This window comes from Crinia signifera, chromosome 1 (assembly GCF_055691185.1).
Source record: "Crinia signifera chromosome 1, ASM5569118v1, whole genome shotgun sequence".
NCBI lineage: Eukaryota > Metazoa > Chordata > Amphibia > Anura > Myobatrachidae > Crinia > Crinia signifera.
The window spans coordinates 397471635-397543723 of record NC_139217.1 but is presented as its reverse complement, the minus strand read 5'-3'; the positions used below and the strand labels follow the sequence as shown (position 1 = coordinate 397543723).

General features: G+C 45.8%; 3 protein-coding genes across 4 annotated transcripts; all 3 read right to left on the bottom strand.

The window, feature by feature from the left end:
* Positions 1-19376: 19376 nt before the first annotated feature.
* Positions 19377-34596, bottom strand: TICAM2 (TIR domain containing adaptor molecule 2). 2 transcript variants are annotated; one of them, XM_083151632.1, is made up of 3 exons: positions 34401-34596; positions 27737-27841; positions 19377-20386 (listed from the first exon to the last, which is right to left on the bottom strand). In XM_083151632.1, the coding sequence occupies exon 3, from the start codon at positions 20336-20338 to the stop codon at positions 19697-19699; it is 642 nt and encodes a 213-aa protein (XP_083007758.1). In that variant the 5' UTR covers positions 20339-20386; positions 27737-27841; positions 34401-34596; the 3' UTR covers positions 19377-19696. The 2 variants fall into 2 exon arrangements, with proteins under 2 accessions (XP_083007758.1, XP_083007759.1); XM_083151633.1 differs by lacking the exon at positions 27737-27841.
* Positions 34597-43201: 8605 nt separating this feature from the next.
* On the bottom strand, positions 43202-67812 carry TMED7 (transmembrane p24 trafficking protein 7). Its single transcript, XM_083151631.1, has 4 exons — positions 67647-67812; positions 62578-62791; positions 45969-46214; positions 43202-45115 (listed from the first exon to the last, which is right to left on the bottom strand). The coding sequence occupies exons 2-4, from the start codon at positions 62779-62781 to the stop codon at positions 44879-44881; spliced, it is 687 nt and encodes a 228-aa protein (XP_083007757.1). The 5' UTR covers positions 62782-62791; positions 67647-67812; the 3' UTR covers positions 43202-44878.
* Positions 49403-52470, bottom strand: LOC146015005 (uncharacterized). The gene is made up of 2 exons (XM_083151630.1): positions 49759-52470; positions 49403-49549 (listed from the first exon to the last, which is right to left on the bottom strand). Exon 1 carries the CDS (start codon positions 52460-52462, stop codon positions 49823-49825), a length of 2640 nt encoding a protein of 879 aa, XP_083007756.1. The 5' UTR covers positions 52463-52470; the 3' UTR covers positions 49403-49549; positions 49759-49822.
* Positions 67813-72089: the final 4277 nt, after the last annotated feature.

Genomic DNA, 72089 nt, shown 5'->3' with positions numbered 1-72089 from the left:
TTCATATCACTAACTATTGGGTCGAGGTTATTCCGCACATATGCTCCCATTTCGACTGTGACAAGAACTCCCAGGTACTTAAACTGGTTCACCCTTAGTGGGTGGTGAGGCAGGGGGATTAACGAATTTCCCTGTCCTCCAGTTATAAGTAACTGCGATTTACTTAAGTTAGTTGTTAGCCCAGAATATCTCCCATATGCTTGAATGACTTCTAGCACTTTATCTAGGTCTCTTTGGTACTCGGAAAGCCCAACCAATAGGTCGTCAGCGTATAATGAAATGATGTTATAAGCAGCTGGACCTCCTCGGGTCTCCAGTATGTTTCTTAATTTACAGGCCAGGGGTTCTATTGCCAGCGCAAATAATTGTGGTGACAACGGACACCCCTGCCTGGTCCCCCTATATAGATTAAAGGTTTCCGACACATATCCATTAATCAGTACCCGTGCCTTCGGTGCTTGGTATAACAAAAATACTCTCTTAATAAAGCGGGGTCCAAATCCAAAACTGTTCAACACCTGTCGTAAGAAGGGCCACTCTACTGAGTCAAACGCCTTATTAGCGTCAAATGACGCCACTCCTACACTTTTATCCATAGCTCCTGCCCATTGCAGGTACGAGAAGACCCTGTGGAGATTAATGGCAGTCGATTTACCACAGATAAAACCGGTTTGATCCGGATGCACCAAGTGGTGAATTACCCTACCCAATCTAACTGCCATCATCTTCGCATAGATCTTCGCGTCGGCAGAGATCAAGGATATTGGCCTGTATGAATCTACCTTTAAGGGGTCTTTTCCTGTTTTTGGAATAACATTTATCACTGCTTCCGTCATTGACTGAGATAGCTTCCCATCCTGTTCCATCCCCCTAAATGAATTCCATATATGTTTGGCCATATTCTTCCCCAAGAATTTATATACCTCACTCGGTAATCCATCCACCCCTGAGGCCTTACCCTGTGGCATAAGTCTAATGGCTTCTTCCACTTCTTCAACAGTGAAGGATTCCTCCATCATCTGTCTACTCTCCTCTGGAAGGGAAGGAAGCCTAGGGTGACTTAAAAATTTTTCTATTTCTTCCGTCTCTATATCCAATCTGGATCTATAAACGTCTTTAAAGTGTTTAACAAATACTTCTGCTATCTCTGGAGTTGAGGTTACTATCAGGCCACTATCTGTGTTAATCTTAGTTATGATAGTGGGGGGCGCGTTTGTTTTAGCAATGTATGATAGGTATTTACCTGCCTTGTCACTATTTAAATACAGTTGGTGAGAGCTTTTTAATATTCGGAAGGTGGCCATTACCTGAAGGTGTGCCAGCCATTTCTGCTGTTCTTTTAACCATATTACTTTAGAGGTCTCGCTCTTATCATTCAGATATTGATTTTCCGACTTAACCATCTCCACCTCCAGTGCATTGGCCACTTCCCTATCTTTTTTTTTTTCCACAGCTATTTCCTTCATGAGGATCCCTCTCAAGAAGGCCTTAAAGGTCTCCCATACGATCGTGTTGCTAGCAGTAGCATTATTTTGTGCAAAATACCCTTCCACTTCCCCTAACATTAATTCGCCACTATTGAATCTAGTCAGCCAACTAGGATGGAACCTCCAGTACGAAAAGCCCCTATCTAACTTCAGATCTAATTGCATGGTTACTGGCGAGTGGTCTGATATACCTCGTGCGTTGTATTCTATCTGTGCCACATAATTGGTCAATGCAGGTGAAACTAATATCATATCAATCCTTGAAAAGGAATCATGTGACACAGAGTAGCAGGAATATTGCCGAACCCCAGGGTGTCTCTCTCTCCAAACATCCCTCCATCCTAACTGCTGAATAAATTCAGCCAATCCTTTATTTTTCACTGCCTTTACCATTTTCATCTGTAATCTATCTATATCTGGATCAATAACCGCATTGTAGTCCCCAAGACATATAATTTGTGCTGAGGGTCTCTCAGCTGCAAAATCTACTGCTTTCCTGAGTATATCATAGCAAAATGGCGGGGGTATATATATTGCAAGTATACAAATTCTACACATTTCAATATTTGCATCTAAGAAAACATATCTCCCCTGGGGGTCAATTTTACTAGTTATGCATTCAAATCCAATATTTTTCTTTATTATCACCGATACTCCCCTGGATGCTGGAGAGAACTGGGAATGGTATGATTTATCTATCCATGGTCTTCTTAACGCCAGAGTTTTATCCCCAAATAAATGGGTCTCTTGTAGACATATTATATCTGCTGCCATTGTTTTACATTGCTTCAGCACAAGTGCCCTCTTAATTTTTTCATTTATTCCCCTAACGTTCCACGTTAACACCCTAACCATTGCCAGTTTTCTCCCCCATCTCCACTCTGTTACAACAGTACATCCTCCCCGATATTCGTTCTCTATTCATCCCATATTTGCAGGCGATACACATAACAAACTTTACATCACATACAGTACAAACACTTACCCCCCCTTCCACCCCCCTCCCTGTATAACCTATCCCCTTAGGCATACCTGTTTTTAACCCCCTTACTCACTATACTACACTTACTTACACCCTTTAAAGGCACTTACACTCTGCCACTAAGGTTTTTCCCTTTTTTTTTAGGCATGCTCAGGCTTTGGGTATTGCCACCCAAAGATGGCAATACCCTGCCCTGCAAAGACGCGGTGGCCGGGTATAAGTACGTTTAGGCCGGGTATTAGTACGGGGGTTTTACCGCATTTTTCCCTTAGTACATCCCACCCTTAGGTTAGTCATTTTAGGAATGTAATCCCTAGGAGGACTAGGCCCCCAAATTACAAAATTCCACACAAATACTAGCATACTGTGGCATCCAGGGTCTACTGGCACCTGCAACATAATTATAAAAGTATCTATGATACATCTTTCACACAGAAAATGAAATTCCTGGGTGAAGCAGTTCCACCCAGGACTTTCATTAAGTACATGGGTCCATTTTCTGTGTGAAAGGGTCGATCCAGATCTTAATCTCTGGGTCTCCGACCCTGCAAATGACCAGGATCAGAGACCTGGAGTTTAAGATCCGTATCGACCCTTTCAAACAGGCAAAAACCCAGTGTAATAGAGAAAATCTCCAGGTCTAAATTTTAGACCCTGAGACTTGCTTTCCTGTGTGAAGGGGGGTCAGACAGAGGCGGCCGAATAACCCGGCACTTCAAATGCTGGGTAATTGCTGATAAATTCCGGGTTATTCGGCAGGTGCTGTCTGAAGCAGTATAATTTAAACATATAGACACAGGGTGACATTTAATAGATGTGATTTTTAGTAACATTTTGAAATTGCACCTTATCGCACCGTATCACACTTTTTCAATTCACATTTTGTTCTCCAAAACCGATTATTTAATGGGATGCGAGAATGCGCCAAAAAGTGCGGTGGAGTGTGAAGAGATGTGATGTGGTGCGATGTGATGCGTGTCACAGATGAAGATATTGATGGAATCATGTGATGTTCAGGGACGGAGGATGGACAAGAAGCAGCGGGTTTAAAATGGGCAGGTTTAATCATAAAAAAAGCAGAGGTCAAATACTTCTTTGACAAGGAGATAAGGAAATAAAACGATAGCACTCGCTAGAAGAAAAACTTAAATGGCAAGTCTTTGCAAAAGGAAATAAATAGGCAGTACTCTGCAGATTCAAACAGGACTTGAAGGAAGGTAGTAGCGGAAGACGTAACTCACGGTGAGATGATTTCTTGTAATAGGGAGTGAGGAATTCTGGGTGGAGATGGAGGAGGTAGAGAACCGGAGAGATCCCACGAGGACAGGGATTGATGGCGGCAGACAGGCTGGCAGAAATCACTGCAGAAGAGGCTTAAGTGAAATTCAGGAGCCAGCGAGGAGGAAGGAGTCAGGCGGGTGCTCAGGCACTATACCGGTGTGGAGAGATCCAGGAAGTGCTCAGTAGGAAAACTTCTTTGCACTGACTCAGAGCAGCCTAGACAGTTCCCCCTTATAGCAAGGGAATTGCTGCCATTGGCCCTCTGAGCAAGAGGCAGGGAAAACTCCAGAACCTGGCCAAACCTTGCTTTCCAAGATGGCAGCGCTGGCATCCTGGCCCTCTAGAACAGTGAACAGACACTGCCGACAAGCCCCGCCGCCGCCTATGACCCCCAGGAGCCTGCTGGACGTATGCCAGCCGTCGGCGGACACAGATGGGTGAGTACTGTGCCCGCCTTGTCCAGCCGCGGCGGCATGTGACCATGTGATTTTACGACACAGTAATGTGCGATTTCCGGCGCTGGTCATGTGCGATTTTCTGACCAACCGGAATGCGAATTACAACACTGCCTCCGCATGCCAAATAGCCCCCTATCCTATTGGCCCACCTAAGTCCCCTACATAATGCATCACACCCCCTATATAAAGGGGCACAGGCGCCATTTTGACCTTTGAAAGGTAGTAAGGAGCATGGAGAGGAGAGGAGCAATGTCTTGGAGAGGAGTGGCAGTGAGCGCAGGTGGCAGAGGCAGCAGTGGGCCAGTTACAGGTAGCAGCAGCGCCAGAGGAGACAGGGGGAGAGGCAGCAGAGGCACACTAAGAGCCAGCAGTGTGAGAGGGAGAGGCAGCAGTGTGCCAGGCAGCATGGCCACATCAAGGCTTGGGCCAGGCCGGAGCAGCAGGCACAGTAGGAGGTGGAGGACCCTCCTGCCTCCCCATCTCATCCACTCACACAGGAGGGCCTGTTCAGCACACTGTCCGATGAGGATTTGCAGGAGGCCCACATGTCTGGCCTGAGGTGGAGGTGAGGAGGAGGAGGGTGAGCCTGCCCTGGAGGAGGAGGGGTACATGGCCACAGAGGAGGTGGAGGAGGCAGAAAGTATATACTATATATATACCACCTCCAGTGTAGATTGGTCATCTTCTTTCCATGTAGGTATCCATGGGGTTAAAAAAAAAGTATGTATGTATGTATGGTGTATGTAATGAAGTTCTACTTTATTTTATGTGTGTGTGTTTATTTGGGTATTGGAACTGTTGTGGGACTACAGGTCCCAGCGGGCCCATTAATTTCCTGCATGCTGGGACTTGTGGTTCTCCAAGTCCCTGCATGTGGGGCTGAGGCACGCTGGGACTTGTTGTTCAACAACAAAGCTCAATACTTTATTTGAAATTCTATTTTTTTTATACATTTAATATCAATCCGGGACCCACTGCCAGGGCCGGTGCTACCCGCTCAGCAGAGGATGCAGGGCAGGGAGGCGCCAGGTAGTAGAGGCACTCCCCCTGCTCTATATCACTTGCTGTCCACACGGAATGACAGGCAGCGGCTCCAACAGCACAGAGCTCACCGCTGGCTCCTAACCCCATGGACAGCGGCAGGGACTGAGAAGGGGCGGAGCTACATGGATGAAGGGGACGGGGCTACAGGGGAGCAAGACTGCTGAAAAAAGGAAGCAGGAGAGAGGATGAGCTGCCAGCCTGAAGTGCCCTGAACTAGGTAAGTAAAATGTGTACTACAACTGGTGTGGGCATATGTATAGGCAGCGCTACTACTGTTGGCAACTGGTGTGGGCATATGTATAGGCAGCGCTACTGCTGTCGGCAACTGGTGTGGGCATATGTATAGGCAGCGCTACTGCTGTTGGCAACTAGTGTGGGCATGTGTAGGCAGCGTGCCCTCTTAAATTTGGGGTGTGGCCTAGTGGGAAGGGGGTGTGGCCTGTACTCACAATGCGCCCCCATTTTCGTTGCTGAGGGGGTGTGTCCAGCAGCTTCATGAGCTGCTGGCTATGCCCCCAGCCCCTCTGGCTGCAGAAATATATGCTGTGCACAAGTCTATTCACCGGTGACAAGGGGAATCCCAATTGCCCCTGCCATGGGACACTGCCGGCCCCGGGGCGGGACGTGGGAACATCCCAAAAACATGGGATGTTCCCGTGAAAAGCGGGACAGTTGGGGGGTATGGTGCGGGCATATGTATAGGCAGCACTACTGCTGTCCCTCCTGTATTGCTACGTAGCAATGCCAACATTACAAGTGATGTTGGAACTACTACTTAGCGATACAGGATGGAGGTGAGGTGTGTGTCTTAACTTCCAGTTTCTATACGTGCTTTATCTATTTTATATGTCTCATGTAATAAACCTTTAGAATTGTTTCCATTCACTCAGACAGAGAAGTGGTGTGTAACTATTGTGCAATTATTACTAATCCAAACTTGTAGAATTAGTAGGACACATATTTGAAGTAAACCTTTGACTGCGACTCCACCCTTATTACCAGACATTCTATATTGCGAAATAAGCTTCATGCCCTATAAATGTTTGTGAATAAATTTTTCATAGGTTAGTGACCAGGGAGGGACTTTACTTACATAACATTAACATACGCAAAGTGATTATATAAGCTAAGTAGTGTTTTCCTTTTATTGAAGCGATATAAACACATTTGTAATTATTACAGATTAATTTGATAGTTATAGATGGAATAATATAAGTCCATGAAGAATGAGTGTTGTCACAAAGAATCACATACACTGGATAAAGCATTGGTCTTTATTTTGTAGCACGTATTCAGCATACCAGGTAAACAGCATAGGCAAGCACAGTTACAGCATTGTAGCATACAGGTGTCACAGCATAGTTCAAACTCCTCACAATGTTCCAGTGGTCCCTACCATAGCCCACACCCACAGCCTATCACCCTATCACCTGAGTGGCTATTCCACTGGACCGGATCCTCCACATTACCTTCATGTGGAGGTATGTAGTCTCCGCCACAGTGGTTTAAAGGTGAAGAACTGGAACTATGACCTAGATCATACTTGCCTACTTTGTAAACCTCCTCTCCACGAGAAGCCCGGAGAGGAGTGAAAGGGGGGCGGGGCGAGGCTACGTTTTGGGAGCGGGACGAGGCTGACGTCACCAAGCCCCGCCCCCATGACGGGCAGCAGCATCAATTTGCGGGTCCGTGAGATGGGGGAGGGGCTAAAATGACGCGATTTGCTTCATTTTAGCCCCACTGCCTATTCGGAGTTTATCACCGCGGGGAAGGGGGGAGCCGCGGCTCCTTCAAAAATGCGGGAGACTAGCCCACCTTCCCGGGGGGCCAGGAGGGGGACCAGATTTGCAATTCCGGGAGGGTAGGCAAGTATGACTTAGATTTATTAAAACTTGGAGAGTGATAAAGTGGAAAGAGATGGGCTGGATACACACTATGCTGAGGCAAATCGCCATATTAGACAGTGTGTATGCCTGATATTATCAATGAACAAAATGCGAAGTGAATGAACAGAAGAGAAATCTAAATCAACGTAATATTTGTTCTTCTATTGGCTGAACAAAGTTGTTAATGACATTAAGGGTTATTCAGACCTGATTGATGCTGTGTGAAATTGCAGTATCCTCATTCAGATAGCTGATGAACAAATGGCAACTTCCTGTCAATGAAACTGTGGCCGGATTGCGAACTAAAATGTAGCTGAAGTTTGTCCCTGGCTCATGCATGGTGGCCCAGATGCCCGCTCAGTCATTTGATAATTGCATGCCTTGTGAAATCACAGGGCTGCGCTCAGGTCTGACCATACCTCCCAACAGGAGGGACACAATGCTCTGCTCCTGGACTTTCCTCTTAATGTATGATGCCTCCCTGAGGGTTTTGCATTATGGCTAATTGCCTGCCTTTATTTTTGAGGACACCATTAATCAACCAAATCACCAACTCCATTTACTGAAACGCAGCCACAAACTTGCAGACACTCATTATTGTACAGCTTTCTAGCTATTTTGCAAACAAACTGCCTTCTATTACAGCCAAATATTTCCACGTTTGAATTATCAGCCCACAGCACCTGCTGCCATTTTTCTGCACCCAAACTTTATTTTCTTATGTATAGTTGAGTCGCTTGGCCTTGTTTCCACGTTGAAGGTAGAGATGTGCAGGCTCGGATTCCTCAGATCCGAGCCAGCACGGACGTCATCAATCCGGGCCCGGATACGAGCAGTGCTCGGCGCTTCCCGCCTTACTCGAATCCGGGCGCACGGGCAAAACGTCATCGCCCGGCGTCGGATTCTCGCGAGATCACGGAACCCTTAAATTCCGCAACCTCGCGCCGCCATCTTCACTCCAATCTCGGAGAAGGGAAGGGAAGGGTGTGCTGCTGCTGTGTTTGGTCTCTGCTGGGGCCTGTGCTGCTGTGTACTGTGTCTCTGCTCAGTGATCAAGACATCACCATTGCAAGGATGACTGGTGCTGTGTTCTGTCTCTCCTTTGTGCTGGGGCCTGCCTCTGCTGAGTCTGCTCCTGTATAGCAGGGTTGCCGACTTTAAGATTCTCCTCTCCGGGAGAAGCCCGGAGAGGAGAGTTTCAGCAGCCGCTCAGGGGGCGGGGCTTACTAAGTGACATCACTAAGCCCCGCCCCCATGTTGTTAAAGCCGCGAATTCAGTGATCTCCGTGAAGGGGGCGGGGCTAAAATGACGCGATTGTGCCGTTTTAGCTCCGCCCCCTCCTCTGAGACCCGAGGATTGCGGCATTTTAATGCCGCAATCCGGGGGTCAGCGGGGGTCCCCCCTGAATCCGGGAGGGTTGCCCACCCTTCCGGGGGCCGGGAGGGGGTACCCGATTTTCGGGAGACTCCCAGAAATTCCGGGAGGGTCGGCAACCCTGCTGTATAGTCAGTCACAGTGTGATAGTGGCACTGGTGCTGCTAGTGCCACTGCCTGCCCTGCACTGCCTAGTGTCTGCTGCAGTCTGCTCTCTGCTGTTGCCACTGGCTAGTGCCTACCAGTTCCTATTGCAGTATATAATTCCAGTGTGCTGTTGCCCCTGGCTATCAGTACCTATCACAGTATATAATTCCAGTTTGCTGTTGCCACTGGCAGTGGCTACCAGTATTTTATTTATTGCAGTATATAATTCTAGTCTGCTGTTGCCACACTGGCTACCAGTATTTATCGCAGTATATAATTCCAGTCTGCTGTTGCCGCTGGCTACCAGTATTATTTATCACAGTATATAAATCCAGTCTGCTGTTTCCACTGGCTACCAGTATTTATCGCAGTATATAATTCCAGTCTGCTGTTGCCGCTGGCTACCAGTATTATTTATCACAGTATATAAAAATCCAGTCTGCTGTTTCCACTGGCTACCAGTATTTATCGCAGTATATAATTCCAGTCTGTTGCCACTGGCTACCAGTATTTATTGCAGTATATAATTCCAATCTGCTGTTTCCACTGGCTACCAGTACTAACAGTCCAGGGGTGCCCACATGTGTGCTGTATCCATCCAGGGGTGCCCACATGTGTGCTGTATTTGTCCAGGGGTGCCCCCATGTGTCCTGTATCAGTCCTGGGGTGCCCGCATGTGTGCCGTATAATTCCAGGGGTGCCCCATGTGTCCCATATATGTGCCCTTTTTTTTAATGAAAATAAAATTAAGGTGTTTTTATTTTTTTTACTGCAAGGGCTGTTAAATGCGCTGTAGTCCAGGGGTGAGCCAAGAGTTCTGTATAATTCTTGGGGTGTTGCTAAGTAAGGTGTGCTGCTCTTTTTTATAATTAAAAGAATACACATTTTTATTTTTACTGCAGGAATTTGTCTGCCGTATAATTCCATGCCTGCCGCCATGTGTGCCGTAACAGTCCAGGGGTGCCGCCATCTGTGCCGTATAATTCCATGTGTGCTGTATCAGGTCAGGGGTGCCACCATCTGTGCCGTATAATTCCTGGGGTAAGCCAAGTCTGCCGTATAATTCATGGGGTGCTGCCAAGCAGGGGCTGGCTGGCAACTTTTAGCCTGGGGGGCAAGTCCAGAGCATTGGCCCATAAGTAACAGCGCATCGTTAAATGGAGGTTTAAAAAAAAAAAAAAAAAGTACTGTATCAATATAAAAAAAAAGATAACTGGACACCACAGGCTGCTCCCCCTGAATAATAACAGGCCAACACAGGCTGCTCCCCCTGTCTTATAAGAATAACAGGACACCGCAGGCCTATCCCCCTGCATAATACCAGGACACCGCAGGCTGCTCCCCCTGCACAATACCAGGACACCACAAGCTGCTCCTACTATATAAAAACAACAGGACACCACAGGTGCATCGCCTCACACGGTACAAAACGCACCTTTAAGCTGTGGGAAGGGAGGGTTAGGGGTGCAGGGGAAGAATTCTCTCTATTAGGACGCTTGTATCAGTACTGACCCCTGGCATTCCAACCACAGGTCATACAGATGTGACCTATACTGTACTTACACACATATAAACATACATATATACCTACACACATATATATACCTACAGTACATACGCATACTGTATATACTGATACATATATACCTACACACGCATACATACCTAAACACATAAATATGCTTACAGGAATATACATACACAGACATGTATACATGTGAACCAGGCAAAGATTGTCAAGATAGTGAGAAAGGGGCTCTAGGACCCAGGAGTAACTCACTGTCGGTACTGTCAGATGTCTCTCTCTTGTAGGGACAGTTCAACGGTGGGGCTGTGGGCATTTAAAGCAGCTGCTGCCACTGCCTTTACACTTCTGCCCGGCGCAGGCGGGAGACTGGGCTGCTCCCGTGCTCAATGAAGATCCTCGGCGGCAAGTGAAACGTAGGGCGGCATGACGTCATAACGGCCGCTGGAAGGGACTGAACCAAGTCAGTAAGGGGAGAGGGGGGATGATGGTGCAGCCGCCGGACTCCCTGTAGGTATCCTTCATACCCGGCCGGGACCCTCCGACACTGTCAGGCTTGCATGTGCATGGCCGAGCGGGCAGCGGTGAGTGACAAGCGGCACAGCCGCTCACTTGAATCATCTGGGCGGCGGTGCTGCTCGTCACTGCTCGATCGGCCACGCTGGAGCTGCGGCACGCTCAGCCATCCACTCTGTCACACTGGCTGCCTGCCACCTCTAATCCGCTGCAAATCCGGCCCTGGGCGGCCTGCAACAGTACCTGCTAGAGCGGCCCGGGGGGCACATGGCACCCTGCCCCCCGGCCCAGCCCGCCCCTGCTGCCAAGTGTGCTGTATTAGTCCAGGGGTGATGCTAAGCGTGCCATATCAGTCCAGGGGTGATGCTAGGTGTGCCGTATCAGACTAGGGGGGATGCTAAGTGTGCCATATCAGTCCAGGGGTAATGCTAAATGTGCCGTATCAGTCCAGGGGTGATGCTACCTGTGCCATATCAGTCCAGGGGTGATGCTAGGTGTGCCATATCAGACTAGGGGGGATGCTAAGTGTGCCATATCAGTCCAGGGGTGATGCTAAATGTGCCGTATCAGTCCAGGGGTGATGCTACCTGTGCCATATCAGTCCAGGGGTGATGCTAGATGTGCAGTATCAGCCTAGAGGGGATGGTAAGTGTGCCATATCAGTCTAGTGTTTGTGCCGCACACTTGTGTGGCTTATCATAGTTATCCAGCTACCTCGGTGCAACCTTTTGCCCTAAAAACAATATTGTAAGGTGTGAGCTGTTCAGAATAGACTGTAAATGAGTGGAAATGAATGTTATTGAGGTTACTATAGCGTAGGAGCAAAAAAAAAAAAAAATTCTGCGATTTTAGCAGTTTTTATGCTTTTTTAACAAAAAAATCAGAACCCAAAACCCAAGAAATCCAAACACAAAACACTTAGGAGGTGTTTTGGCAAAACCCATTAGAACCCAAAACCTCAAGGTAATCAGAACCCAAAACCCAAAACCCGAAAAGTGGCCGGTGCACATCTCTAGTTGAAGGTATGGCTTTTTGGCTGCAAATCTGCCATAAAGACCACTTATGGCCAGACCTCTCCAAATGGTAGATGGTTAGCCTAGGGCAGCTGCTGATTGGCTGGCTGTGGAATCGGTACATCTGTCAGAATGAACTTAGGTCTACAGTCATTAGGTCGACCCCACTAGTTCGACTGGCAGGAAGGTCGACCTGATTTAAGGTCGACATGGACCAAGGTCAACATGACTTAAGGTCGAATTTGCATAAAGGTCGACATGAGGAAGGTCGACTGGTCATAAGGTCGACATGGGTTTTTCACTGTTTTTTTATCCGAATGTCGACACAGTCTACATGGACACAGTTGGCAATGAGAAGCAGACCCTCGCATCGCTCGCTTTGCTCACCATGCTTCGGGTACGGCGGCTCGCTTCGCTCGCCACAGCTTTAATAACCTTCTCCACGCCCTAGTGGATGGTAGGGCATGAAATACCGCCTGTCGGCTCAAAAAACAGTGAAAAACCCCATGTCGACCTTATGACCAGTCGACCATCCCCGTTTCGACCTTTATGCAAATTTGACCTTAAGCTATGTCGACTTTGGCCCATGTCGACCTTAAGTCAGGTAGACCTTCCTGCCAGTCGACCTAGTGGGGTCGACCTAATGACTGTAGACCTAAGTTCATTCTAATAGATGACCGCTTCCCATTCATATTGCCACTTTCTGCCCTAGCAGTGCTAATATCTGTGGCAGTGGCATCAATCACAGCCTCAGAGGAGGAGCCAGCCATGGCTCTTCCTGGATCTCCTCTTCCCAGGATCCCAGCCTCTGTGAAGAGGAGATCCAGGGAGAGCCGTGGCTGGCTCCACCTCTGAAGCTGCCTCCGCCACACTCACGGAGGCATTCACACTTTCAGGGGAGGGAAGTGGGCAGACAGGGGGCTGGTGCAGGGGACGTCCCCATAAAAATGCTGGGCTTACCCCTGCGAACTTCAGCGCCCACCCAATCCAAGTTCCGTCAGAAATAAATGTCAGTCTAGACTGACTTTTATTTGCCAACGGGAAAAAAATAATTTGAAGGTTGGCGATGGTAAGCATGCACATCCCCTTGCATGCAGGTATTCTCCCGCCAGGGGGGGTTTGGCCGGTGGCATTTACTTGTTCGCTAGGCTGTGAACATAAGCAGCCTAGGAAACAGGTCTGAATGAGGCCCAGTATGTAATAATGGAAAAGCAGAGTATGCTGTATTAAGGCTCAGACACTTTGACGATTTGCTCCATGAGCAATATTGTCAAGTACAGTAACTTAAAATTGCTGGGAAACGATAATGAGCGCACATACTGAACAATATTGTTAACGATATTGTTCAGCGAAGTCACCTGGTCCCTGCTGTCATTGCCGATATAGTCAACATTGAACGACATGTACAGGTGACGGGGGGGGGTCCTTAATGAGCCACAGTGTGCATCGTTCATTGTATACATACTAGGCGAAGGGTCATAATGAGCGATATCATTTGTTATATAGCCCAGTGTATACGAACTATGTTAAACACTATGGTGCTGTGAGGAATTACGGTTCCCATGCCAGCAGTAAAAAATCCATCCCTGAATCCAGAACAGCGGCCATATTACACACATACAAGTATATAGATTTTTATATTTGTCCATCTCTTCTCACAAATGTTAACGGTACATTAATATAGTGTATTATATAGTGCAACTATATTATTACCCTAGTATACTTTATTTTTTTGATTACAGGTGCTAGACACACCCTTTGGGCGGAGCATAACACATACCCTAAACGATGTGGCGCATTCTGCTAGCACCTGGAATCTCCTTGAAACTAGTTTTCAAAAGTAGGCAATTATGTCAGTTCACAGGTCAGATCTCATGAGATCTTGTTCGGCCCCAGCAGGAAGTGCTCGCGTCCCAACCCAGTTAAATCTATTGTACCGGAGATGCGCCCCTCCCCCCCAGGACCCAGCACTCTAGGCTGCAGCCTAATGAGCCTACTGGTTAATCAGGCCCTGTACCCATACTTGCCTACCCTCCCGGAATGGCCGGGAGGGTCCCGCAAATCGGGTCCCCCTCCCGGTCCCCCGGGAAGGGGGGCAAGTCTCCCGCATTTCCCTACAGCCCCGGCTCCCCCTCTCCCCGCGGTCTAAAAACTATGACTTTCGCGGGTCCGCGGGGAGGGGGCGGGGCTAAATGACACAATTCGCGGCATTTCGCATCATTTTCAGCCCCTCCCCCCACCCACGGACCCGCAAATTGAGGCTTCAGCCCGTCATAGGGGCGGGGCTAGATGATATCACCTGTGCCCCGCCCCCAAAACGAAGCCTCTACCCGCCCCCTTTCACTCCTCTCTGGGCTTCTCCTGGAAAGGAGTATGCCAAAGTCGGCAAGTATGCCTGTACCTGGGTCCTACTGGTTTCTACCTGTTCTGAACTGATGACACTGCTGGATATCTTCTGATTTTAAAGAGAAGTTTAGCATGATGTGTGTTTTATCTGATGCACTAAGGGGGTTATTCTATTTCACTCGGAAAGGCACAATCACTCTCTAATGGACAAAACCATATGCACTGCAGGTGGGGCTGATGTAACATGTGCAGAGAGAGTTAGATTTGGGTGGGGTGTGTACTTCAAACTGATATCTATATTGCAGTGTAAATATAAAGCAGTCAGTATTGATCCTGCACAGAAACAATAAAACACCCAAATCTAACTCTCTCTGCACATGTTACATCAGCCCCACTTGCAGTGCACATGGGTTTGTCCATTAGAGAGTGATTGTGCCTTTCCGAGTGAATCAGAATAACCCCCTAAGTTTCCTTGATTGACCACCGTGTTACTTTAATGCTGTTGTAGACAAAATGATGATCACACCAAATATTGATTTCATTTATATTTCTCATCTGTTCATTCACTTTGCATTTTGTTAACTGATAAAAAATAAACAATTGACACTATTTTTGAAAGCACTCTAATACCGCTTTGGCATTGCAAAATGCAGGGTCGCACCGGGAAAATGGTTCAGTCTCGATGCGACCCTGCATTTTGCTCTCTCAGCCCTTCAGTGACCCAGAAATATTGCTGGTTCGCTGACGTCATGCTGGGCATGCCAGAGCGTCATCGGGGGTGGGGAAGTAGACAGCACTTGGAGCTGGCGCTGCTCTAAGCACTGCCTCCTCCATCAGTGTAAATGGATATTGGATCGCTCGACCCGATTAACCCATTCAGTCTGCACAGCAACGAACCCGGTAACAACCCTGCTTTTTTACTGGTTCGTAATGCTGGGTTGATGCCAGGTTTGCTGGACCCGGTAATCCCTTTCAGATCTGCATGAACCCGGTAATTAGGTGCGATCAGAAAGGGGGTGTTACTTTGGGGGTGTTACTTTGCAGCATTTTCTCCACAGTATTATATAGAGTAATGAAGGATTGTTGTTTTTATTTTCACTTCAAATTTATTGTTGTTTCCACCCCCAAATCTTGGCTTCAGGTCAGTCAAGCTCCAGCCATATTTGGTTTACAATCCAGCCATATGAATTTTCATAAGCTATTTCCCTTCGCACATGCGCAATGGGAGCTGTATGCATGTACAGTCGTTCAATAATCGCTCGATTTGCACATTTGAATAGCGAATTAGGCCCTAAATCTGCCAAGCATTTGTAAGCTGCATGCAAAAGAAGCCAGTATTTACCCACAGCTTGCACTGGAAAATGGTTTGTCCTAGTGCAAAGTTAATAGCATTTTTTTGTTTGCTCCCAATTTAGGGGTTTTTTTCAGACCTGATTGCTGGGCTGCTAATTCCCAGCCTGCCCAATTATCGATCGATTGCACATGCGTACGGATCGTAGCACACATGCGAAAGACCATCCTTTGATAAGATCCAGTTTCTTTTTTAATTGCAAGCTGTTCGAAAGTTGATAGAAAGGAAGCCAGCATTTGGGGGTGGTAACTGGTAATTTTCTGAGAGTGTCTTGGAAAATGCAGGCATGCCCAGGCATTGTATGTACCTAGATAAAGGTGTATAACTAATCGCTAAAGCATCTGAGATTTTGTAGTTGAAGTAATCTAATCTGCCCCTATTATCATTCTTCGTTTCATAGCCATCATCATTATCAGTGTGTACTTACAACAGCAATATACTCTTACAGGTCCATCTTAACCAGTCTTATTTATGCATATACACCACTATCATAGGCTGCAATTCTGTAATGCAGCATCTCAAAACTTGGTCTACTTGAGTAGGCCTGCTACAGCCCAGATATGGGTTTGGCGTGTGGATACTTTTGATGTCCTGGGGTACAGCTAAGCTTTCTGTATCCAGAGGCAAAGACTCATCTCGGCGCACCCAAGATTAATCCTATTAAATCAGGGGTCAGTGAACTTTTTTACCTTATACCCCAAAATATATTTAGATACGCCAACGTTACCCCCTCCATTTGAAAGGAAGGGAATCATATTCTGCTGTTAGTACCCGACCGAGTAGCAGCTACATACCTCTACCTCCTCCCTAGCCATTGTGTGTATTCCCAGTGTGTCTCTCCCATCTGATCAAATGTGTCAGCCCATCACTGGGGCCGCACTACATGAGCTGCACTACAGCACGCACTACTCACCATGAGGTGGGTCAGACAGTGTCCGATATCTCCGACCTCCTTCGCGCGCATCAGTCCGCCCCTGCATCTGGAAAGATATGTGACGTGGTGCCGTTGTGCCCCTCCTCAGACTACTCCACAAGCCTATAACTACAGAGCTTCAGATTTGAACCGGAGGAGACACCCAGCAGCTCCGGGTCTGCGTGACACCCGACAGCTCCCCCCTAGTTATGGCCCTGTGCATGCCCGTCTGTGTCTCAGCAGCGCGACCATCCATTACCCCCAGGAATTTCATTTTTACCCCATTAGGGGTAATTTACCCCAGTTCCCTGACCACTACATTAAATCATTAACCCCCTTACTACTCGTATTCATACTATTAACTACCATAAACAATATAAAGTATACTTATTGGCGTGTATACTGCATATGTGCAGCTGTCAGCAGGTACATTATCCATGGAGAGGGATTTGGGAAAAATGTAGCCCATGGCTAATGCCATCTTTAGGTGGATTTAGCTGCTGGCGCCAAGATAAAGCCAATCTTTAGATGGTTTTAACCAATGTAGCCCATTGACTATCTTTTTTGCAGCATTTCACAAGTTCCCTTCCAGCCCGCAGCCTACTTACATATGTCTGGTCTGACGGCTGCTTGTGAAAATAAGGTAAGCTGGGTCAGAAACCTGTAGCAAAGTGATGTCTCCCCATATATATGGCTGGATTCTGGCATTTTATATCACCAGTAAGCATGAACCCTTTCCTGCTGGGTCAGTAATCCGCAGACACACGAGTTTATGACTTAGGGCAGTGGTCCCACAACTGTGTGCCTAGGCATTCTGAGGTTACTGTGAGACTTTTGCGGGGGTGCTTCAGCTTGGTGGTCCAGGACCAAATCAAATTATTTATGGTCAAATTGATAGGCAATACCAGTGCTAGTGGCTTCCAATCATAAAACTTGTGGAGAATAAAAAGCACAACTGTGCACCACCACATGCTGACCTTTTAATTTTCAAATTGAACTCTAAAAAAGTTTATCCTAGGGGTGCTGTGAAAAAAAAAATGCTGATAGGTTTCAGTGATTCAAGAAAGTTTGGGAACCACTGACCAAGCGGTTAAAAAACTATTCTGTGGGTACTGTGAGGGCCTGACAACAAGCAGGTACCATATGAGGATGGGGCAGGAACTTTTCTGGCGTGGGGGGGGGGGGGTGGCGTTAGGATTATAGTTACGCCACTGACTAGGCTTTTCTAGTCAATGCCTTGAAATGTTGGTGTTAACTAGTGGGCAAAAGCTCTAAAGCTTGATGGATGTGGGGACTGCTGTGTTGAGGACTGTAAATCTGATATCTCCAATATCTGCTGTTACCCTATTCATCCATACAGTATAGGGGATCCATACGTGATGTGATAAACATCAGAAAACTACAGTTTTTTGAGGATTTATGCATTTTTTTTCTATTTGTTACATTCTACCCAGAGCTATCTCTTTACTGTTGTCTTTTCCATTGGATGAGTTCTTGAGAATTTTGATAATGAATTTTCTTAAGAAACAATAGACTACTAGGCCCCACTGCCACCAATGATAAATATGCCCCATAGGGCTTATTGATGAATATATCTAAGGCAGAAGGTCACTATAAGCCAAGAACACATGCTTTTGAAGAGAGGAGCTGCACAATATTTTTAGCTGACCAGAAATAGTCATAGGTTCCCGCTAGCTAGTGCAAGCCTAGTGAGCAAAGCAGAAAAACAAAACATTAACTGCCAAGCAACCAGCTGAACATGAGATGAACGTTTGGCGCGGAGACAAACATAGCAGATTAGCCAGGGAAGATAGTGCCAAGAATCTGCAGACCTCACATGTTACCGTTTCAAAAATGACAAATCAACAACAAAATGAAGTGGCTTTTTTAAATGTAATATTAGCAAATTCAGGGGTAGATTTATTAAGCTCGGTGAAGTGAAAAAATGTCTGTTTTTTATCACCAATAAGCTCCTACCTGTCATTTTTCAAACCAAGCCTGTACCTTCACAGTTAGGAGCTGATTGGCCAGTGATAAACACCAGACAATTTATCACTTCACGGTGCTTAATAAATCTGCCCCTGTGTTTGTTGTGGACTAAGGGCCCGATCATACGTTTGCAAGTAAAGCAAAACAAGCAAATGGGCAAAATCATGTTGCACTGCATATGGGGCAGATTATGTGCTTTGCAAATGAAAAACTGTAGTTATTACAAATACACATACCGTGTTTCCTCGATAATAAGACACCATAGGGCTTATTTTTGGGGTAGGTCTTATTTTAATTAACATTGACAGCAATTTCAATAAACAGGTAAGTGTGAACAAAAAAAATCTTCTTCAAAAACTTTTTTTCTGTACTCTCCTACCCGGCGCTGCTGTAAATGACGCTGGCACTCCATTTCATGCATGGGGCGGAGCTGTGAGCATTGTAGTGTAGCGCAGGGACCAGGCAAAACAGGGATTTAGCTAGGTGTTATTTTCGGGGTAGGGCTTATTTTGGACCGTTCTGCAGAAGTAAGGGTAGGGCTTATTATCAGTGAAACATGGTATGATGTGTGTGTAGGGAGGTTGAGCGATTATGTTCATGGACATTCGAAGTGACAAGTGGTGAGCTAATAAGAAATTTGTATGGCTAGTGTAACTTTGTATTACTGTAAGGATGTTCATTAATATCATAGTCTGGATGTGACTGGGGTGCCTATCTTTGTGAAAAACTGGCTATGACTCTGGAAACAAGGTACACCACTTGCACTTCTAGGGCCTTATTCTAGTTCACTCTTTCTGACAAAATCCTTCTTAGATGGATAAAACCATGTGCACTGCAGGTGGGGCAGATGTAACATGTGCAGAGAGAATTAGATTTGGGTGGGGTTTTACTTCAAAGTGAGATCTATATTGCAGTGTAAAAATAAAGCAGCCAGTATTTACCCTGCACAGAAACAAAATAACTCACCCAAATCTAATTCTCTCTGCACATTTTACATCTGCCCCCCCCCCCTGCAGTGCACATGGTTTTGTCCATCTAAGAAGGATTTTGTCAGAAAGAGTGAACTAGAATAAGGCCCCTAATCTGTACTTGAAAAGTGTAAGTTCCCAGTGCAGCAACAGGAAGGGTTTCCTTTTAGAATTATTTTAACCTAGATTTGCAATGCAAATGGTTTATCTATATATATGTACCAATTATATACTATCAGTCTCAAACACACATAAGAGGCGGCCATTTTTTTGACTGTAACAAAATCTTTTCATAATAATGGAATGATTTGACAGAAGCAGTGTTGCCCTGAGTTTTACGTTGTTTATTATAAATGAATAAAGACTGATAACTGTCTGTCATCCCGCGCTGCATATGCCTCACACACACAAATCTCTATGCCACGCCCTGTTTCTCAGCCCTCCATATTGCATACTGTTTCTGATACAGGGATTCCTGAAAGGTTTTCTCCACTTGTTTTGTAAATTCTGGTTTTCCTTCTTCCAAAGCATTAATCAGATTCAATGGAAGGGGAGTCTTCTCTCTTGGCAGGTTATTGTCTTTTGGTCTTAAAGGAATCACAGTGTTATATTTATGGGACATATGAATGGAATTGATTAATGTCGCATGTGACTGAAATTCGCCCCAGGTCTCTTGCAGAAAGTTTTCTGTTAGTAATAGAATAGCCCAGGCTGAACCATTCACTGCAGTATCCAGATTTTTCAGAATAGGCTGACCTGCCGGCATTTCTCCAAATATGATTCCTGGTTTAATGCAGAACTTGTCTTGCAGCATGTTCTTCACTCGTGTAGCTTCTAGTGTATCAGTTTCTGCATGTAAAATGACAAATTTATAAAACACATTCTCATCTATTTCACCATTGGTGTCTTCTGTCCGTGTTGTACTTGCCATGTCCTCTGGAGGGCAGCGTTCAGTAACTGCACTGGAGTGGGTAGACTGTACTGTAATGATTTGCTGTTTATCTACTTCACAAGTTGCTGGGAGAGATTTTCTTTGTGGACTGCTATTGTTTCCCATTATTTTCCTACATATCAGTTTCAGTGGATAACAATGATAGGTGGAATACTGAAATAAAAATAAAAAGTCTTATTTGCATCCTATCTGTAAAACAGTCCACACAGGTTGTTTGAATTCCTATGAAGTAATTATTTGCAGCAATGTGATGTACTTTTTTTTTTCTTCGGCCGTCTGTTTAAAAAAATTAGTATATATTCAAATCAGTCTATTTTTATACTGGAGATGTCAGTTTGCATGTATCGCATCAATATGGTTTCCCCTCGCTACAAAGAACAACTGTAATGAAAATGGAAAATGAGCAGACACCCAACTCTAAAAATAGTTTTTTTTTACTGCATTGCTATAACGTTGCAGAGAGAATCAGGGTTGATGCAAGTTTGTTGTACGGCCTATGTAAAGTTTTCGTCTAGCACCCCTCCTTCCTCACTTGCACACCTAGCATTTGTAAACTTTGCAAATAGCTCTGCGCTATGCAAAGCCGTCCTCCCCCCGCTGTCAGCTCCGGGCAGGGGGAAAGCAGCTCAGTGTGTATGCACTTAGCAGCTTTCCCCCCAGCAATGAAAACGATCATCGCTGTCCATACACACTGGGCAGTGTAAATTATTGCCGCTTTAAATCTCCAGTTTTTTTAAAGCGGCAATAATTTACACTGCAAAATCAAACTGGTTTTGCAGTGTAAATGATATTGCAGTTGGATCTACTGTACATGCTATCTGTGAATTTAGCCTATGAGAGAAAACCCTATTACCACCCAGTTATGTCCCTCCAGCTGCAAGTATAGATGCAAATTAATTGAGTACGTCAGCATCACCCACAGTATTCAATGCGAAACCCCACAGATTCCAGCCTCAAAACTTGGCCCCAAAATTTCTATTTTAAAATAGAAAAAATTGGAAAGAATGAAAATGTTGGCGTCAAATTTATACTAGTATAAGTAATAAGCAATTTTCTTAGGTTCATTTAGGTGTACTTTTGTAGGAGAATTTGCCATGGCAACCATAAGGCAATAAATGAAAGTAGAGTATGTTCAGTACTTCAACAAGTAAAAGGTTATATTGTGTTAAGGATAAGGGCTATTTTTACAGTAAAGAAATATTTTTTCATAAAGTTAATACACTTTATTGGGCCTAATAATAGTTAAAGGCTCTTTAAAAATTTACAGTACAATACAATACTGTAATATGCGAATAATGGAATGACTAACATAGGCATGTAGTGGGTTAAACATCTAAGGCTGTGTGCACCTAGGTAAGCATGTGACTCAAATCCAATAAGGGTGCAGGGGATGGCAGAGTTAGCTGGGATATTAGGGACAGGAAAAGGAGGAGTCTTCTTTTTTCCCCGCCCTCCCTCCCCTTTTGGCTTATTGGTGGATGGGTGTTTATTTGTGTTGGCTGATTGGCTGGAAAGAACGGCAGGTTAATTGATTTAGGTTTTCATTAAGTGATGATTCTGCGTACAAGGTTTGTTTTTTGGTGCACTCACCTTCGTTGACTATAGGACTTCACTGAATCACCCGCTCGGGGACAGCAACACCACCCAGGTGGGCAGACAATGTAGAAGGTTGAGCGGATACCGCTTGTTGTTAGGGAATGTTTTGTTACGTATGTCAGTTGCGGGGTGGAGCTTAGATAATTGGCCGTTCTTTTTTGGACACCATTAATTAATTAATTAAAGTACAATTAATTATCTTAAAGTGCTTTAAATACATTCAGCTAACACTTTCTTCCAAACCTCTGAGTCTTTATTTCAGGTTTAGACAAGTAAGATCATTGAATGTGAAATATTATACATGCAAAAGGTCACACATTAGATGCTAGGCTGTTTATAGTAAGCCCACTCGAAGCAAATGCTCCAAAATCTAGTCTGCTACCTTGTGATTGCCTCTGTGTTTGTGCATGTGTGAGAGAGAAGGAGAGGTAGTTTCACTCACTGCCAACAGATGTTTCGGAGACACACAAACGGAATATATGTATATATATATATATATATATATATATATATATATATATATATATATATATATATATATATATATATATAGTAACCACGTGAACCCGGGAGTCGGACCCCCCACGGGGTTAACTTGCTCAGTTGCCCTCTGCACAAGCGATTGGCTTGAAAGAATACAGATCCAGGACAGCAGCGGCACTCTGAGGGCCAAATTCTCTAAGCTTCAAAAGTGTTAAAATGGAAGAGTGATAAACAGCCAGCCAATCGGCTCCTGTCTGACATTTTTCAAACACAGTTTGTGACATGGCAGGTAGGTGCTGATTGGCTGGCTGTTTATCACTCTCCATTTTATCACTTTTGAAGCTTAGAGAATCTGGCCCTATGTCTTGTAAACGGTGAAACAAGTGAAGTTTTATTGACTACATGTTTCGGGGTACTTCCCCGTCTTCAGGACAAAAACAACGTGAACAAGCAGTGCTATAAATACCCCACACAGAAACGTACCCCTCCCGCCGGCTTTCCCGCGTCTCTAGAGCCGTCTCCCCTTGCCGCCGTCCGTTCGCCGGATGTCTGAGACCCGGAAGTTGCTGCGCTGACCCCGGTGGTTGCCAAGGCGACCAGAGGACTCTCACCCCCTGGAACGCCCAGCACTGTCTCGCATCATCGCATCTCCTTCCTCCCTTCTCCGGGTACTTACGGGGACGCCAGGGCAGGTTGTCATGGACACGCTGGAGCCCCTGTAAAATATATGGTGAACAAGTGTAAAAATTGTGTATTTATAATAAACACTTGACATGGAAAATAGGTATAAAAACAGCTTAGTGTGGGTCCAAACCTGTAATTTAAAAAAAACACATACATATTTTACAAAGTGTTCTCAGTGACTATCACACATATGAAATGAAGCGCTCCCATTGTATGCACTCAATAAGATTAGGGGGAGCCCTTATATTGCTTGTGCACTTGAGTGAAACTTGCTGAAAAAAGTGCCTATGCAGTGTAGAAAAATTAGTTCTATACACATAAGAGAAAGTGCACATTAAAAATGCAATGGTCCCGGGGGCACACACTACCATGGCTGGCCAGAAAAAAACTGGCGGCCTGTTGTGGGAAAAAATACCACCCAGGTCACCTTCCTCAAATTCTTACTGTAGAATGATTGCTAGGTGAAACGGTATCGGGACCAAAAAACTGGAACTATAGCTATGCTGATTTAAACCAAATATAAAATCCCCTGTTTGTCTAATAACCTGTGCTCATACAAAATGTATGAGACCTAAGGATTCGTTAAGCCCTTTGGGTTTCAGTGTCTGTAACCTAAAAATCCACCGGGCCTCTAGTTGTAGTAACGCTTTGCCACGGTTGCCACCCCTCAAGCTTTCTGGTACGTGGTCAATGATTTTATACTTTAAGGTAGCCATGCCATGCTTCATGTCGGCAAAATGCCTGGCTACCGGTTGTTCACTGGTCCCAGTGTTGAGGGTCTGTCGGATGGCCTGGCGGTGTTGTGCCATGCGGACCTTAAACTGGCACTCAGTTTTTCAAATATAGTAAAGCCCGCATGGACACAATCAGAATCAACTTTATTGGCCATGTATGCTGCTTGCGCACACTAGGAATTTTTTGTGGATTTACAGTGCAGCATCAAGCAGGGATAAGGGGGGTGAAGGCATTCACTGGCTGTTGCAGCGACCAGTGGCGCCGCTGATGGCTGCCTAGGCGCTGTGCAGCTCGGCGGGTATGTGTTCCCCACATGTAATGTCTTAATGTAATGTATGTAATGCCTTCACCCCCCCCTTTATCCCTGCTTGATGCTGCACTGTAAATCCACAAAAAATTCCTAGTGTGCGCAAGCAGCATACATGGCCAATAAAGTTGATTCTGATTCTGATTGTGTCCATGCAGGCTTTACCATATTGGAAAAACTGAGTGCCAGTTTAAGGTCCGCATGGCACAACACCGCCAGGCCATCCGACAGGCCCTCAACACTGGGACCGGTGAACAACCGGTAGCCAGGCATTTTGCCGACATGAAGCATGGCATGGCTACCTTAAAGTATAAAATCATTGACCACGTACCAGAAAGCTTGAGGGGTGGCAACCGTGGCAAAGCGTTACTACAACTAGAGGCCCGGTGGATTTTTAGGTTACAGACACTGAAACCCAAAGGGCTTAACAAATCCTTAGGTCTCATACATTTTGTATGAGCACAGGTTATTAGACAAACGGGGGATTTTATATTTGGTTTAAATCAGCATAGCTATAGTTCCAGTTTTTTGGTCCCGATACCGTTTCACCTAGCAATCATTCTACAGTAAGAATTTGAGGAAGGTGACCTGGGCGGTATTTTTTCCCACAACAGGCCGCCAGTTTTTTTCTGCCCAGCCATGGTAGTGTGTGCCCCCGGGACCATTGCATTTTTAATGTGCACTTTCTCTTATATGTATAGAACTAATTTTTCTACACTGCATAGGCACTTTTTTCAGCAAGTTTCACTCACGTGCACAAGCAATATTAGGGCTCCCCCTAATCTTATTGAGTGCATACAATGGGAGCGCTTCATTTCATATGTGTGATAGTCACTGAGAACACCTTGTAAAATATGTATGTGTTTTTTTTAAATTACAGGTTTGGACCCACACTAAGCTGTTTTTATACCTATTTTCCATGTCAAGCGTTTATTATAAATACACAATTTTTACACTTGTTCACCATATATTTTACAGGGGCTCCAGCGTGTCCATGACAACCTGCCCAGGCATCCCCGGAAGTACCCGGAGAAGGGAGGAAGGAGATGCGATGATGCGGGACGGTGCTGGGCGTTCCAGGGGGGTGAGAGTGCTCTGGTCGCCTTGGCAACCACCGGGGTCAGCGCAGCAACTTCCAGGTCTCAGACATCCGGCGAACGGACGGGGCGAGGGGAGGCGGCTCTAGAGACGCGGGAAAGCCGGCAGGAGGGGTATGTTTCTGTGGGGTATTTATAGCACTGCTTGTTCACTTTGTTTTTGTCCTGAAGACGGGGAAGTACCCCGAAACATGTAGACAATAAAACTTTACTTGTTTCACCGTTTACAAGACTCAGAGTGCCGCTGCTGTCCTGGATCTGTATATATATATATATATATATATATATATATATATATATATATATATATATATCCAACTCCAGAAACCAAACTGACACAGGATGGGTGCTATCATTACGGGATTTAATGCACATTATTTTTTGCTTTGACAAAGGGAATTAAATCCCGAAACGTTAGCACCCATCCTGTGTCAGTTTGGTTTCTGGAGCTGGGAGTCCGAGGGACTGCCATCATCTTCTGTTACTACATGTTTTACTATGAAAGTGCACCCCAGCAATTGTCATCTGGTTTATTGAGTGCCGGTCTACATCTGCTTATATATACTACATAGCCAATGCAATGGCTGCTGGCATAGGAAAGGGGCAGAGCGTCAGTGGATGCCTGGCAGAGAGCAGGGAAGTATTCAACTTCTCTGTTGTACAGTGTTTCTACATATGCACAGATTACTGTACACAATACTGAGATTGTGAATCTGTACACGACAGCAGAACGGAAAGCTGAGCTGCGAGTGTCGCCATACTACTGTACTTCTGTATGGGGAAGTGATGAGAACACGGAGCGGGGTTGTAGCTAAAGAAAGCAGAAACCTCTCCATAGTATTCACCTTCCTGAACAGAAGGAAAGCAGCATAAAGCCCTGCCTTCAGCAAAATAGGGCTTATCATTACCTCAGGAATAGAACCTATATTATGTGGACAACCCTATCCAGCACCACATACATGAACCTAAAGCTGGATACACATTAGCCAATATGTGTACCCAATGATATTGTTACACACTATACACACATACACACTTGCTGATTCTGCCCGCTGTGAGTGACGGGCAGGCAGAGGGCATGCATGCCTGTCTGTAACGATAGCCTCCATCATTCTGCATGACATCGCTAACGACCTGTGGATCCATGCATTGTTAACAATATAAGGGAAAATTTACTAAAATGCAAATGGCTATGAATACACCTATACGTAGCCATTCGTATACGTATATGGCCGAAAATTTGAATTTCTGAATTTACAAAGGCCCGTATATGGCCATTCGTATACTTTTGAGTGTTGTATTTGTATTGCTATTCAGGAATACGAAGCAATATGCCATTGAAAAAATGCAAATAGGAATCACCATTCATTCAATTTACTAACTGGCCATATGTAACATACTGTACAGCCTGTATTTGACCCGAAAATTTGGCTGGAAAGCACAGCCAGATCAGTCTATTTGTAAAAATAGATAAAATAAACCATTTAAAACCCTGACGTGCGGTCCCCCCGCCCGGCAATTACCAGCCCCGGGCTAGAAGAGCCAGTCTTGATTTTAGAAATACAGGGGCCAAAAAGAATGAGGTTCCCCCTTATTTCTAAAACCAGCACCAGGCTCAAGGGCCAGTCCTGGTTCCCAAAATATGGGGAACAAAATGAGCAGAGGTCCCCCGTATTTTGGCAACCAGCACCAGTCCCAAACAGCCAGCAGGGTAATGCCACAGGCAGGGACCCTGGGGGAGTGGGGACCCCCCAATGAAGGGGGCTGTCCCTGGTGCCCCAGGGCGGTGGGCACTGGGCCTGATCTTCTGGTGTTAAATATAGAAAAAATACTATTGTGTTCTGTGTTAGAACCACAAGTTCCAGCATGCGGGATATTATAGGGACCACTGGTTCCTGTAGTTCCACCACAGAACAAATAGTAAAAAAATACACAGTCACATAGAAAATAAAACTTTAATACACTCTACGTTCATTCATACATTATACTTACCTAGGGGTTCCAACGCTAGCCCATCCCCTTCTCAAGCAGAAATCCAATTGCAGGTACCTGCGAAAGGAAATTATACTTGCCGAGTCATCAGAAGAAGATCACGTCCTCTTTTTTCGAAGTAGGTATTCCGGCAGGTAAAATAGCAAACCGAGACACAAGTACCCATTACCGGACGGAAACCGGAAAGGTTTGTTTACATTCTCAGGTCCTCCCATGAACTGGGGGTTAGTCCCACCCACCAGCCAATCAAGAGCAAAGTTTTCCCAGTATCCTTTGGGGGGGTCCTCACTCGTATTCATATTTGGCGGCCGTCAAATACAGATACAAATGGATATGGCGGCCTACGCCATTGGAAAATATGAATCCCCTATATAATTGCAGTATTACAATAACTGCAGCATGCTGCAGTTGGACCCATCGGCTTGCGCCCCCCCCCCCCCCCCCGCGTATGTGTGGGCAGCCCATAGGAGCCTTTAGTGCAGGGTCCTTCCGGCCAAGCGGGTCCCTAAATCTAAATTTTCGAATTAGCGTCTTGATTTCAAGGGGAACACAGTGTGGCACAGCTGCGCTGTGTAATCACATACAATCAAATGTATGTGTTCGCCATACCCGGTTGTCCTGCCGTCTTGTCCAACCGCAGCCTCTGTTTTTGCAGAAAAAGACTTGGATTCGTGGAACAACGTCTTTTCTGATTTTTGGATTGTTTCAAAAAATCTGAAAAAAAATGAAATCCATTGAAAAGATTAAAATGCGAATTCCATCCAATTCTGTGCAGAAATGGAAATCCTGCATACAAATTGAATTTTCAGGCACATGGCAGGGCAATTCTGTATAACCCTACACAAACCCTACTTAGTGTGAGGCAACAGGGTTGGGGCTAATCATAACATTTAGCCCCCGCAGGATCCCAAAGAGTAGGTAAGTATGACACAAGCGTGACTGATACTATGGTGACCATCACTTTTTATTTACTAAATTTCCAAAACTGACAAGTTTGTGCTACCAGTCCAGCAAGTTTTCAAATAAATATAACAATGAAGAAACTTTAGATTATATTAGTATGACTGCAATGTATTTAATATTCTTTCCATGAAATGATGATACACAATGTGCCATGCACACACATGCTTAAACATTTTGGGGGCCCTTCTCCAAAAGGATTACAGGCTACCGGAGGGCTCCAGGCGGGAAGGGAGGTGGGCGCCCCGGCGCTCACCTGCTCCATGGGAGGGGGGGTGGTTGAAGCGGCGGTGGGAGATGCGTCTTGCTCCACGTGGGGAGGAGAGAGAGGAAGCCACTCACCTGATCCGGGGGAGGGGGGGGCTGCTCCAAGTGGCCGGCGCCCCAGGCAAATGCCTAAGGCTGCCTAGTGGTGGTGGTCCCCTGCACACACCTGTGCAATGTATACACAAGACCAGTGCCGGATTAAGCCTTCGGGGGGGCCTGGGGCACTTTAGACAGGGGGGGCCCCTTGCACTTGTCATTACTGGCCGCTCTGGAGAATATTACACTCTCAAAACATAGGGTAAAGGCAGTATAAACTTGGTTAATGGGTATGGGTAATTGCAGGGGGCGGGGGGGATTAATATATATATATATATATATATATATATATATATATATAGTTTCCTCGAGACGGAGCGGCACTCAGTGAAATAACAGCAGTTTATATCTGTCTACAGTCTTATTTCACCGAGTGCCGCTCCGTCTCGAGGAAACTGTATTTGGCGTTTATCCTGAATGACCATTGGTGAGGGCACCGGGACATTACTCGTGTTGAGTGCGAAGTGTGCTGCCTATCTGGACTCATATATATATATATATATATATATATATATATATATATATATATATATATATATATATATATATATATATATATATATATATATATATATATATATGTGTGTAGAACAACAAGGAAGATGAATCTGCACTTGAGAGTGGTCACCAACCAGATGGAGATGGCAGGATAAATTTTTTCCTGAGTGACACTAAGTCCAACATATATATATATATATATATATATATATATATATATATAATAAAACAGATGGCACTCGCCCGGCACTCCTATGTTCCAAGTATTACTGTACTACTACTTACGTAGTATACATGTTGACCTGCCCTTGCGGCCTATCATATGTGGGTAAGACCCAAAAACTATTTCCCGAACGTATGGCATAGCACCGCAGTGCCATTAAACAGGCACTCATCAGCGGTCAGAGAGAACAACCCGTTGCCATGCACATAGATCATGCCCCTCTTACCATACGAGGGGGAAACAAAGCTAACATTTTATTACAGAGGGAAAGCAGATGGATATATACTTTGAACACCATTGCACCTAGAGGGTTGAATGCAACCCTAGGTCTCCAATGCTTCCTATATGCCATAGATAGTATTAATTATGTATTCCTTAGCATAATCTATTTATACAGTAGCCTTGTAAAGTAATAGTAGCACTTAGTCCGTTATATTGATTATATATACGCTTAGACACTTGCTCGCCGCTTTAGTTATTATGTATTTGTTTTTAATCTCAATTGTGTTATGTTAATATGCTTGGATTGCCGGCAATAGGTAGCTAATACATACATTGTTGTTTATATACTTACAGTGTTCACGGGTTGTTAGGCAACCAGGCAATCCATGCTGAAGTGACGTCACAGCCCGGCGGCGCCGTCTCACACTGGTGATCATAGATGGAGGATTCCAGCAAGAAGCTTCCAGACTGACGGGTGGTGCCAGACAGGTGAGGCCACTTGGTTTTTAATTTGTGTTCCGCTGCACTGGTTATTTAATGTTTGTATGTATTTGATGTTTTTATCCTTAGTCCCTGAAGATGGGGAATCACTCCCCAAAACGCCGTTGGAAATTTTAACTTTATTATCAGACTTCCGCTGTTCAACTAAAATTATATATATACACATATATACCATATAAAAAGCCTGTGTTTGCACTCTGTACCTTAAGGTGCCCACACACTAGAACGATTTTGGGCCGATTGGCCGATTTTCGATAAATCGGCCGATATATCGTCCGCTGTTTACCGATAATCGGTCGAAAATCGGCCGATTTTTGTCCGATGCGCGCTCCCGTTGATCTTTAGCTGAATCTTCTGATCTGATGTAGGGTACACACCAGGGCGACCCGCTCACGATGCACATCGCGAGCGGGTCGTCAGTGTCTCGTCCGACCCGCTCACGGTGACGCGGGGGGGCACGACCCGCTCACGATGTGCACCGTGAGCGGGTCTGATCCGATGGCGACCCGCACCCGGCTGTATGGTCGTCATTGAGATCCTACCTGCAGCAGGTAGGATCCCAATAACGACCGACCGACCAGCGGGACCGCGCATCGGATCGGTATCGGTCCACGCCAGGACAGAAAAGGGCCCAATCAGCACATAATCTACATCCAATTGGTCGGAATTGGATCTAGATTGAGGGGATCGGGCCCTAGTCGTCCTGGTGTGTACCCAGCATTACATTTTGCACAAATCAGAAGATTTAACAAAAGATCCATAGGAACGCACACGGGATCTTAAGAAAAATCTTTGGTAAAGATGTGAGCTTGCCTGAAATCTTTTGTCCAGGACGGACAAAAGATTTCAAGGCTAATTTATGCGCACATCTTACGATCGCAGATCTTTCTAGTGTGTGGGCACCTTTATTCTGTAGGAGACCTCACAGGCTCAGTGCTGCCTCTGATTAAAAACTCTCCCATGATGAGGCTGCTGCTGCTACTGTCCTCCATGGGCCTGAGAAGCATGTGATGAGCTTCACCAATCAGAGCTAAGCATAAACCTCTCAGCCTCTGCCCTCTTGTGCAAAGTGTCATGGGACTTTTAGTCAACTCCCAGTAATGCACTAGTGTGCCTCAGGTCCCGATGCTGAGCACCATTAATCATTGTCTAATTGGCAGATAGGCGAAGCTGCAGCACTACCCCACTCCCATGCACAAAACCTTTAGCTAATTTATTTTTCTTTTAAATACATGCTGACCACAGGCATACCTCCCAACTTCTGGTCTGGTGAAATCGGGACACTCGCGCGAAAAGGGGTGGGGCGTATGCAAATGAGGGTGCGGCTTATGCTAATTAGCCGCTACCTCATTTTCATACGAGAATAGACGCTGTGCGCATGCGCACAGCGTCTATTCTATTAGATTGGGGGGTCTCCCAACTGCCACCCCCCGCAGCGGGACAATGCCTGCCGCGGGTGGGACAGCAGGCAGGACCCGAAAATCGGGACTGTCCCGCTGTAATCGTGACAGTTGGGAGGTATGCACAGGGGCCCCTAGCTAGAGGAGGGCCCAGGGGTACTGACCCCCTGTGCCCCCCCCTTTAATCCGGCCCTGCACGAGACACAGTGGCGGAACTCCCAGAGAGAGTGGAGGCACTGGACGCTGGACTCCAGCTGTCAGAGTGGCACCAAGAAGGAAGACCAAGGGGACTGCTGAACTAGGACAGATCTCTCTACATACACTCATTTCATAGTGATTTGCTACAGTGACTCCTGACTGCTGCCCTTGTTCGTGAACCCCTTTTCAGCCCCCTTGTTTTGAAAAGTCCTGGAATGTGTGAAAAAAACAGATCAGTGTATACTGTATAGTAAGATACAGCTTGTCAGGGCTCGGGTCACTGGTGTACCTTGCCGCGGCAGCAGTGAGCCAGTGGAGGATGCTGGGTACTGGAATACAGGTGGTTTGAGGTATGGAGGGTTCTTACGACACCGGAACTGCGGATGCTGCCAGGTGGGGAATTGACATGACTCTGATTAGAGGCACGGAGTCTAACACCACAGACGGTCTTCACCCGGGACCCCCGCAAGGAGGTTTGGACACCACTGCGCTCAGTGGTGAGAAAGCGGCCCTCCGACCTGAGTTCCCACACCTGACTTGCCTAGCACAGGAGATGGACTGTGAGTGTCTCTGGTCATGAAGAACTGTAACTGATGGATGGCCTGGGAACAGCTGGAATGTTGGCAGTCTGGGAACTGCTGGAATGTCGGCAGTCTGGGAACTGCTGGGTTTGTATGAAGTGTTGACTTGGGAGTTGAAAGTGGTGATGGCCCTTTAAGGGCAATGCAAACTTGCTGGCAGTTGCTGGAGAACTGCAGATGGATTAAGCAGCTGGAAGATGACCTGGCAGGTGAAGTGTGTCCAGGGAGCTTTCAGGAATCAACAGCAGCTGTAGCAGATTACTCAGGAACACAGGTACTCAAGAACAAGGGAGTCTGGAGCCTAGACCGCTGACTCCTGGTAACACACAGGATTTAAGGTGCCCATAGACCAGGGCTGGGCAACACCGGCCCTCCAGATGTTAATGAACTACACATCCCAGGATGTGGCCGTGCTGAAACTGATGCAAGGCATGCTGGGATGTGTAGTTCATCAACATCTGGAGGGCCAGTGTTGCCCAGCCCTGCCATAGACGGTCCGTTCCCGGACCGTCCGTTCTGTACTATGAGATGCGCGCTCCCGCGCATCTCATCGTACGGTACAAAAAGTATGTGCTGCACATACTTTTTGTACTAGCTGTTCATCGCATCACATCGCATTGCATGCACAATGCATGCGATGCAATGTGTACTATTTAAGTGCCGAACGGATCCGATGGATCTATGGGTCTATGGGCACCTTAAGGGGTCTATGGGCACCTTAAGACTAGTTCAAAGCAGGGGTATTGGGCCAGAGGCCTTACCTATATCCCCCCCAGCTAGTCTGTGATTGGCTGCAAGCTGCAGAAGCAATTAAGTCCAGGAAGTACCTGTGCACACCTTTGGTCACATGAGTTAGTGCACAGGTCAGAGCAACAAGGTCACAGTCAATCCATTGGAGGACAGAGTCATGTGACTGTAAGTGTCATGGCGGCGCCCATCCAGCGTGGAATGGCATGGGATGCCGACCAGATTCCAGAGTGATGTCACATAGATCTTGCATGGAGAATACCCAGGGACAGTGCAGGACAAGGACCTGCGTCGCAGGACGCACCAGCGTGCGGGTGATGAATGCGGACACGGTCGCAGATGCGAACGCACACCGCGATTTCTGACACAGCTCTGCTGTCATGTCTTATATGATAACCTCCCAACATGACCCTCTCCAGGAGGGACACAATGCTCTGTTTCTGGACTTTCCTCTTAATGTATGATTGCCATTACATGTTTTAAACAGGTTAATTGAAAACAAAGGTGCTTCAACACAGGAGATGGCAATCATACATTAAGAAGAAAGTCCAGAAACAGAGCATTGTGTCCCTCCTGGAGAGGGTCATGTTGGGAAGTATGTAAAAGGAAAGAGAGCAGAAGTTTTTTTAAGGTAATGCACTAATTATTACCATATATACTCGAGTATAAGCCTACTTTTTCAGAACATTTTTTATGCTAAAAAAAGCCCCCCTCAGCTTATACTCGAATGAGGGTCCCCACTTGAGTCAATACGTTTTCCCAGTTTTTTTGTTGTAAAATTAGATGCCTCGGCTTATATTTGGGTCGACTTATACTTGAGTATATACGGTACATTTTATACTTTTTTTTAGAGGTTTTTTTTAATAAAAACTTGAAGATAAGATTGTGAGAGAAATAACCAAACAATCTGCTTCTCATGGCCTGTAAAATGTAATAGGGCCTACACACATAGGCACTATGCCCCTACATCGCTGTGTGTGTGGGAGCCATAGAGATAGCAATGTGCGGCCCCCCGTGTCGCTATCGCCCGGTGATTAATATCCAGCATGCTGGATAAATCTATTATCGCGGGTGTCAGGGCCAGTGTTCTCACCGGTGGACACTAGCCCTGACAGATCATTCAGCGGCACATTGCTATGCAGCGCTGTGTGCTGAGTGACCTAGTATCGCTCAGAACACTCAGCGGCACATCTCCCCATGTGTAGGCCCCATAAGGCATCAGGGGAGCAGCCAGCATGAAAAATCATTTGATGGTCAGCAACCATCGAAAGATTTGTCTCTCCTTTGACCGCATACGAATGGATGTGTTCTTGTATGCTAGCAAGGGGGTGCGGATGGGGTGGGCAGCACTGACCTGTTCGCTAGGCTGAATCAGGCCCTTTGTTCTCCTAGATGTGCCACTGGCGAGTCGCTCGGACGTCAGCACAAGTGCAGGCTGAAGTCACTGAGGGACACCACCTTCTAGGTCAACTCTAGATATCTGAGATGAACTTCCACCCCTGAAGTGACAGCCTGCAGTTACTGAGCCGTACAGAACATATTACAGAAGACGGAGTATATTGTTCCTCTCTGACACTCACCTGCAGTTCCGTTGATCTCTGTAAATACAGGTTGTTTTGCAGCTCCGTTTAGGCACCATAAACTTCCCTATATCAGGATACACAGTAAATGGGAATTGGAAGTCATTGCTTCTCACATGTAATACAAAGGAGTATAGAGAGAGTCCTGATTCTGAGATAGGTCACACTAATGGCATTTCCACACACATCATGTGACTACAATGAGGAACAGGAAGTGTACTGAAGGCAGTGCTTTCATGCTTTATTATCCGTACTTTCAGCTAAATACCAAAGACACATACTTTATACACTGCATACTTGCCTACCATTGGTATAATGCTGGCTAAACCGTCCCGGCAGGAAATGGGCAGGTATGATGCACTTTTTACTTAGCCTTTTCAAATGTTTTATCAATGATACCAGCCTGTTGTAGAAATAATAACATGAATATATATATACATATGCTGCCACCTTCTGGTGTAACAGAGGACTTCTCTTGCTAGGTAATGTAATATTGCCTTAGTAATGGGGTATGGCTCGACAGTCATTAGGTCGACTACTATTGGTCGATAGGCAGTAGGTCGACACACTAATAAGATCGACTTGAATTCGGTCAAAAGGTTGACACAATTATTAGGTCGACATGTACGAGGTCTAGGCCTAGTGTATGTGTCAACCTTTTGAACATGTCAACCTAATGTATGTCAACCTTTTTCATAGTGGTCAGCCTATTCACTGTCAGCTTGCTGACCGCATTTCTAGTAATGTAGGGAATGTCTTTTACAGGGTAATTATCAGTCTTGTAAACTTATACTAGCTCATACTTGCCTACTTTTGAAAACTAGTTTCAGGGAGATTATAGTTGGTAGTAGAAGTTTGCAAAGCGCCCCATTGAGGGGGCGTGTCATGCTCCTCCCAAAGGACGTGTCTGGTTCCATATATGGAGAGATTGTGAAAAGAGATTGTGAATGTGTCACCTAGAAGCGTGGGTGTGTACTGCTACATCTGAGAGGAATCTTGTAAAATGACTTAGATCCAAATGTAGATGAGCCCCAAAGCAGTTAGTAAGAGCTACTATACTTGCGATACTGATTGGAAATGGTGCTGATGATTCAATGTAAATGTATCTATCTCTCATTCCTTACCCCCCCCCCCCCCCAAATGTAACAGTGTAATGTGGGCTAGGTGACATGAGGAAGATTGCTAGACTAATGAGGGAGAGAGGGAGATTACTGCTATGTTAGGGAGTCTCCTGCAGAATGCAGGAGGGGAGGTAACTATGATCCACAGTAGCTTTCATTTCCTTAGAATGATCTGATCTTCATTTTCACAGATTTCACAGTATGACCAATGTTGTTTGAATTAGGATTTAATACGTAGGGGCTTATTTTAAGAAATTTGGTACTTATGTATTATCTGGACTCCCATGTTAAATTCACCCCGTTTTTTCATACCCCTACTATCCAACTACGCATGGAGTTGATTTTATATAGTGTGGCGAGCGCAGCGAGCCACCGTGCCCGAAGAGTGGCGAGCGGACGCGGTCTATGAAAAATGGGAGCCCAGATATTACATAAGTACCAGAAATTTATAGGTAGAGGATAACTGACAGCCAAATGTTAGAGCAACATGTTTTATTGGTATACGGTCACTAGGTCTACAACAACTAGGTTGACAAGCATTAGGTCGACACCACTAAATCGACATGCATGAATGTCGACATGGGATTAGGTCAACAGGGTCATTTATGTTGACATGGGGAATGTCGACAGTCAAAAGGTCAACATGGGGTTTTTCACTTTTTTTTTTTGAGCCGACGTGGTATTTCATGCCCTACCATCCACTAGAGGACCCGGTGCACTTTTTTAGTGTCCATGTCTACCTAATGACCCTGTCAACCTTCATGCATGTCGACCTAGTGGTGTCAACCTAATGCTTGTTGACATACTTGCTGTCTATCTAATGATCTATACCCGTTTTATTGGTGTAAACTGGGAGATTTCACAGCATAATTATGCAAGAAGCAATTTTCAGTTGTTGTTTTAAACCTGCAAATAATAATTTATGAGATTGAAAATATAACTTGTGTCCATTGTTTCATGAAAAATACTATCTGAAATAATCCGTGCATGATATAAATTTATTAAGGAGGCTGAAAGTAAAACTGAGAGGTGTGGCCTAAAGCAGTTAGAAATACATGTTGCTAAAAACACACTGATGATGATTTTAGGGCTTGTTGTTGTGTTGTGATTTACAACAGGTTCTATATGTTACAACTTATTAGAAAAGGCATGAAGCCATAGGCTCCAGGTCTGAGGGGGAGAGACAGGGGCAGATGTATCAACAAGCGTTTAGTGTATATGCTGCACTTAACGCTAGTTAACTGGGTAAAGAAAAGTTTTTTCAAATGTATTACTAGCGCACCTAACATGCGCTAGGGCCAGCCCGCCAAGTAACGCTCAGTGTGGCTGTCCCCTTCAATCCCCCCAGCAATTAGCAGCCAGGGCGATATATTAACAGCCTTCTAGGTGTTAATCCACCCCGGCCGCTTCGTTAAGCGCTGCTATAATACATCTGCTCCAAAGGTACTTACAGGTAGGGATGCCAATCCCGGAATTCGGAATTGAAAAATGGCAAATCCCGGGATTCCCTTCCCTAATAATAAAATTAAAGAAATGCTCCCTGCATATACCTATAATGGTGCGGGTGGAAGCAGCCGGAGCTGTGCGGGCGGTTGGGAGCCTGGCACGCCGGGGAGCGATGGGCAGGGCCTGTCGGCAGGCACAGCAACTGTTCGGCCTGGAGGCATCGGGAACAGCCGGGCAGCATCTAAGCAAGTGCTGACACTGCATGCACTGTCTAATCCCTAAATCCCGGCATTTTTGGGGCCAAATTCCGGCATCCGCCCAATCTCGGGATTGGCCACCCTACTCACAGGTGACTTTAAAACAAAACTTATACTATGGAAAGTACATTTTCAGTTCCTGATGAGGTCATATTTAATTAGAGGCTCAGGAACTGAGTTTCTGCTGAAAAATAGCACTGCCCATATTTATCATTGTACTTTTTGCAGCTTACATGTTACCTATGGGTGAAATAATCAGACATCATTGCCTGCTATGCAGATGATACACAACTATACCGGTCCTTTGCTCCAGGTACTGAGAACCCAATAACAACCCTAAATGGCTCTCTAGCTAAACACCAGGAGTGAATGAGTGCCAGTTGGCTGCGACTGAACCCTGATAAAACAGAGGTGCTTATGATAGGTCACAGGACAAGACTGCAGAAGAACCAACCACATGATTTACGCTTGGGGGTGCAGAACTTCAAAACACGGAACGTGCAGAATCTTGGCATGGTCCTGTATAGTGGCTAAAGCAGAATTGTGCAACGATGACGCAAGTATCATGTCCCTGCACCGCCTCCTTCAGTCCCGCCCTTGCCCCACCCCCTTCCACTTCACCCCTGCCAGCCCCACCCCCTGGTTCACTAAGTATACCCCCACTACAGAGCACCTGTCATTTCCCAAGATGTAGCATTGCAGTTAGGAATTGATTGGCTGATACTTCACCTGTCACCACTTTTTCTCTTTTCCCAAGTCATGCTGAAATCAGGACAGTTTTAAAATCAGTTCATACTGTATATGGATACTGCACTAATGAACATACGTACACTCTGGAGGAAATGGGTAGGCAGCAGACATCCGGTGTTTAATCTCATATGTACTACGGTACTCTTTACTTAGAAGGGCGCCCATCTCGGCCATCTCGGGCATTGAATGCACTAAAAAATCAGGTGCGATGCGACAGACGAGATGCCCGAGATTTCCCATAGGGAACAATGTTAAATGTCTCAATTGACCCGATTTTCCTGTTCAATGCCTCAATTGACCCGATTTTTCCATAGGAAACAATGTTAAATGGGCCACAGAGGCCAAATAGGCACCCTGAAGTGTATAATGGCCACCCGAATTGTTAACGCCACCCCACGATCAACGTCAACCCGATGCGTGGCGAGCGCAGCGAGCCCCTACGACCTTTTCATACCCCCACTATCCACGTCGGCGTGGAGTTGAGAATAGAAAGTGTGGCGAGCGGACGCGGATACCTTCACAGGTATCTGCGTCCCCTCGCGGGCTTCACAGCTGTCCGCGTACCCTCGCGGGGCTCGCTGCGCTCGCCACACTTTCTATTCTCAACTCCACGCCGACGTGGATAGTGGGGGTATGAAAAGGTCGTAGGACGCGTACCGCTGCGCTCGCCACGCATCGGGTTGACGTTGATCGTGGGGTGGCGTTAACAATTCGGGTGGCCATTATACACTTCAGGGTGCCTATTTGGCCTCTGTGGCCCATTTAACATTGTTCCCTATGGGAAATCTCGGGCATCTCGTCGGTTGATCGCACCCGATTTTTTAGTGCATTCAATGCCCGAGATTTTTTACTAACGATGCCCACGATCAAAATCGTGGGCGCCCTTCTAAGTAAAGAGTACCTGTACTACTCCTACTAACTTGTTTCTACAGTAAAATATATTTATTTTTCCAATTACAGTGTAATGAAGGCCATGCACCTACCCTGCAATTCACTCCAGCCTATTTCAGATGATCAGTAAAATCCTAGGTTATATTTTCCTGATTCAGATTCCAATAATTTCTTGATAGGAACTGGCAAATAAAGATAGCCAAAATGTCAAATTTTGCTGATGAACCAGGCTTCGGCAGAACGGGGAATTGCACTGATAGAGGTCTGATGTATGGGCTCTTTAAACTACACTCCATAGTTGTGTTTAGATCCATATAGAATTGCTACAAATAATTAATGTCCATTGTCTGAGCTTTAATAGAGGCGCAAACATACCGAACACTTGGACTAAGTTACAGTCTAATTTGATTTGTACAAGTTTAAAATTCTTAATTCAATCATTTTAAAATATACAACCATTCTAAATGATGAATACTATCTACCTGTGTTTCATCTATAATTAAAAGTTAATAAAAAATTTCAAGTAAATTCCACACACTGCAGCTAAAAACCATACCAAAATATCAAAGTACAGGGACTGTGTTCCGTTACTCTGAGTTCCAACAGAAAAAATAAGCATATCACTGTGATCAACACATTGGTGAGGTACCATAAACTCATATGAGGTATGGCTTTTAAATAACGACACAGATGCTATAATTTATGTATAATTATTTTAACACCATTCACTGTCTACATACTCCCTTTTTGCATCAAAACATGTTTGCATTATTTTCATTGGTGAAATCAGTGCTGTAGCTCATTATCTGTCACCTATCTTATCAGGTCCATCGTTATCTTCTTTACCTCAGTAACTGATGCAAACGAGATCCCTTGAATACAGATTTGACTTTAGGAAAAATAAAAGTAACAAGACGCTAGGCTTGGTGAGTATGGAGGATATTCTAGCACGGCCTGGTTCTAGGCTAAGAATTGCTTCACAAGTCTGTCCTCTTTCTTCTGAATCTTTCCTGCAAAGTTGCTAAAATATTTATGTTAAAATGTTAATTCACTGTTGCGCCTTCTGGTACCCAGTCTTCCAAAATAACACCCGATATAAAATAAACAAACATGGCTTAATTAATTTTGTCTGGTATTGGAAAATTCATGGTTCATCACAGTTCATAACTTTACCTAAAATGCAAATCTGTTTGAATTTGTTCTAAATAGGAACGGTACTCAACGATAGACCAAGTGGCCGCTCTACACAGTTGAGCCATTGATACACCCCGTGCAGCCGCCGGGAATGACCCATTGAAAGGTTAGCGAGTTGAAATGCCAGATGGTTGTTTTAGGGCAGCGGACAAGTAAGCCTGCTTTATGGTTAGGCAAATCCAACACACCAGTGTTTGTTTTGAAGCCAGCCACCCTCTTCTGGCCGCATCATAGAGAATAGTAATTCTGACTTCCTCCTTTCTGCATAGATGTGCAGGGAATCCCCTGTCAGCACGGGACCACAATGGGCACTGAGATCAGAGACTCTTCTGACTGAAGCCAATGCCAGCAAGATAAGTCTTCCAGGTTAACAAATGTAAGTCCAGGCACAAAGTGCCGAAATCGGATGAAATCGTCCCAAAATCGCATAGTGTATGGGGGCCTTAACACTGTAGGCATGAAGGAGGCCTGAATCATTACCATACAAAGAAAACATCAAGGATTTCTGGAACATGGAGTACTTGATTTTAAATCAAGTATTCATGTCAACCGGTGCAAAACATACGTTTTAAAAGTAAAGTTAATTAGCCTTATGATAAACATAAAATTGCGATCTCATGATTTGTGTACATCTTTTTTTTTATGTACAGAATAAAAACCCGAAGAATTTAATCTGATCTTGCATAGAACTAGGAATGAGTGCCCAGAGCTAAACTGTCCTCATAGCATTCAGGACTAAAGTCAGGTGATGTAGTTTATCTTTATACTTCGCCCCAGGCATTCGTAGTAGTAAACTGTATTTTCTGACAAGTGTGCGATGCAATGCTGTTCGCATTCCCTTAATCTACTTTTATATGGATCACAGCGAAAATTGCAACCACACTGGTGTTTGTGAAAGCTCAAGTCCACATGGATTTCAAATAAAGAACAACAAGGACACAATATTCAGTCAACAACAGTTTTAATGTATTTATTCAAATCGTAGAAACATGCTTTTATTTCAGTGCCATCCTTCCAAACGCATACATCAGGTGCAAAGTTGCTGTCCCCATCAAATTGCATAGAGACAGCATGTCTTGCATGATTGGTACGGCTGCCAACATTGACAATGTACAGCAAATAAAGAAGTTGTGCGCCACAGTGGCGCTGCCAACAGTTATCCCACTATCACAATTATGGTACTTTCCTTTCCACAATTCTTAAGGGATGGTGTACTTTTTTTCTGAAACTCAAATAAAGCAATAATGTTGCACATTAACATTTGGAAAAGGGATATGTTTTTTATTCCTCTAGATGCACTCACATTCTGTTCATTGTAAACAGCTTTGAGATCCTATACAGGACCAGTTACGTTGCTCTGGCTCCTCCCTCGTGTTTATTTCTTGCACTCTGCAGGTCTCAAAGCAAATATACATAGTGCAACTCCATTTAAACATCAATTACAGTTATTATAAAACTGCACTCACGTAAAAACTTAATGTATAGAGTGGTGGTGGAATAACTGTTGACAGCGCCACTGTGATGAACAACTTCTTTGATTGCTGTGTATTGTTTTTGGGTCTTGGTGTGGGCCCTAGTGTGGCCACGGGCAGCAGCCTAAAGGGAATGCGCATTGTTTTACACAAATTGGAAAAACCATTGAAAATGTGCACAATTCTGCAAGACTCAAAGCTATTTTAGGTGCTAGGGAGACCAGAGGCTCCTAACAACAATCTGTAGGATCATTGCCTCTACTTTCATGTTTCCATATGGTGAGCACAAGAACTATACATCAGTGTTGAGCTTTTCTGGTGCTGTACACAAGGATATTAGTCAATGGGGGAAATTTACTAAAGGAAATTTGTAAAAAAATAGGTGTATTTGTATCCAGAAATACTTATTTTTGACATTTACTATCCCGTAAAATACGGCAATTCGTATTGATGTGCTATGAATACGAATTGCCGTATTTTACGGGATAGTAAATGTCAAAAATAAGTGTATTTCTGGATACAAATACACCTATTTTTTACAAATTTCCTTTAGTACATTTCACCCAATGTGTGACCGGTACATTTCAAATCAAAAAAGGAAAACTCATACAACTTTTATAAAGGTGAAAAAATGACTGGTGTGTGCCTAGTTCTTCATTCTGGCCTGCATTGGACTGATAATCATACATATGTGGCCACCTATTATCTTCCTCAACTACAAAAAGTATTAACTTGTCGTTTTTGTTCCTTTATTACTATCTGACTGATCAGGACAAATGGTTTTGTAAAACATGTGCAATACCCTAGTACATGGATACATTTTGACACTATTTGGGCTTATGCTTTCTGTTCTTCCTTTTCTTAACAGATGCAAAAGGAAAAAGGAGCAATAAATAAAAAAAGAAACCAAAAAAAAAAAACCCTTACAAATATATATTGAATACTTTTCTTAAATAAGAAAATGTAAGAGGTTTAAACATAAACAAATAGCTGATAATGGACATGGCGATAACCGCACAAATGTGAATGGCTGGAAAATGTTTTTTTTTTTATTTTTTTAAAGTTTACCATTATAATATAGTAATATGCGATGTACTGACTGATATAGAAGATCCAAGCCATTCTGCTTGCTGTAAGATCATCAACTCAGCCATGTTTATATATTTTTCTCTTCGTGGAGGTGCACTGATTGCTCACAGTGAGGGCAGCCATTTTGTAGTCTGATCCAATATTAATGCAAACAATAAAGCCTACCTATTTAAGAATAGGTGCTTAATGAATATTAAACAGGCCACATGCCAGGTCTTAATTATATCAGTACTTAGAACCCTTTTATACTGAAATCCTGGATCTAGCCAGGGTCATTGAAGAAGAGTTTAAAGCTCTGTCAACGCAACCTGAAACCCTTTCACACTGCGAGTTGGACCTGGAATATTGCCAGGGTTCACCTCCTCTGGTGCTAGGAGATGACCTTTTAAAGTTCTGGAAAAAACGACATGACACTGCCACCTAACCCTGGTCCTTTTTAAGACCAATCCATTCGGTTTGGATTCACAGGTCACCGGACTGGGGCTAAAAGGGGTATTAAACTTAAAGAACCAATATTTGTATTTGATGGATATTCAGCAAGGTTTGTGAAAAAATGCTTGGTTGGGGGGCGGGGGGGTATGGGGTACATTAAAAAAAATATTGAAAATGAAATTTTTTTTTTAACAATATTAGTAAATAAAAAAAACAAAAAAAAAACAACTGTCCAGTTAACTGAAAACTTTGATCACAAAAGCAAGAAAAAACAGCCTAAGCATCAAGTGAACAAAGACCCCATTGCCAATCAGAAAATAATGCTACATATACACCCAAAGTAATATTACACGCATATTATAAATTGGTTTAGAAGACACTGGAATTAAGAAAAAATAATCACAATTGTAATCATGTATTCAAGTTTGCTTTTAACGCAACTATCAGAACCTTAATTTTGTCACTGTCCTTACTAGATGTATCTAAGGCCAATCAGAACAACATCCCTGACTTATAAGATGACCGAACTTTCACCTTGAGGAGGCAAGCCATTACAAAAGGTAAAGAGGGCTCCGCTGAGGGATTATACATTTTAATGAAAAAAAAAAAAAAGTTATACTGGGTTCTTTTTTTTTGTCATTACGTTTTATTTCTTACCTCATGAGATATTTTCTCCAATGTAACACTCAGGATAGCTAGAAAATATCACCTCACGCAGGAAATGCCCCTCTCCCGCCCAAATTCTCAAACTGCGTTAATCCACAGCTATAGCTTTAATACAAATAATTAGGATAAAATAATTTCATTTTTTAATAACACCACAACTCATTTATATGGAATGGAATGCTTCCTACTTACAATTGTAATTAAGAAGCAAATAAACGTGGGCAGGCTATGTATCAACTAGGATGTTTCATTACCACTACCACTGCCAACCCCCCCCCCCCCCCCCTCAACTGAAATATTTAGCCTTTCTTCTGTAAGTCAAAAAGGCTTTTCTTTATAACTGGATGAATGGTGGGAAAACTGAAATAAATATTATTTGTCTGGCAAATCAAATTATCCTGCACAAATGTTCCACACCGTAAGCTATTTCCATTTATCAGCTACTGTACTTTGAAAAGCTAAATTGCTAAAACCACAAGCAGAGCTCCATAGGTAAAAGTGTGTGTGGCTGAAGTACAGTGTGTGATGCAGGATCAAACTCGTTTAGTTTAATTAGTAAACATTCTTCAGAAAAATCTCTCAACGCAAAAAAAAAAATTAACAAAAACAAAGATTGGACTGTATATCATATGCACAACTGTGTATAGAATTTAAGGGCCTAAAAAGCTGAAGTAAAACTTCATGTACAACTACAAATATACAGTATTTCCCTACGCTGACTAGCCATCAGGAGGGCCATGCTCTTCCAAGAGTTTCACACAGGACACCTACCAAGGGGCACTAGTGGCATTATTAAAATACTCTTAAATAAAGGTTATGTGGACAGGATCATCTTTCAGAAGAAATATATTAACATCAAAGATGAACATCGAACATCAGAATGCAAAATATTCCACACCCTCCCAAACCAAAAACAATCCACATGTTAAAATAAGGTATTTCCTTCAAAAAAAAAGAAAAAAAAAACTCAGCTCAATTTGTTTTTACAATTTGTTTGATTGTGTTAAAGGATAGCTGTATAGTGGAGTTTAAAAGGTAAAATGCAGCTTTACCAATATATACAGTCTTTTACCTACAGATAATGGGGGGGGGAATAACAAAATTTGCAGTTGGACAAACAGTGTGTATTGAAAATTAAAGTATCCCCTGGAAAATAAGGGTTATGATCCGACACGTGTTGTAGTTGTTCTTTTGTCGGAGAAGAAGCTCTTGAGAAGGAATACCTGTCCAATGCTTACAACTAAGAGAATGATTGCCTCCCCTATAGACCAATATGCAACTCTGGTGTTGAGGTCTTCTGCTCGACTGCGGCCTTGTGCTTCCCTTAAGCGGAAGTGTGTTTGGTAGTCGATGACTGATTTAAGGGCTTCATGGATCGAGACGCATGCGGATTCCATCTGCGCAAGGGAGGGAGTGTGACAGAGAGAGATTGAGAACAACACTTTAATGGTAAATGTTTGATCAATATTGGAGAACAACCATTTAACAGGGCAGTCTACAAAATCTACTAGACAAAGACATTTAAGGCCCATACACACTGGGCAACTTTGAGCTGAAAGTCGCTCAAAACAGGAGGTTTTAGCGGCTTTCAGCTCAAAGCCGGCCAGATTGTATGGTTATACCAGCAGATGAGCGGCTTTCCATAGCGCTATGCAACGCCGTCCTCCCCCTTCCGTCGGGGCCGGGCAGGGGGAAAGCCTCTCATTGTGTATGCACTGGGCGGCTTTCACCGCAGCGATGATTCTCATCATCACTGTCCATACATGCTGGGCATAGTCGCCCAGTGTGTATGAACCTTTACAGTTTGCCCCCATGCTTTCAATATTGAGATCTAATCTATTTCAGCTTGTATACCAATTTATTCAATTTAGGGTCACTCCGCCTCACACAAAACCCCCCTGTCTAATGCTGGCAATGGTACCAAAACTTGAACCCTTCACAAGCTAAAATCAGTCTGACTTACTACACCTATGGGGCAGAAAGCACTTTTGTGAAAATCTCAACCGCCATGAAGTACGGATTGGATTGACCCCTTAGTGTAGCCTTGAGGACAGTGGTTGGGAGCAGTCCAAAACAAGTATATACAAAGAAATGAACACTGTATTTACATTTTGTGCCACAGGCACTTCACATCCCTAGCGCACATTGTGTGAAATGTCAATACAATTTTTATTTAGATAGTTGCTTTACCAATAAAATATATAAAAGTATAGTCAGGTGGAAGAAGTTAAACAGTTGTATTTTTCTTACCTGTGTCAGGGCCGTGGCCCGGTTCTCACTGGGGAACAGCGGAGGATCTTCTCCAACTTGGAAGTCAAAGTAGACAGTCTTGTGTGTGAACGTGGAGAACTCATTACTGAAACAAAACTTATACGTTCCATTACGGGAAGCTGTAAAGGTGAAGCTATCATACTGTTTCTTCATCTCCTTGTACAGCACGATCCCATCTGGGTCTTCTAGTCGGCAGTCCACATCATAATGGCCACCGGTTATCACCTGGGGTAAAGAACAATGACAGAGGAGGTTACAAACAGATGATGCCTTCTTCATACACCATTTAGCAGTGGCCAATCAGTTTTATATTAATGACTATTTTAGATGTTCTCTCGCTGAAGTACAAGCCAGACCACGTATGTTACAATGCTCTCCTCATACTTTCAAAATGTATAATCACTACACATGTTTAATATGTGCAACTGTTACAAGACATAGGGGCAGATGTATTATAGCGACGAAAAACTATATGCTGCGGCAAAGCAGAAAGGGACATTGACAAGATGTATTAATACCTTGTCCACCAAAGCAGGGGAGAGCAAGCTCCCCCCTCTGGTGACTGCCCTAACAGCAGAGTGCATTATCTGACGCGCTGTCTCCCCCCCTGTCCGGGCTTTCTGGACATAAGCGAGACCTCGCTACTCACGCAATATCTTAAGCGCAGCCAGGAGCCAGCAGCAGGATTAGCATTGTCCCTGCTGTAAGAATAGGACAACGCTAGCCTGGGGCTGGCGAAGGGGGACACTGCAGCTTTAACGGGCAATGTATGCCTGACAGGCAGTCATACATTGCCGTGAACAAGAGGGGGATTCTAGGGAACAGCAGCTTCGAGCTGTAAGCTCTGGTCTCTCCCTTGCGCTCATTAAGTGCAGTTCATACATCCACCCCACAGTAACAGGAAACACTCAACTGAGTAATAAAGAACCAATCAGATGACACTGCTAACTAATCACATGCCATTGGCACACAAATAACCACTCACCTCCTTTTCACAGTTTGTTAGGAAGCCGCTGTGGTTATCAGAACTGGGTAGATAAACCCTTTATTAAATCACTAGGGTAGCCGGTATCGGAATTCCAGGAACGTGTCCTCATGCAGCTAACATTTTACAGAGTTAATAGTTCTGGAGATGTGGATAGGTAAATGCATTTCTACCAGAATTGGATGGATGTGTGATTTGGCAGATACAGCCCCACTGTCACGTAGTCCGAACAGCTCAGACAATAACTACCAGTGGAGTAACTATACAATAGGTCCCCTTTTAGGAGCTCTCTCCAGAATGATATTTTGCCTATCTATGCTGGTGAAAAGGAAGCGTGCAAATTGTGCAAGGGTCTCACACTCAAAGGAAGGGTAACGGTACACAATAACTTTAGAAGGGCAAAAAAAAAAAAAAACCTCTTTCACTCAGAACAACAATATATGTTTACAACAGTGTTAATAAATGACATTGTTACCAAGATAAAAATAAGGAGAGCCTTTAAAGACATTACTAATTTTAAATATAAATGAGTATTGACAAACTGGGCATGGCATGTGTGACCAGTGCAGCATTTTATGGAGCAGCATCACAGATAAGAGGAAATACAGGATACAGTACATATTCCATAACACCAAGGCTATTTTTTTTATTAGCATGGTGCAATATCCACAAATCCATAATCCATGTGACATTATCCGTATGTAAACGGTAATGTTAGAAAATACTGCTTAAACTGCTACAGAATACCAGTTTTGTAAACTACAAAATACTAAATAAGCATTAACTATTACATGCAGATATATTGTTTTCTTTTTGTTAATAAATTAGAAGCATCACCACAAAAATTTCTGACAGCAAACTCTACTATGGGCCTGATTAGGAGACAGATGTATCTACAGACGCATGCCGCAGATTTCAGCATACTGTGCATGAGCCAAAGAAAGTAATGACTGGATGTACAGGATCAGCCATATGCTGACCAAGACCGGCACAGGGAACGCATTCAACCGACACTTTGGGAGAATTGGTTATTTGTGGACACAACCCTTCGAACACACAGAACTCTTCATAGTCATAGAAGTGCCGGGTGTGTAGGCCAACTTCCTTGCTCAAATGTAACGTATGGATGGAGACTGGACACCTGTTTCAGATGGATATTTTGCCCAGGTGCAGGATTAGAAACTAAAAATCATGGGCGGATTCTTGCGTTGGCATTAAGTAAGATGATGCAGACTAACCAAAAAGTGACCGCATATGACTCATTTCAGCTGCCATGTGCTCAATGAGTACCCTCATCTTTATGTATATGACACTTGACATAGTTTGTAGAGTAGTGCTAACATTTGATTTTGACTACTATATGCATACTATTCCCCTCCATGCAGCTACTAGTTTAATCACTGTAGTCTGATTAATGCAGCCTCCTGCACATGTGCTCTGAGCTACATACCAGTGACATCATGCTGGATACATTGCTGAATATACAGATTAGTTATACTACTTTCAGACCGCAAATGCTGTGTCGCACACGGGATTAGGACACGGGTCCCATCCCCAGAGCAACACGGCAATGCGGTCTGAAAGTTCCGACACCGACACGGCATATTGCCGAGTCGGTGACGTCACATGGGGCGGTGCTGGGCGGCGGCGCGTCATCAGGGGCTCGGGAGGAGGCAGTACTTGGAGCTGACAGTGCTGCCTCCTCCATACTGTGAACGGGACACGGGTCGCTCGACCCAGGCACCTGTTCACACTGCAGTTGACACGGGTCATAGCCGTGTTCAACCCTGGTCAATACCAGGGTTGAACACCCGTGTTGCTCGACCCGTGGTGCCGTTTTCAGACCGCACCGTGACCCGTGTTTAGGCCCCGCGAACACGGCAATATGCCGTGTTCGGAGTGCGGTCTGAAAGCGGTATTACTGGTAGTAGCACTCTAATCTAAGGTGCCACTGACAGAACAGGGAGACTGCAAACAGCAAATGGAAAGACTATTCCTTTAGAATGGATGATTGTACAGGAGAGGTCCTCTTTAAGACCAACACCCAAAGATGGAATACATCCCTGTAATTATTTCCCATGGAAAACAATAGTAGGAGGGTATTCAATTAATTGACATATAACATGTATTTTACTACACATAGGGGGTTATTCTAGTTCACTTGCAAAGGCACAATCACTCTCTAAGGGCCCCCATACATTAGGCCGACTTGTCCAAGGGACAAGTCGGACCCAATTCTCCTGCGAGCCGCCCGGCAGCTCCCCGGGAGGCTCACATACAATTTGGCACTTTATGTGCCATTTTTTGCATGCGATTTATCACATGTAAAAAAAAACGGGGAGCTGCAGGGTGGTGAGGAGCAGTGGGGCGGGCAGCGGCCGTGCCATTGAGGATCAGGCGGGGGGCAGAGGGAAATACCGGATTATTACCTGGTAATGGGTTTTCCTCTACTCCGCCATGGCAGCCATCAAGAATGGGTATCTCCCTGCTGGGTAGTGCTTTGGAAAGGAAAAAAAGACCTCTGGCTCCTATAAGAAGGCTCCTCCTCCGAACACCAGTGTCTTATATTCTTCAGCTTTAAAACAAACGAACATCATTATTCCACATACACCCCCCCTTTCCTGAGCGTTCAACTCAAGGGAGGGAAATACCGCTGCCATGGCGGAGTAGAGGAAAACCCATTACCAGGTAATAATCCGGTATTTCCTCTGCCTCCGCCATGGCAGCCATCAAGAATGGGTCATACCCAAGCAGTATTGTATTTCCTAGGGAGGGCATACTCACGTATAACTTAGGAACAGGCCACCGGCCATATAATGCATAACTCAATAAAACGTTTCTTCATGTTTCAATCTACTGCTGCGCTCAGGATCTTCCTCCCAAACTTAGCATCTGCGGAAGACCAAACGTCTACTCTGTAATGTTGTGTAAACGTGTGCGCTGAGGACCACCCTGCGGCTTTGCAAATTTCTGTCAGTGATGCAGATCCTTTCTCTGCCCATGACGACGCCATTGACCGCGTTGAGTGTGCTTTAAAACCTTCTGGTGGCTCTTGTTGTCTTACGACATATGCTTGTCGAACACAGCTTTTAATCCACCTTGATAAAGTCTGTTTAGAGGCTCTTTGCCCCTTTCTTTCTCCCTCTGGTAATATAAATAAATTGTCGGTTTTACGGAATTCTGCTGTCCTTTGCTTGTAAATGGACAGGGCTCTGACCAGATCCAGACAGTGTAACCTGCTTTCTTTACTGTTCGCCGGATTTGCGCAGAACGTGGGCAGTACAATCTCTTGATTGATATGAAACTCCGACGCCACCTTTGGTACAAACGACGGGTTTGTCCTTAAGACTACTTTATCCGTATACATTTTGAAAAACGGCTCTTTTATCCACAATGCTTGGAGTTCTGAAATTCTACGAGCTGAGGTCATGGCCACTAGGAATAACACTTTCCACGACAGAAACTTTAAGGCTACTTCTTGTAGTGGTTCAAACGGAGATTCTGTTAGTACCCCTAGTACTAGATTCAAGTCCCACAAGGGTACCGGACTTCTTACCTTCGGCTTAATTCTCTTTACAGCCTGCATGAATCTTTGTACATATCTGTTCTTGGCTATGTCCCAATCCAGTATGCATGACATGGCTGAGACCTGCACCTTCAGAGTACTTGGGGAGAGGTTCATCCGTAACCCTTCTTGCAGGAAAGAAAGTATGGTGACCACACTGCGAGGATTCTTCTTATTCTCCTTTGCCCAATACGCATACTTCTTCCAAACCCTATAGTATATCTTCATGGTTACCGGCTTTCTTGCCTTCAGCAAGGTTTCCACTACTCCTTCACTGAAGCCTTTCGCTTTCAGACCCCTGATTTCAGCAGCCAAGCCGTCAGTTTCCACGATTCCGGCTGCTCCTTGCATACCTCTCCTTGTACTAGTAGGTCCTTGGTTGAGGGTAACCTCCACGGATCGTCTATTGCCAACTTCTGGACTGTATTGAACCAAGCTCTGCGAGGCCAATACGGTAGGATCGCTATTACCTCGATCTTTTCCCTCTGCAGTTTCTTTAGTAATTTCTGAATTATTGGTATCGGGGGAAAAACATAAGCCCTCTCTATGTCCCAGGGCACCGACAGGGCGTCTACTTGTTCCGCCAGCGGCTCCCAGAACCTGGCAAAAAATCTGGGTACTTTTTTGTTTCTTGCCGTCGCCATAAGGTCTACCTGTGGACGTCCCCACCTTTGCACCAGATCTTCGAACACCTTTTGGTTGAGACCCCACTCTCCTGGCAGACATTCCACCCTGCTTAATTGGTCTGCCACCACGTTTTCTTTTCCTGCTAGGTAAACTGCCGTGATGCTCAGAACCCATGTTTCTGCCCACTCGAACAGTTTGGTGGCCACCTCCATCAATGCTCTGCTTCGTGTACCTCCCTGTCGATTCACATAGGCCACTACCGCCTGGTTGTCGGTCCTCACGATTAGTTCTGCACCTTGTAGTTGATTTTGGAACCACCTGCAGGCTCTGACCACTGCCTCCATTTCTCGCAGATTGGAGTGAGCTTCTTTCCAGTTCTGTTGCCACTTTCCTTGGGCCACCTGATAATTGCAGGTTGCTCCCCAGCCTGTTTCGCTGGCGTCCGTGGTCAGCATAACCTGTGGCCTTGTGCCAAAATATCTTCCTGCTGTCAGCCTGCTTTCTGCTGTCCACCAGTCCAAGTCTTGTCTGGCCCTTGTCGACAGGATTATTTTTTGGGACAAGTCTTTTGAATTTTTGTTCCACTGTAGAAGAAAACAGTTCTGCAGTTTCCTTGTATGGAATCTTGCCCAAGGAACTACCTCTATTGCTGATGCCATGAGGCCTAGCACCTCCATGCAATCTCGTGAGGATGCAACGCGTCTTCTTTTTAGGTTTTTTATTTGGTGAATTAGCTTTTCTCTTCTGACCTCTGTTAAGGAGATTTTCTGCTCCCTTGTATTTATTACTACTCCCAAGTATGTTATTTCTTGAGTGGGGATTAGTTGGCTCTTTTTGTAATTCACCAGCCATCCGTGTTCCACCAGACACTGCACCACTCTGTCTGTGTGTTCCTGGGCCTTCTCCTCGGAATCTGCGACTATTAGAATGTCGTCGAGATAAGGAACTAATCTTATCCCGCTCTGCCTTAGTGCGGCTATCAACACAACTATCACCTTGGAGAATGTTCTTGGGGATGTTGCCAGCCCGAATGGTAGGGCGTTGAACTGGTAACTCTTGCCCATCAGCCTGAACCTCAGATATTTTCGATGGCTTATGCAAATTGGGACGTGCAAATAGGCGTCTTTGAGATCTATCGACGTCATGAAGTCCTTTCGACTTAAATCCAGAATTACTGACTTGATACTGTCCATTTTGAAAGATTTCACCTCTATGAACTGATTGAGTCGTCTCAGATCTAGTATGGTACGAAATCCTCCTGTTGCTTTTTTTACTACAAAAAAACGGGAGAAACATCCCCGAAATTCCTGCCCTTCTGGCACAATGCTGATCACTTCCTGTTCCAGCATTTCTTGCAAACTTGTCAATAAGGCTTTTCTCTCCTCCCTGTTTTTGGGAATTGGAGACTGAACAAAAAACTCTCCGGGAACTCTGTTGACCTCCACTTTGTACCCGGAGGATATTATCTCTTGGACCCACTTGTCTCCAGTGGTCCCGGACCAGACGCTTGCAAATTTCAGCAACCTGGCCCCTACTGTTTGTGACCTGACGTCACTGTGACTCCTTCTTGGAGGAGAATTTGTCTCTATTTCTTTGGGCACGAAAATTGCCCCTTGATACCCAGGATCCCCTTCTATAGGGTCTCCCTGGTCTATAAGCCCGTGACTCTCTATAGTCTTGAGGCTGAAATCTCCCGAACTTGGCTGGAGGTACTCGTCTGCCTCCTTTATCTTGAGGAAGCCAAACCGACTTCCCTCCTGATATTTTAGCCACAAGCTCGTCCAATTGTTTGCCGAACAAGTAGTCCCCTTGAAATGGCATGGACAGGAGTTTGTTCTTGGACTGCACGTCCGCTGCCCATGGTTTTAACCATAGGGCCCTTCTTGTAGCAGCTGTCGCTGCCCCTGCTCTGGCTGACAGTCTTACCGCGTCCATAGACGCTTCACAAATGAATTCCACTGCCAGCTGCACATCCTGTACCACCTTTAACAGTTCAGAACTTGCCAGTTCATCTAAAATATCTCCCTCGAGTTGCTGACACCAACCTCTTACTATCCTGGAAGTTACCGCCATTGCTGACGCTGCTTTTAGAGAAGCCCCCGAAATTAGATGTTGCTTCCTTAGGCCCAACTCGATTTTACGATCCATTGGATCTTTAAAGGCGTTGGCCTCTTCTAGTGGCAGTGTCGTTTTCTTTGACAGCCTCGCCACTGCTGCATCTATCTTCGGTGCTTCCTCCCATGAGAGTACCTGCGCCTTGTCAAAGGGGTACATTTTGTTAACCTTCCCCGGAATAGCCACTCTTTTGTCCGGCTGCTTCCATTCCTCAGTTATTATGTCCCTCAGAGTTTGAGACAGGGGAAAAGTTTTAGTTTTCTGCTTTTTATCTTTAAAAAGCATCTCCTGCAAGCTCACATCCTCTTGCTTGTCCTCAATATCTAATGCCTTATAAATCCGGACCAAAAGGTTGTCGACCATGTCGGCATTAAAGTCTGATTCAGACCTGTCCAGACCTGGATCCTCCTCCTCTTCATCATCCAAGCCCCCTCCAAGTATACTAGGGCCGGCCGCCTGACCCGGTAAATCCTCAGTATCCTCATTTAACACAAAACTTTTCCGTTTGATGGGCGTCTTGCCCGTATCCTCCTTAGGTGCAAATGTATCAGCCAGGGCTGTTTTCAGCATTTGTACTAAGCTCGACATTTGAGCCGGGGAAAACATCTGAGACCCCTTACAGCCTTCACATACAGTTCCTATATGCTTATCCGGCAGCGTTTTATCGCATGCTGTACATTTGCTGAGCACCACCTTCTTCTGCTTGCTCTTCCCTTTATCCTTACTAGACTCTGACCTAAAAAAATATCAATCAGTCACTACAATTACTACGCAACATCACACCCTGTGGACACCCTACACCACATACTGCTCACCCTGTTTTTGTACCAGACTGTCTGTCTTCCTCCATTATGAGTAGTGCGCCTCTGGAACAATATATTCAATCTATTAGAATACTGCTATTTTAGCCAACACCTTCAACAATAACCGCGCTGAGCCAAGACACCGGCCGCTGCCACTCACCTCCTTGCAGCAATACTTCCCCACGCCCGCTCTGCTAGACGCTTTCTCCTGCTGCCGAGACCTCAGATCAGCGTGGCACAACGCCGGCTGTTCCCTAAGACCTGACGCGTACCGGAAGTCGCGCCCTAATGACGCGCCTCCTCTGTGTACACGCCGCGCGCACTACTCGGCGCCCGCCCTTAGCACAGAGCTGGGGCAGGGGAAGCGTGTGCCGACAACCACCGTGCCTGCCACCGTCTCCTTCCCCCCGGACGCCGCCGCATAGCTACCCCATGGGGCCCGCATTCGGCATCACGGAGCTTACACTCCTTCCTCCTCTGCATGAAGCCAGAGCTGCTGCAGGGAGCGACAGTCTACCTAAAGGTGAGCTGGTGTCCACATGCACTGCACTACCCGGAAAGGAAAAAAAGACACTGGTGTTCGGAGGAGGAGCCTTCTTATAGGAGCCAGAGGTCTTTTTTTCCTTTCCAAAGCACTACCCAGCAGGGAGATACCCATTCTTGATGGCTGCCATGGCGGAGGCAGAGGAAACACCATGTAATATTTACTGAGAGACAGTGTTTCCTATCCATATAATGCCAGCCTGTAGCCAACAAGCAAATGCATTGATCACTTCTAGCATAGCACTGTGCAGAATGCAGTGACAATACAGTGTGCCCTTTCCTTACCAAGCCCCTTCTAACTTCCCTTTACGGTTATGGGAGTATGTTGACGTTCTACTGCCTTTCTGTTTTAATTAATCTACTGACCAGACATATCTGGTGAAGGAAAAAGTAATTGCTTTGTACAGAGCCCATGCCATTGAATAAATCAATCAAATAGCCTATGCCACATAAGAGAATACTTCACTAGACACAAATGGAACACACAAGCAGAACCAAAGTGCGATGAATGGATTTGATGCTGGAACCAGTCTGACTGGTCAGCTTTAAACAGATAACAGACAATTAGTGCCAGAAAGTCAGCTTGCCAAAAGCCAGCTCATCAAATCAAGCAAGTCAACATGCCTAGTTAGTAGGGACATTGAAAAATGTAAATCCCAGGACAAATAAATGGTAATATTATAGTTCTGCATCTGGTAGTGATCACATTGGGGTCAATTCAATTACCAGCAAGCTCCCTCGCAAAGCAAGTGTGACTATACTGTATGCCGCACTTACTACAGTAACTCCGCACCTGCAGCCTCATAGGACTGTATGCAAAAATCCATCCCTGAGATGAGATTTTGCACAAAAGGGGCGAGTTTAAATGCTGTTGGCAGCGTTTACAATGGGAATTTGCTCCCCTCACAGCTGATTGAATCACCCCCAGCATATTTGAGTGCATAATAAGAACAGCAGCAAGATGAAAAGGGAAAAAATATCAATCCAGAAATTTTCAACAAAATGTGTTTCAGAACAGTGGACAACAGAATAGAAGCACCATGCTACATAATTTACTAAATGCAAATGCCTCCACTAGCCCCTGTTTAGCAGTGCAGCAGCTTGTGGCTTACTGCTCACATAACAAGGCTGCGAGAAATCATGTAAAGCTAAAATCAGCAGCAGTTAGATATATAGTTGGATAACACTACTGACTCACTATGCAATCTACCGGTATAAGCTTTTAGCAGTAAAGAAAAGTAGCTGCAACTTGTATATAATTATCAATTTAATGGATTTTACAACTAGGAGACTCTCCCATTAGCAGTTCTCAATGTGAAAGTTGGTGATACACAGTGCCATGCCTTGGTGACTTTATAAAACTATAAAACCTGGACTGTTAGGGGTACTTGAGGATAGAGGTTGGGAACCACTGGTCTAGTGTGTTTGAACAGAAACGCGCCTGCGCGCCCCCCCCCCAAATAGTCTGTACGCACTGTAGAGCAATATAAATAATTATGAAGGTTAGTAAAAAACAGCAATATAATCTATAAAATAGACTTTATTTCATATTTTGTGGCTCCCAGGAGTCATTTAGACAATGCACCTGAATAATTACTTCTCACTCCTAACATTTCAATATCCTTTTCAATACTGACAATGGCATGTATTCAATGCCGGTGCGAGCGGCCGGCGAGGGGGTTAAACTGCGAGGATCGCAGAAAACCAGTGATCCTCGCAGTTTAACCCCCGCGCCGGCCGCTCGCACAATGCAAAGTTCCGGGGGAATCCTTGCCGTCACAGAACTGCGAGGATTCCCCTAAACTGCGAGAGCCGCGGCTAGTGCAGCAAACTCGCTGTAATTAGCCTCGATTCTCGCAGCTTTTGGAGGCACATACGCCAATTCTCCCTCGCTCAAAAAAGGGATTTTTGTAAGAACTTACCGTTCGAATCCCTTTCTCTGATATGGTCCTGGTGACACAGCTCAACACTGGGATGTAGGAGGGTCCGAAGGAGCCAGGCACCTATCCTAAAGTTTTAGAGGGTAGGCTCCTCCCCTACTGCATCCCTGGACTCTTCAGTTCATCTTTCAAAGCCACTGGAATACATTAACTCAGTACAAACGCCTGCACATATTATATGCACATTTTATAACAGAAACTGTTAACTTTTAACCATTTTAACATGAACATCATGAAAATTCTGGCATACTTACTGAGCGTAAGGGAGGGATCGCTGTGTCACCAGGACCATATCAGAGAAAGGGATTCGAACGGTAAGTTCTTACAAAAATCCCTTTTTCTCTTTCAATGGTCCTGGTGACACAGCTCAACACTGGGACGTTCCAGAGCCGGTCCTTTGGGAGGGTACGCTCAGGTCTGCAGCTCTCAGCACTGCTCGCCCGAATGATGCGTCCTCCGACGCGAACTCATGGAATCTATAGAATTTGGCAAATGTGTGAACAGATGACCAAGTGGCAGCTCTGCAAACCTGCTCAGCTGTGGCCCCATGTCGAACCGCCCAAGAGGTGGCAACTGACCTGGTGGTATGCGCATTTATTTTGGCCGGTACTGGTCTACCCACTTTGGTGTATGCAAAGGCTATCACAGACCGCAACCACCTAGCAATAGTCTGCTTAGATGCAGGCCAACCAATTTTGTGTACGTCATACAATACCAACAATGTGTCAGTCTTCCTGACACTCTTCACTCTGTCCACATATATGCGTAAGGCACGCACAACATCCAAAGTTCTCAACTTGTCCCTTTTCTTAGAACCCTCTGGGGGTTGAAACACAGGTAGAACTATCTCCTGATTTAAATGGAAGGTAGATACCACCTTCGGTAAAAACTGAGGCACTGTTCTTAAAACAGCCCTGTCATCATGAAAAATTAAGAAGGGAGATTTACATGACAAAGCTCCCAATTCTGAAACTCTTTTAGCAGATGCTACTGCTAACAAAAACACTAGCTTCCACGTGAGAAACTTAAAGTCAGCCGACCTTAAAGGTTCAAAAGGTGCCTTTTGAAGGCATTCCAAAACCAGTGATAGATCCCAAGGTGCTACTGGTTGCTTGTATGGAGGTTTCAACCTGGATACTCCTTGTAAAAAGGTTTGAATTTCCAGCAAAATGGCTATCTTTTTCTGGAAATAGATGGACAAGGCCGAAATCTGCACCTTCAGTGACTGAAGGCTTAGGCCCGATGAAAAACCATCTTGTAAGAATTCCATCATTCTTGATAGCTTAAAATGAGATGTATGAGCCTTTCTTCTCTCACACCATCGAATGTAAGTCTTCCAGACTCTATAATAATTTGCCGAAGATACAGCTTTTCTGGCTTTTATCATCGTCTGTACTACTGCCTCAGAAAACCCTTTTCTTTTCAAAATGGTGGTTTCAATAGCCAGGCCGTCAAAATCAATCGATCGGAATCCAGGTGATTGAATGTGCCTTGTCTTAGAAGGTCTGGTCTCAGAGGTAGTCGCCATGAGTCCACAGACAACCTCTGAAGCCTCGAGTACCAGGACCTCCTTGGCCAATCTGGGGCCACTAAGATCACTGGAACCTTCTGCCCCTGTATTTTCTTCAGAAGTCTCGGTAACATTGGTACTGGTGGGAATGCATAAAGGAGATCTCCCTGCCAGTGAATAGTCATGGCATCCACTGCCTCCGCCAGTGGATCCCTCGTTCTGGCATAAAACCTGGGCACTTGACGGTTGACCCTGGATGCCATCAGGTCCACATCCGGGATTCCCCACCTCGAGGTGATCTGGTGAAACACCTGAGGGTGTAAGCTCCATTCCCCTTCCTTGAGCTCCTCCCTGCTCAGGAAGTCGGCTTCTATGTTCTCTATTCCTGGAATAAATATAGCCAATACAGCTGGAACATTCTGTTCCGCCCATAGGAAGATTCTGGACACTTCCCACATGGCCAATCTGCTGCGTGTACCTCCCTGGTGATTCAGATACGCCACAGCTGTGGCATTGTCGGTCTGAATCCTCAAAGGGAGGTTCTGTAACCTGTCTCCCGCCAAGGAAATCACTTTCCAGACAGCTCTCAGCTCCAAGATGTTGATCGGTAACGCTGATTCCTCTGCCGTCCACAAGCCCTGAAGCCTGAGATCCAGGACTACTGCCCCCCAGCCCCTGAGACTGGCGTCGGTAGTTACTATCAACCAGTCCCAGGTCTGTAATGACCGACCCCACTGAAGGGAATCTACTTCTGTCCACCATTTCAAGGATTCCTGAGTGTCCGAAGACAGCACTATCATCTCGGATTTCATGGTCAAAGTGTTTCCTGACCAGGCTGACAAAATGTTCCATTGGAACCTCCGAGAGTGGAACCTGGCAAATTGAAGCGTCTCGAATGACGCCACCATTTTCCCCAGGAGCTTGAGACACCTCCATACTGAAATGCTCTGAGCCCTGAGAATCTCCTGGACTAGGGTGACCAGATCCCTGGCCTTTATCTCCGGGAGGAAAACCCGATGAAGATGGGTGTCCATTATAACTCCCAGGAATTGGAGTCTTTGTGAGGGTACCAACTGAGATTTTTGCAAATTTAAAATCCAGCCGTGAGCCTGCAAAAAACTGATGGCCTCTGCCAAGTGACTCTGCAGCATGGCTGCTGACTCCGCTTTGAACAGGAGATCGTCCAAATAGGGTATTACTGTGATTCCCCTGAGCCTCAGCACCGCCGCCATCACTGACATTATCTTTGTGAATACCCTTGGCGCGGTTGCTAGCCCAAAGGGTAACGCCCGGAATTGTAAATGCAGGTCTCCTATGGCAAACCTCAACAAGGTCTGATGCTCCGGGTGTATAGGGACGTGCAGATATGCGTCCTGGACATCCATGGACGCCAAAAATTCTCCCTGGTCCAGACTCAGGAGTACTGACCGTAGAGACTCCATTTTGAAATGGTCTACCCATAAATGAACATTTAGAGACTTCAAATTTAGTATTGGTCTGAAAGACCCGTCTGGTTTGGGCACCAGGAACAGCGTGGAGTAAAAGCCTTTCTTCCACTCTGTCTTGGGGACTAGTGTAACCACCCCTTTTTCCAAAAGGGAGTGCGCTGCTCTCACAAGAGCTGTACGCAGCCGTGCCTCCTTTGGTAAGGATGTGGGAATGAACCTCTTCGGAGGTGGCCCTCTGAAAGGGATTTTGTAACCCTGTGTTATGATGTCTAGCACCCAGGCATCCTGGCCTAGAGAGGCCCAAGCGTCCCTGAAGAGTGTGAGACGCCCGCCCACTTTTGTCACTGTCGGGCAAAGCCCCTGACAGTCATGCAGAGGGTTTATCCTCTCCTTTATTGGCAGGCTTCTTGTGAAAAGAGCCAAATTTTGACTTTTGTGTCTTGCCTCTAGAGGGCTGAAACCTTCCCCTGAAAGACTGTCCTCGAAAGGACGCACCACCTCTAGGGGAGGGCCGAAAGGACGGCTTAAAAGCAGAAAATCTGGATGTCTGCTTTGCTGAGGAGGCCGGCAGGAATGTACTTTTGCCGCCTGTGGCCTGTTTTATAATCTCCTCTAATTCGGTACCAAAGAGTACCTTTCCTTTGAAGGCTAATGTTTCCAGAGCCTTCTTGGACTCATTGTCTGCTTCCCAGGCTTTAAGCCAAAGCACTCTCCTGGCATTAATGGAGACTGTGGACACTCTGGTTGCCATTTTAATAGCTTCCTCCTCTGCTTCAACTGCATATTCTGCTGCTGCCTTAATCTTTTCTGCAAGCAGTAATGCACCCGGGTCAGCCTGCAGCATGGTGCATAATTCACCAGCCCACTCTATCATGGCCTTAGAAACCCAGGCTGAAGCAATAAGGGGTCGTAAGGTAAACCCCACCCCTTCAAAGATAGCCTTGAGGTTTCCCTCCAGCTTTTTATCCACAGAATCTTTAAACGCTGCACCGCCTTGTACTGGTAATACAGTAGCCTTGGACAAACGTGCCACTGAAGCGTCCACAACTGGGACCCTTTCCCAGAGCTCCGCATGAGACTCTGGCATGGGGTACAGACTAAGGAATCGTTTTGGCATCTGAAGCCTCTTATCAGGAGTTTTCCAAGCCCCTTCTAACAATTCCTGTAACCCCTCATCTGAAGGAAAAGTAACAGCCTCCTTCCGCTGTCGCTTAAAAACACCTTTAACAGGAGTCTTATCCTCCACAGTCAGCTTTAAAGCCTGCTTCACAGCTACAATGAGATCCTCTATACCAGCAGCAGAGTTCTCTTCCAAATCATCACCCTGATCCCAGGGGATGTCAGTATACTCTCCTTCCTCTTCATCTACCACAGTAGTTAAAGCATAAGACCTTCTAGGGGTCCCTGCCACATCATCCATTTTGTCCAGCATTTCACTGAACCTGTTAATCCCTTTTGCAGTATCCTGCATCACCTGGATAAGTGCAGGATCTGCCTGGGTAAGAGGCAAGGAGCCAGACGACTGCTGAGATGATGGCATAGGTCTCTGTGATTCTACCAGCCCATCACTCTGCCTGTCCAAAAGCTGCACCAAAGCGTTTACTGACCTGCCTAGGGCCCTGGCCCACGCAGGTTCCATCTGCTCTGCCCTATGGGGATCACTGCCCATGGGTCTCACATCAGCGCAAGTAATACATAAGCCCCCCTTGGCCATCTGCTCAGGGACAAACTTTTGTGTGCAAACATTGCACGCGCTCAGTGCATTAAGGGCTCCCTCCCCCAAAACCACAGCCTGATGCTCAGACAAGATGCAAGTGATAAATGTATATCTATCAGTATACACAGTGCAAACAATGTGCAAGCGTTTATACAGAGCAATGCACCCAGTCACTTATCTGTCTGTTGGTTTCAACTGCGGGGAAGCGATGCCCAGGAAATCCAAGTCACTCTGCCAGGATCAGTAAGCCAGCTCAGCTCCGCTGCAAGCGTTCTGAAAGGCGCCAAAGTCAGAGTGAAGGAAGAGACCACAGGTCCCTGCTGCTGCGGGGTCCGTGACCTTTTGGCGCCAACCACCCCCAGCAAGCCGCTCCTTAGGTAGGATTTCCTAGTTCCAGTGTCTCCCCCTCAAATGGGGATCACTTGGAACATGCCTGTCACAACGCTGCTGTCCTCTCATCTAGGAGCTCAGCGTGTAAGCTCCGCATAAAATGGCCGCCGCCATCACGGAGCGCCTGTCCCCCATGATCCCCACCTAAACGTGGAGCCGGTTTCAGGGTACTCCGGAGCCCAGGCAGCCTTTTAGAAAAGGCTATAAGCGCTGCACAGGGAGACCAGACAGTGTCTCCCCTGTGCACAGTGAGCTGACAGGACGCGCTTCTGTCAGCTCCTGCTGCGCAAGCAGTGTGAGGATTCACTATGAGAATCCTCACACTGTGCCTACCTAGCTAGGGTAAAAGTTAATAAAATAATAAAAATCCCCTAACTACTCTAATTCTTCGGCTGCTCCTGCAGCCCTTTAGAATAGCACCCACTCCAGTGGGCACCTAACACGAACTGAAGAGTCCAGGGATGCAGTAGGGGAGGAGCCTACCCTCTAAAACTTTAGGATAGGTGCCTGGCTCCTTCGGACCCTCCTACATCCCAGTGTTGAGCTGTGTCACCAGGACCATTGAAAGAGAAAAACGGAGCGAGGGGGAATTTGCGTATGAGGGGGGTCAGTTGAATACTGACAGGGTGAGCGGTGACTGCGAGCAAAAAGTCCTGCTCGCAGTCACCGCTCGCCCACGGCATTGAATATATGCCAATGAGTCTTCTCCAGCCTCCTAAAAGATCCAAGGAAGTGACCACTAGTTTTAACTGTCTGTCTCCTGAATTCTATAATGTTATGCCCTGCATTGTACACATGCATGCTGATGTATAAGAATTATAATAAATCAATGTTCTGTATTTCTAGTCAGTCTCAACACAAAGGTATATTACATGTGGACACTGGGCAGAAATGTAGGACTTATTTGCTGTATAAAAATATTATGCCATTTTTTTTTTCCTTTACCTGAAACTCTAATGTACATTTGGTTCCCTGAGTGATGTCTTCGTAGAAGCACTGCTTGGCGTTATCAGGCAGTTCAAATGTTATTTCTGATGCCGTGGTACATCCAAAAGCAAGTATTAATAGTGATAGTAAGGTCCCCAGCCTGGACTCGGTCACAACGCCCAGCAGCATCTTCAGGCTTCTGTCGGCCACAACCCACAACATCTATCACCACCTGCAAATGACAATCAAAAGTATAAGAAGGATCAGTTCAATAAATGAAGTCACATAATCACTAAATACTGCAATACTAAACTTTTTATTGTCGTAGCAAACATTAGTTCAATGTGTCTGTACAATAGAAGAACACGGTGCGATTCTGAATAAAGGTCCATACACACTGGGTGTTTTGGCCCAGCGTGTATGGATAGCCATGATGGGGAAAGTCACTGGGCTGAAAAACACTAAGTGCATACACACTAAGCGTTTTTGACCGGTTTTAGCGATTTTCCATAGCAAGACGTATGGAAAGCCATCCACTCCACCGCTCATCTGCTGGTAATACCAGCAGATGAGCAGCCGGGTGAGCGATGATGCGGGAGGGCGCATCAGTGCTCAACACAATGCGCGGCTTCCGAGCTGAAAGCAGCTCAGACGATTAAACTATATGTATAACGAGTGACTATATAGACCACAGGTTCTCAAACTCGGCCCTTAGGACCCCACAGAGTGCATGCTTTGCAGGTCTCCTCACAGTATCACAAGATAATAATTAGCTCCACCTGTGGATCTTTTAAAATGTGTCAATGAGTAATTAATGCACCTGTGCATCTGCTGGATGACCTGGAAAACATGAACTGTGTGGAGGATCCAGTTTGAGAACCCCTAATATAGACCAAATCAAATAGAAAGTTTGTCAGAATCGCATTGGGGCAGATTTATTAAGCTTGGAGAAGAGATAAAGCGGAGAAAAGGTAAAAGGAGATAAAGCACCAGCCAATCAGCTGTGTTTGAAAAAGACAGTTGGGAGCTGATTGGCTGTGCTTTATCTCCTTTTACCTTTTCTCCGCTTTATCTCTTCTCCAAGCTTAATAAATCTGCCCCATTGTGTGTACACAGCATATGTCTCTGCATGCGCTGAGAGGTATAACAAAGTAGGAGGTGGTTAGCCTGTACCCAGGATACCATAAACCCCTCTTTAGTACTCTATGGCATTAGATATAGTAGTCCTTAGCCACATCACAAAAGTGCAGGAGTCTGGAGTGAAGGACTGCACAGGCAGCAGTATGATGCCCCCAGTACTCTGACTTATATCCAACAGCATCCTGCGCTCTGTCCAGGTGTGGTATGGGGGTCCGACAGTCAGGATTCTGATTTCATTAGACTGACATAGGAATTCCGACTGCCAGTACTCAGACAGCCGGGTGAGCGCAAAGAAGCCACCTTGCAGGCACAGTGTCACTCGCCACAGGTTCTAATCTCCCTCTATGGGGGTCGTGGACAGTATACTTAAAAAGAAGAGAAACGGTGGTCCACAGAGAGTGGCAGCCGTTCGCAGAAAGGATTCCTTTTTGGAGGCACACTTTTAAATTATCAAAAATAATGTATAATGAATGAGTTAAAACTTAGCTTTTAATTCCATTAAATCTAAAAAAATTATGATAAATCTATAGAACCATATGAGGTATATTTATCATGTGAACAAAGAAATATATATGTATAATAAAGAATATTAACAATAACCACTGACATATATCATACAGTTTATATATCAGTGGCAATAGGTGGTGTTGTTTTTAAGGAAAGTAGGTAGCATACATATGCAATTTTAATCTTTAGATCCTTAAATACGATAGCTGGTGACACATCCAGAGGTCAGTGTGTGACTGATCTGTATAGGAATAGTTTAAATAACTTTGAAAAGATATAATGCCCAATCACACAAGGCCCGTAGATATTAAATAGCCGTTGATTATAGAGAGTATATATAATATTATTTTTGTTAGTTACGATATAATCAATCCGACAGGTATCCTCAAAAAGACGGGAAAAGTAAAAGTACAGTGGGTTTGAGATCAATTCTTTCTGCTGCCCGCCGTCTTCATGCAAATGAGCGGACGGAGGGTGAGAGAAGAAATTGATACACTGGTAGAAAAAAGCAAGTGTAAAGAGGACACTTCTGTCGTGGTGTTAGGTCAGCCCTGATACTGAGGCATTGCAGGGCTGAAATTCGCCACCAGAAAGTCTCTCCTGCACGGAAAAAGGGGGGGGAGAGGGGGAGAGGGGTTAAATAGAAAGAGGGGAAGGAAAAAAGGCCACGGTAAATTGTAGACCCTAATGAATCAAACAAAAGGTGTATACTAGTATCATTATTAGTGTAGTAACATTAAAGCAGCAAGTTTGGGAAAAAGTCTGCAACATTCATTAACATAGTATTAAACTAAAATGATTGTATCCAACAGTTCGACCAAAAATCAAAGAAAACATACACATAGAAACATATTTGGTGATTATAGCGGTTGCAGTCTATTATATGGTCACAATAGTAGCTGGTATCAAAGTAACAGTAATAGTCGATGCAACCGCAACAGAGAATAATTATATGAATATCAATGGTATAGATGCTGGTATAAACATTGCTAGCAATTAGACTAACAGACCTGATATCACCAGTATATGATAGCCAATGTTTGTAATTTACCAAGGTATAGAGTTAATATCACCAGTATATATCAACCCATAGTCCATTTAATGGACATAAATAGTAACTGATGTACCCCGGAGGTTTAGCTAATGAATGACAATATACGGAGGTCTAACTAGCAGAGAATCCCAAATAACAGGCAAAAATATGCAAGAATGTAATTAATAGCGCATATGGGAATAGGTTAACAGGTGTACGTATTACCTTGTGGCAGAAGGAGAAGAATGAAGAGAGGAGCAGTACAGATATCCGGAATCAGCCACAGAAAACCCGTCTTCAATGAGCGGACGGGAGATATGTGTGACAGGACCGGCGTGCTGCTGGAGATGTGAGCTGTAGGAGAGAGGTGCGGGGACAAACGCTGTGAGCGGTGTTAGGTCTGACCTGAATGCATAGGCAGAGCAGGACAGAGATGCGCCGCCAGCGTGTCCTGGGCACCAAGAGAAGGAAGATGGGAGCGGGGAGGATACCTGCGGCGGCTGACGGGAGGCTGGAGCTGTGTCAAGGCTGGCAGTTCCCCATGAATTGGGGGAGCTGCTATAGCCTAAGCAGCGTCAGAACGCGTTTCACCACGTGGGCTTGATCACCTGAAGCCGGGTCGTGGACAGTGCAATGTAGAATATTCCCTGTAAATTGGGATCCGAACCTTGGTATACTGACCATCAGAATCCCAACTGGCGGGAGGTTATTCGGCACCCCTCTGGGGTGCGGTATGGTGGTCCGACAGTCAGGATTTCAAATGTTATTAGACAGACATCAGAACCAGAATCCAAACTGACTGGAGATCATCCGGCACCCCTCTGCACACATCCGTGTCAGCCAGTGGCGTAACTACATTTTGGGCGCCCCCCCGCCATTAAAGAGAGGGCGCCCAGCCACTCACCCGCCCCTCCGGCGCAGATGGAGACCGGGGGCGGCGGGAGAATAGGAAGAAATCCTATTCAAAAGACCGGGCGGCCGCTGATTGGCTGAGCTCTCAGCCAATCAGCGGCCGCCCGGTCTTTTGAATGATTTCTTTATATTCTCCCGCCGCCCCCGGTCTCCATCTGCGCCGCCTGCCGCTCCCCCAGGTAGCCGTCAATGCAGGTGGGGGGGACGCTGCGAGCCGGCTGGGGGGACGGACGCTGCGAGGGACACAGAGGCGGCAATTACTTACAGCTGAGCCGGGCAGGGGGAGCCGGGAGCTGTCAGTACGGAAAAAAAAAAAGCCCATACAATGAATGGGCAGCCTGTGATTGGCTGAGCGCTCTCTCAGCCAGTCAGCAATTGGCTGAGAGAGCGCTCAGCAGCCAATCACAGGCTGCCCATTCATTGTATGGGCTTTTTTTTCTTCAGTACAGACAGCTCCCGACTCCCCCTGCCCGGCTCAGCTGTAAGTAATTGCCGGCTCTGTGTCCCCAGAAGCTTCCGTCCCCCGCAGCGTCCGTCCCCCCAGCCGCCTCAATGCCCCCCTGCTTCCTTCATATAGCAGCTAACCTAACTATAGCACTGCAGCCCCCGGCGCCCGCACATGCATAGCGCCCCCCGCGGTCACGGGGGCTGCGGTGCTATAGTTACGCCCCTGGTGTCAGCAAAGAGCCCTAGGCCTATCTGCCTGCATAGCAAATTACCCAATCACGGTAGAGACTAGATCCCCTTCAGTTTTGATTACAGGATGTGACATTCAGTGAGGGCGGAAGTTGTTAGATGCCCTCACAACATTTTTTATTTTATCTGTAATTCACGTAGGGGTCATTTTTTAAAATTTATTTTAGCTGCATTGTATGCTATGGCTACAGTGGCTCGCTTCACTCGCCACAGATTTATATTCCCCTTCCAGGTATAGGTGGACCCAGAGCATGATAGGAAAATTGTCAAAACTGAAGGGGATCTAGACACTACCATAGCATCACCACCATGGCCAATGCAACCATTTAGTCCTGCTCCGGTATTAATACTAATTAATTTACATATATCAAAATGAATAACTCAGTAGTCATTATTGCATGTGGAAAACAAATGTGGAAACAAGGGCAGCAGGAAATGGACCATACATGACGCCTGTATCAATGGAATGACAGACAACTGGAATTGCAGGGGCCAAGCAAGTAACAACCTGACTGACACCTACAATGACTGTGACATACATGTGTCGCTATGGACACCTCCCTAGCAGCAGATGCGGTGCGGGCCCTGTGCAGCAACCACAGCGCGCCCATTGTACTTTATGTGCTGTGCGCCCTCACTGATACCACACAGGGCCGGACTCATGCACCCCTGCTATGTGCACACCTGCCCGTTCCCGAGATCCGGCGCACCGGCACCTGTGTAATGCGTCACCCTGCACCTGCCGCAGCCCCCCGACTCTCACTGGTGTTACTGCGCAGCCCCCCCGACTCTCACTCACCCGGCTGTGTCCCGGATGTAGGGTGACGGGCCCACCGAGCAGCTGCAAGCGTGGCGGAGGAGGGGGGCTGAGGATCAAGCGCCTGGGAGCGGAAAGCGGCGACTCCTGCCCCGGAAACGATCACACAGTGTATACGTGTTTGTCAGGGAGGGAGGGGTGTGTGATGGCGGCTAGTGGTGACTGTATTGTATCACTCAGTGCTCCTCCTGCATTTGTGGGTGGGGGAAAGAGCGCCGCTGACTGGCACTCACACGGGACCTGGCTATACAGTATAAATATATTCCTACATAATCTAATGCGGCCAACGTGTCACATAGAGCACTTACATTGCACACACTGCAGCGGATACATACGTTTATACATACATACATTGAGCAAACAGTCAGAGCCCGATTTAGACCCCATGGGGCCCTAGGCAAGAAATAGGTTTGTTGCCTACCTCACTCAAATTATACATTGCACTATATTTTCATGCCACCAGCCAATCAGCTCCTAACTGCCATGTCACAGGCAGGGTTTGAAAAATGACAGGTAGGAGCTTATTGGGTGGTTGTTTATCACTTTTCAAGGTTTAAGGCCCATACACACTTGGCAATTTTCAGCTGAAAAAGCTGCTCAAACGTGTTTATTTTAATGGCTTTCAGCTGAAAGCTGGCCAGTGTGTACGGCTCGGCGGTGATGCGCTCCCCCATCATCGCCAGGAAAGCCGTTCATCTGCTTGTATTACCAGCAGATGAGTGGCTGTGCAAAGTAGTCCACTCCCTACTGACAGCGCCGGGCAGGGGGAAAGTCGCTCATTGTGTACAGCCCAGCGGTCATGCTCTATCCCACATTATCGCCAGGAAAGCCTTTCATCTGCTTGTATTACCAGCAGATGAGCGGCTATGCAAAGCCATCCACCCCCTGCTGACAGTGCCGGGCAGGGGTAAAGTCACTCAGTGTGTATGCACTGAGTGGCTTTCCCCCCACCGATGACAGCGGTCATCGCTGTCCATGCACACCGGGCAAAATCACCCAGTGTGTATGGTCCTTTAGTACTTCTCTTCCTATACCACACATCACAATGCATTTTACACATTATGCCACACATAGTAATGCCCATTACACATTATGCCTTACACCGCAATACTCCTTACACATGTCATGCACTAATGTCCCTTACACTGTGTGCCTCACTGTAAAGCCCCTTACACATTCTGCCACACACTGTAATGCCCTTTACACATTATGCCACTCTCCGCAATGCCCATTACACATTTTACCACACACCATAATGCCCCTTACAGTGCACCATACACAGTAATGCCTTTTACACAGTGTGCCGCACACCATAATGCCCCTCACAGTGCGCCATACACAATAATGCCTCTTACACAGTGTGCCGCACACAGTAGTGCCCATTACACAATGTGCCACACACCGTAATGCCCCTTACACAGTATACCACACACCATAATGCCATTTACAAATTATGCCACACATAGTAATGCCCATTACACATTATTCAACACACCACAATGCTCTTTACACATTATGTCATACACCGTAATGTACATTACAAATTATAACACACACTGTAATGCCCATTACTCAGTGTGCCCCACACCGTAATGTACATTACACAGTGTACCACACACCGTAATACACCTTACAAATTCTACAACATACCATAATTCCCCTTAAACATTATGCAGCACACTGTAATGGCCCTTACATGCTGTGCCACTGTCGGTATTCAGGTTTCAGAATCCTGATCTATTCGGAGTTTCAGCGATCGGTGTTCGGAGCAGTTGAAATGCCGGTGTCAGTATATTGAAAGCCAGCTTCCTGACTGCCGAGATGTTAACTGCATCCCATGCTTAGCATTCATTATATATTTTATGTTAATAATCCCACTCTTTATATGTTTGGTACGTTCACTCCCCCTCCCCTTTTGTATACAGTATGCCTAAGAACCCCCCCTCCCCATTCTTGTACCTTTTATAATCACTGTTAACTTACTTCTTGTGAGATGGGGCTGGTAATCCTTCTCCGCATGTAGCACTCTGTGCTTGCAGGAGCCAGAGCAGGCTGGCTTAGGCAAAGTATGCCCAGGTTATGTTAACAAGCAGCAGCTGAGGTCAGTGACTTCCCCTCCGTAGTCTTCATTCTAGAACCCACCATCTTTGAAAACCCATGTAGTTCCTCTTCCCTGCCTGGGGTGTCGCTGTCTGCTGTGATGTTTCTAGCACAGGTCTGGTTTGCATATCAGTGCTGATATACAGACCACACTGTGTTAGAATCACTACAGCAGACAGTGACACCCCAGGCAGGGAAGAGGAACTGCATGGGTTTTCAAAGGTGGCGGGTGCTAGAATGAACACTACCTCCGTGTGAGAGGCCAAGGATCCTGGGCAACCGGCTTCAAGATCATGATGGCAAGAGCCTGGATGTGTACTGGTTTCTGGGGGGGGGGGGGGGGGGGGGGGGGGGGAAGAGGTGGTCGATATTATACGAGTGTGAGTGAGCAGGGGGGGGGGGGGGTGAGAACTGAGGAATAAAATAGAGCCCTAATTTATTCCATGCATATTAGCTATTACCCACCCTGATGTACTGTGGGGTGTAAGATTCCGAAGGTGCGCATGTGCATATGCTAGGTGTGAGCGGGAATGGCAAACTGCTAGTTCGCCATCCTATTCGCATACACCAGTGTAGGCGTGGGGCGGTGGCGAGAGGACGCTGACATTCCCATGTAAATTAGACAGTGACGCGGCTGCCAGGGCCAGGCAGCTGACATCACCGAACATTCCCTACACTGAGGAGGTTAATTGGTTCTTGTGTAGTTTCACGGCGGCAGGCTACTCTATGTTTTCAGCGTAGGCTTAGCGACGTTGTCAGCGTAGCCCAACGGCTGCCTAGCATAGTCAGCATAGTGACTCCGTGGGAGCCCTGCGTAGTCAGCGTAGTCAGCATAGTGTCCCCGTCAGGGAGCTAGTCACCGTACTGTGTCCGGAAGCTGCAGCTCTGTCCCCAGCGTCCCTGGCAAGCCTAGTGAGTGCCTCTCACACAGCGCCGGTAACCGCCAGATCCCCTGCGCTGCTGGACGCTGGCGGAGAGGGGATCATGCGGGCACCGTCGGAGAGGCGCTCCATCTGTCTGAGACGCAGGAGTGTCTCAGATGCTTGTGCATCTCAGAAACTATTGCGTGCGTCTCCTGCACAAAGGGGGGGGGGGGGGGGTGCGGTGTGCAAGTGCACAATAAAGGTCACATTTGCCAGTGCTCCATGTTACATACTGGCAAATGCCTGCATTTGAAGCCCCCACTATCCACTCCAGCCTGAAGCATGGCGAGCGGATGCAGTACGCATCCTCCCGACTTGTTCATACCCCCACTATCCATGTCGGCATGGACTTGACTTTATAAAGTGTGGTGAGCGCAGCGAACCACCGAGCCCGAAGCCTGGCGAGTGGACGCGGATTACTTGACATGTATTCCACATCCCCTCGCTGCGCTCGCCACACTTTATAAAATCAACTCCACGCTGACGTGGATAGTGGGGGTATGAACAAGTCAGGAGGATGCGTACCGCAGGATAAAATGGTCAATGGTTCCCACACAATGTGCTGACTGACTACGCTAACTGCGTAACGCTGACTGACTATGCTAACTACCTAAACACTGGCTAGGCACGAATGGGCGGGAACATGCTGCTGATACTAACAGGGAAGCCTGACTGACTACGCTAACTACTTTAGCGGCCGCGGGAACACGCACTATTGACTACACTAACTACTTAAGAGAGCCGCGGGAACATTACGCTGATTCTGACAGGGACGCTGACTATGCTGACAACACAAAGACTACGCTGATTCTGACAGGGACGCTACACTAACTACGTAACTGCCGCCGTGAAACTACACAAGTACCGGTTATTTTGATGTGGATTTAATGCCACTCGCACGGCCGCCGCCCCCTAGCACTCCGAATTCGCCAACCATCGAATGATGTGTAATGAGCATGCAACACTAAGACACTCTCAGGAGACTTAGCTTTGCGTGGGCCCTGTGCGAGGACAGGGAGGGCAGCTGACATCTGGTAACACCCGTCCATTGGCCGCCAAACCACGCCCTCCGTCCACACTGAGGGCGCATGCACAGATGACAAACATCGCTCTCCCATGCAAACACGTGGGGGAGAGAACGGACTACAGTAAGTTCCTGAGTACACAGTGTAGCTAATACATATTTCTACCCTTGTCACATAGGGGTTTATTCTGGTTAAATCTGTCCGCTACGTGTGCGGACGGAACACGTTTTTTTCCATGCGTACCTTTCGCAATGCGCATGTGCAACGACAGCACACCGCTAGTGGACGGGACTCACCGATCAAAAAGACGAGTCTGATTACAGATGGACAAAGTGGGCATATTGTGGGCGTTTTAATGGGAGAGGCTAGAAAACAGG

Bases quoted from the DNA above. Each gene is read 5' to 3' on its own strand.
- TICAM2 (XM_083151632.1), bottom strand. From the start codon at position 20,338: ATGGGAAACAATAGCAGTCCACAAAGAAAATCTCTCCCAGCAACTTGT.
- LOC146015005 (XM_083151630.1), bottom strand. From the start codon at position 52,462: ATGTTTCTCCCGTTTTTTTGTAGTAAAAAAAGCAACAGGAGGATTTCG.
- TMED7 (XM_083151631.1), bottom strand. From the start codon at position 62,781: ATGTTGTGGGTTGTGGCCGACAGAAGCCTGAAGATGCTGCTGGGCGTT. The intron at 46,215-62,577 runs GTAAAGGAAAAA...TCTTTACCCCAG, and splicing joins AATGTACATTAGAGTTTCAG to GTGATAACCGGTGGCCATTA. The intron at 45,116-45,968 runs GTAAGAAAAATA...TCCCTTGCGCAG, and splicing joins GGGCCACGGCCCTGACACAG to ATGGAATCCGCATGCGTCTC.